The following is a 71543-nucleotide window of genomic DNA, read 5'->3' as shown; positions in this document are numbered from 1 at the left end:
CTGCTTCACAAACCAACAGTCACAGTCATGGCCAGCTAATCCTTTATCCTGGCTTTCCACCTGTTTTGTGCTAAACACTTTCTCACTATCTGACAGACCGAAACAAAAGTAACCTGTGAGGAAAAGGTTTTGAAGGGGATAAGGACAATACCCTCTCCAAGGTTATTTCTTGACATTCAACAGAAGACACAGCACAAGTATGACTGGTATATTCACCAGTTAAAACCGCTCTTGCTGAGCCCAAGCCAAGACAGGATCAAACAAGACAGAAGACTTCTTTTTAAATGATTGACATAGGCCCTCCCTAGAAAAATACTGACCTACCTTTTCCCCAGCTATGTTCATAAAGCTGAGGTTGAATTTCAACCTGTGCATTTTTCTCAAAACTTGAATGCTCTCCACACACAAGAAAATCTTTAACATCTAGGAATATTACAAAGGGGCAATGGAAGCAGGACCCGTATCTTGCCAAAATGTAAATGACAATTTGTAAACCAGCTAACACAGTGGCCATTCTATTATGGACACATGTCAGCATCACCCAACTGCTATCAGTGCCCCACACTTCCTACAGTTGCTCCTCCAGTCCACTGGAACTTAATTCACAAACCAGCTCACCCTACTGTTGCACCCCTACCTATGGGATATACCTCCTGGAATTTCTGTGGCATATCCAAGAAAATACCAGTCGAGCAGGGACACAACAACTAATGCTACTTTGCAGCATAGCCCTCCTGTTTTGAGCTGGTCAGGTCTGTAAATCATATCAGGTCTAACACTAAAAGAAACAACCATCTGCAGGAAGCTAATCTGAATAAGGAAGCCAAGGGCTTCTGTGCTACTTTGATCAACGAATTCTGTTAAATAACAGATTTAGCAACAACTTAGTGCTGCCATCATTCTGCCAGGGATCCCAAAAAGAACATGTCTATCCCCACATTGTTGAGTGACAGAATAAATTCATGTAGTTGGCAGACCCCTTGGGTCAGAGTGATGACTGATTTCCCCAGTAAATGGGACTCCTGGAGAAAGGGGTTTACAAAAATAGATGGAAAAATCCCAAGAAGTGGCTAGAGCCAGTAAGCCGCAATCCACAAGCCGTACAGCATGAGTTTTAAAAAATGGAAATATATGTGTAAAGAAGGACAGACGGAAGGAATGTGCTGGCTATTAGCTGCAGTATGGAAAATTGAGAACAGATATTCTGAAAGGTTACAGAAAGAAATATAAAGGTGAATTATCAGCAAAGGATTTAGAATTGGTATAACCAAATTAAGGACTGATAGTGAGTCTGGAAAAAGAGTGTCTCTTGAAAAACAGTGCCACAAGTTATAAAAAAAAAAAAAAACAAGAAAAATATGAAACCCCCCCCTGAAAATAGCAAATGGAATCAGGAAACCTAAATATATTTGGTATGGATATTCTGTGAGCTAGATACAGGGCAACAGTAACTGGGCTATTGAAACAATTGACGAAGAAACAATGCCAAGGCTCCAGTGAGAAGTCACCTTTCTGGGGACCAAATGGACAGAGGGCATAGAATGTAAGTCCCCTGGTCCACTTGGCAAATAGATTATGTCGGACTTCTCCCTCGAGCATCCTATTGGTGGCGTTATATCCTTAGTGGAGTTGAAATAATACCAGGCTTAGGGAAATGCCCTCCCATGCCCTCTGCTGTGCACTCTGACAATGGCACTCATTTAAAAAGAAATAAATCCAGGAATGGTGTGAACACTGTGGGGTTGCCTGGGTGTTCCAGGGTCTCACAGACCCCAAAGAAACATAACAGTTAAGAAGTGGAATAGTCTACTAAAATGAGCTCTAGAACAAAGTTTAAATACAGGAACATGAGGTGAAGCCCTACCTAAAGCTCTTTAACGCCTACATAATCAGCAGACTGAATGCCTGGTGGAACAAGCTCATTTTCCTGCTCTCCAATCCCTAAAGCATCCAAAACCCCCACTGTCAGCCCATCATTTTTTCTCAGGGTGAAACTGTTACTATTAAATGTCCTTTAATGATTAAAATATCTGTCATATATGCCCTGAGAAAAGGGCATACGGAAAATGGTTTCCAAATGGAGACTCCCTTTAACTTTTACGGAGGCTTGGATAATGCCCAAGAATGAGTAATTTATTTTCCCTTCAGGTCCTTGGATACTACTTGGCCAGATTCTTTGGCCTGAACAAACCTGGAGTGCACCCACAGAATCACCATTTTACCTTCATGGAAACATCAGCTGTAAAAAGATGATCACAACACCCACTGTATTATACTTACCCCTGTTTGTACCCTCTTTCTCACAATTTCAAGAATGGGATGATAATCATATCATTCAGTTCGCAAACATAAATTTCTCAACTGGGTAATGAATCAAACTGTGGGTATTGTTCATACCACCCTCAATCTTCAGATGCTAATTCTGGGTGCATAGCTGAACCTGTTCCTGAAAATATCTTGGTACCAGCCTAAGTTGGCATACTCACTCCTGACCCTCCAAATTACCAAACTCAACCTTACAAGGCACATTCCTATGCTAAGGCCCCACAGTACACTGTGATGCCCCAACAAACAAATTCAGCCTGGGTGTGAAAAACAGCAATTGTGATTGCTGTCATCATTCTACCAGGAATCCCCACGTAAAAATTCTTGCAACATTAATGCATTTGTCTGTTTCTCCAGTGTTGGGTGACACCTGTGGGCAGACAAGCACATTTCTATTATAAAATAAAATAATTTGACCTGACTGCTCCAAATTCCAGAGACACATTATAACAGATCTAAGAGTAGTGAGATTGCTTTTGGGTACCAGGCTGAAACATACATATGAACAACTGTGGTCTTGAGGAATTAAATCCAAAACCAAACTGAGAGAACTAGATGAAAATCAAGATATTTAGAAAACTTTCCATTTCCTTTGAGAATTCCACTACTGAAAACAAACATCACTGACCTGAGGCAAGGACTTGTCCCCACATGCATGCATTTTCAGCTTCATTAATGCCACTTTTGCTGCTGTTGCACTGTTTTTCGGTCCTCTGCATTTCTTGCTTTTTGCTTCTTCACTTTTTTTGGAATCTAAGAACAATATTATTACTGTTAATATGATGACTCATGCTATCTCTGGAATATATCTTGGAATTAGCCTATTTGGTCTCATTACATCTCCAAGGTTCCCATCCTTTTCATGTCCTCCCAATGTCATGATATCAGGTATTCTGAATGATAAGACAATCATAGAATGGTTAGGGTTGGAAAGGACCTTAAGATCATCTAATTCCAGCCCCCCTGCAATGAACAGGGACACCTTCCACTAGACTAGGTTGCTGAAAGCCCCATCCAGCCTGGCCTTGAACACTGCCAAAGATGGAGTGTTCACAGCTGGAACAGGGCAACCTGTTTCAGTGCCTCACCACTCTCACAATAAAGAATTTCTTCCTTCTAGCTAAACTAAATCCCCCCTGTTTAAGTTTGAACCCACGGCACCTTGTCCTATTGCTACAGCCCCTGATGAAGAGCCCCTCCCCAGCATCCTTGTATGCCACCTTCAGATACTGGAAGGCTACTATGAGGTCCTCACACAGCCTTCTCTTCTCCAGGGTGAACAGCCCCAATTTTCTTAGCCTGCCTTCGTATGGGAGTAATTCTGAAAGAAACCTGAGCCCTATTTAATCTTTAAAAAGTCTCTTTTTAGACATAAGCTTCTGTTGTCTCAGTTTAGATGAACAGTATTACATAGTGACATGTGAGTTTAGGACTATTTAAACATGGAAATCTTCTTATTTGATTAAATCTGAACCCTCAGAGGAGGCCATAAGTGCAAATAAACTTCTGAAGAAAACTGCAGAATATATAAACCACTGTACTTGCCTACAATACTTTTAACTAGCTGCTGTGTAGCAGCCATTCGAGGTTTTGGTGTGTCCAGTTTCTCACATTCATGGTCTGACTGATGCCGATGTCTGTAAACAACAGTGCAAAACTTTTAGTACTTTTTTCATACACTAATGAATGAGTATTGGTTTTTCAATACTCTGTTCTGCTCACCTTAGACAAAAATGTTTTTCACAGTAAGGACATAAAACTGGCAAAAGCTCCTTTCCATTACAGTCTTTGTACGAGCATGGGTAAGATCTGTGCTGATCTGGTTTCACAGAGGTGTTTCTTATATTCACCTAGGTATTAGTGCAAAATATTTTGTGTAAATAAACAGATATTATAGATAAAAGTTACGATCTCAGCTTTCCAAAAGAACCTTGCTAGCTCTGCATTCTGTGGGCAAAACTAGTCCAGCAATTCTTTTGTCCTGGTTAAGTTTAGCTCAGAGTTAGAAAAAGAACCATCATCCTAATAAGACTCGGTTTACTTCTGACAGACAGAAAATGAGTAGATTCATTGTTTTTAAGCTTGTCACATTCCCAATGAGACATTAAATAGTTCATACTTATACACTGTATGCATATATCTTATCTGATAAGTTACATAGAATTTCAAGGTAGTCATATATTATTAGATTACCTCAGAACACCCATGAGCATCCCGGCTCCTGTGCTGAAGGCTTTGTGGCAAAAGAAGAAAATATCACAGCGTTACCTACATTTCAGTAAAAGAAAACTACATGTGAAAACATTTAAGTGTTTAAAGAATGATCTGACAAGTTTTGTTATGGCAGCACTTCAGTTAAATAATTAATCTTCTCCAAAATTTGTTTTAACCTATGCATTTACATCTTGAATGGACTGATCATATTCTTCCTAAGTAAAACATTATCCTGGGTTCAGCAGTAGCAGTCATTTTTTCTCCTTCTTGGTAGCTGGTGCAGCACTGTGTTTTGACTTTCAGGCTGGGAACGGTACTGATAGTACCTATGTTTGTAGTTACTGCTCAGATGTTTACTCTGGCCAAGGACTTTCTGAGCCTCATGCTCTGCCAGGGAGGAGGAGAGGCCGGGAGGAAGGAGACAGGACACCTGACCCACGTTAGCCAAAGAGGTATTCCATACCACAGCATGTCATGCCCAGGATGTAGCCAAGAGTTACCCGGAAGGGCGAGGACTTGGGGAGTGGAAGGGGGTATCAGTTGGTGCTCAGTCGGGCAGGGTGGGGTGAGTTATGGGTTGGTGGCTGGTGAGGTGTTGTATTCTCTTCACTTGTTATTTTCTTTATCATTATTATTATTATTGGTAGTAGCAGTAGTGATTTATGTTATACCTCAGCTATTGAACGGTTCTTATCTCAACCCATTTGAGCTACATTCTTTGGATTCTCCTTCCCAGCTCTCCGGGAGTTGGGGGAGCAACAGGGGGAGTGAGTGAACGAGCTCTGTGCAGCTTGGTTTTAACCACGACAAACATTTAGCTCTTGGAACTTATGGCCCAAGATACAGAATAGAATCACAGAATAGTTAGGGTTGGAAAGGACCATCACACAGCTAGACAAGTCCACACTATGATGGCTGGGCAACAGATGATCAGGTCAGGCTTACAGAGTTAATAATAAATGGGTTTAGATCAGGCTGGCAGCCAGTCACCACTTGGTTCAATTTTAGGGCCAGTGCTCTTTAGTATTTCCATAAATGATCTGGTCACAAGAATCAAATGTACCTTAAGTCAGTTTATTGACGATACTAAATTAGGAGGAGCTGTTGACTGCCTCATGGGTAGAGAGGCATTACAGTGAGATCTGGACAGACCAGAGAGCTGAGCAGTCACAACCACATGGAACTTAACAAAAGCAAGTGTCAGATTCTCCACCTGGTATGAGGTAATCCTGGTTATACATAGAAGCTGGGGGACAAGAGGATGGGGAGCAGATCTGGATCGGGGTTGATGGCAAATTGAATATGAGTCAACAGTGTGCCATGGCAGCCAAAAGGGCCAACTGTGCCCTGGAGTACATCAAGCAGAGCATAGCTAAACAGTTGAGAGAGGCAACTGTCCCCCTCTACACTGCACTGCTGTAGCTTCTCCTCAAGTACTGTGTGCAGTTTTGGACGCCTCAGTATATGAACATGAAAGCATTGCAATGTGTCCCAAGGCTGGTGACTAAGATGGTGAAAGGCCTTGAGGGCAAGACGGATGAGGAGTGGCTGATGTCACCTGCGTTGTTCAGCTTGGAGAGGAGAAGGCTGAGGGGTGACCCCATTGTGGTCTATAACTTCCCCAAGGCAGGCAGTGGAAGGGGAGGTGCTGATCTCTTCTCCTGGGTGACCAGCAATAGGACACAAGGAAATGGAATGAAACTGTCAAAGGAATTTCAGACTGGGCATTACAAAAGGGTTCTTTACTGAGAGGGAACCTCCCTCTCACAACACACTCCCCAGGGAAGCAGTCACAGCACTGAGCCTGTCAGAGTACAAGGAATGCCCGGATAATGCTCTTAGTCATATGGTTTAGTTTTGTGAGGAGCAGGGAGTTAGACTCGGTGATCCTTTGGGGCCCCTTCTAATTTGAGATACTCTACGATTCTATGAACTTACCAAAAGATGCCTGAACAGCCATCACATACAAAGGGGAGAAAATCTGTAACAAAGAGGTTTGTTTTCACTTAGACAACACAATCATTGATTTGGTAATACTTTCTAGCTTAATTTTTACATGATTAACTTTTGCTTACCTGTATCATGGAGTAGGTATCTTTACAAGGACACTTAGCACCTGCATCTACACAGTACCTAGAAGTGGCTTTTGTAACACAATTACACTGTTAACTCCCCTAGTTAGTACTACTGAAAAACATATGAATAAGTAAATTACATATTCCAGAAGCTGGAATTATGCTTTAAAAATGCGGGTGGGGGTGTCAAGATAAAAATTTGAAACTAGAACATGTGGCTAGCCATCAAACTTAACAGTTTTGCTAAAAATTTAATTTATTGTGAGACCATTCAGAATACTGTTTACTGCCCGCTGGAGAAGTGGAAAATTTTTGCTTTTATTAGATGGGTTGCCAACTGGAGGAGATGCTACCCCTTCCAAAAGGCCTAAAGTCTCCTCCATTTAACAGTCCTGATGATACTGCTCCTTCCTCTCTGTCCTTCGTATCATACACACTGTCCTTGTGCAATTTAAACTGCACATACTTCTTAAGTCTCTGCACACATCCCCCACCAATAAATCCCCCACAAATAAAATCACATCACCAGTGACAGCAAACAGCCACCTCCAGGCCATTACTCCAGTTCTCCATTCTTTAGTTTTGGTCTTAATGGACCACCATAAGACTGGACTGCAAAGCTCCAGTCCAAAGATCTTGGTCACTTCCTCTATAAGACCGAGTGGTCCCACCACAAAGCTTTCACTCCAAGTTTTTTTGCAGTCTCTTTCTTACCGGTTACATTCCACTAACATCATTTCCCGAGATCAGTGAAGGCAAGCAAGGGTGAAGAACGGAAAAACAGCATAATGACGGCTGGCAAAGCAGGGACAAACTGCCCAGTGACACAGCTTAAGCGACAGGCCCTGGCAATGGGTCGTGCAGGGTAGCCGCAGGCCGGAGAACGCCCCAAAGGGGAAACACCTCGCAACCCCCTCACGGCCACTGTAGCTCCACTGCCCTGGGCCCCGCCCCGCGTCCCGCCCCCGGCCCAGCACTCCCACCAGCGGCTGCCCGAGAGCCCCGCCACGCCGTCCCTTACCAAGTTGTCTGCAATCCGCCACCCCGCAGTGCTGCCCTAGCTCCAGCTCCGCCATGTTCCGCGCAGACCAAAGCCGGGGAGGACTGGGCGAGCACACTGCCGAGCCCGAACGCGCACAGCCTGCCAGGCCCCAAAAAGTACTGCGGCTCTGGCCGAGGCTGCTGTGCACAATGTGTTCCCCGCCCCGGGGCGTGGCCTGCGGGGGGCAGTGGGAGGACTGGGTTGGAGCCCCGCCGGTAGGGTGTGGTGTTTAGCCGCGGAGCTGCTGGGAGGTTGTGTCATCTTAACCGCAGCCTTAGGCTTCCCGTGCGCCCAGAGCCGCGACGCCGGTGACTTTCGTGCGGCAGACTGCTGTTGTCGGGGAAAAGTACTTGGTGTGTTTTAGCTGTGCGGCTGGTAGCGCCAGTCCCCAGCGGGGCCCGTAGGGAAAAGCGAGGGGAGCACGGCTTTCTGCGCTCCTGTCGCTGGACAGTGCTCCTGTGTCCCTGGAGTCACGCCGCCCGTGTCACCAGCCCTTCCGGGCTCGGGGCGCGTTGCCCCGGCAATCCCCTCAGAGTGCTCTTTCCTGCGGCACAGCAATGAGAGATGATGGGGGGAGCACAAGCTGAGCGCGGGCACCCCGGCCCCGCCTGGGGCGCTCCCCTCTCCCCGCAGGGCTCCTCTGCGGGCAGCCCTGCAGAGCTCTCTACCTCCTCCCGCCCCTCGCCCCGGCGCGGACAGGGGGCACGACTGGCGCACGCCACCGGCAGCAATCCGGTCTCCGTGGAACCGACCCTGGGCGGGCAGCTTGAGGGTGGGGCCGGGCCGGGCCCGCCCCGCCGCCAGGTGCAGTGCCACCGCCAGCGGGTCCAGGAAGTGCCGTCACGGGCGGGCGGAGAGGCTGCTGCGGGCCGGTCTGGCCAGAGCCTTCTTCGGTGGGTGCCGAGCAGGGGCTGCCGCCATGAGCAAGATTTCCAAGTTCTTCAAGGGGGGCGGCTCGTCCGCCTCCAAGGGCCGCCGGGGGCCCTCGCCCCAGGAGGCGCTGGCGCGGCTGCGGGAGACCGAGGAGATGCTCAGCAAGAAGCAGGTATACCTGGAGACGAGGATCGAGCGGGAGCTGGCGCTGGCCCGGCAGCACGGCACCAAGAACAAGCGAGGTGAGTCCCGGTAGCTGGGGTCAGCCGGGCCCGCTGGTCTCCGCCCGCCGCCGGGGGACTTGCGAGACTTTAAATACCAAGGGTCAGACTCTTCTAGGTTGTGCTCTCTGTTAAGAGGGGGTCTCGCGGGGGCCATTGCTGGTTGTGCTCTCCAGGTACTCAACGCGTTTGGTGGTTCAGCTGTGGGCTTGAAGCAAGCATCGCCATGATGCGTGTACGGTGGGGCACGACGATGGCTTTTAGTCTTGGGCATCTCTTGGTGTTCAAGGCCTCCTGGATTTACTGTGGTGGGATCATAAGGGGTGCTTTATTCCTCACTAGTTTACCGTCTGTGGTTCCCTGTGTCATACGTTCATTTGTGCTTAGCATCACAGTCGATGCAGGCATCAGCTGGATACATGCTGTGTGAAGTACTTCTGTTCAAGGTGGGAAGGGGGTTGCAGCTTGCGTTTTGAGCATTGGTTGTGCAGGTAGTAAAAGGAGCTGAAGCACATGAGGATCTTCAGTATATTAATGGATGAAAACACTGAGAGTTGGAAAGTATACTTGTTGGCAACTGAGGAACAAAGTGATTCAGTGATTTGTCTCAAATCAGATAGGAAGTACATGATACCACTAAAAATGAATGATAGTTCAGTGTATTTGTTACTACTGGGCTGCTGTTATCTGCAGAGGAGAGGATACTAAGGGATAATAAGCTTTGGATCCTGCTTATACTGATGTTGGTATCTCTAGAAAGGGAATAATGGTCGCCAGTATCTTGGGGAATATACAGACCTCTGAGAAACGAGTAAATTACTTTTCAAAGTTACCTGGAGTCCTGGTTGTCTACTCTGAGTTTTATTTTTCTTTACATACTTCAAAACAGAAGGAAAAGGCTTTGAATTAACAATTTCTGGCATAATAAGAGTAGCTCTTTCATCTGTTCTTTCTGTTGTTTGATAATTTAACAAATGACTGTGGTGTAACTTAGAACTTGTGAAGAATTGTGTGTTAAAGGTGTTTTGGTTAGCCCTTTAATGGACTAACCAAATGCTTGTAATAATTTAGCGTTTAATAATTATTAGCAAAAGGCAGATAAACTAACTTTTAGTTAGAAGGGATCTAAAAGCATGAGTCAAAATGGGACAGATACGAAGGCACAGTCAGTCAGAGGGAGTAAGGCCAGTTCAGCAGCATAACAGCGTGCTGCGCTGCAGCACGGGAGCTGTCAGGCCTGTCTCAGTCCCACACTTTCTACTTCCTTGGCTGCAACTGGAGTGTCTCTCTTATCCCTTTGTTCAGGTACTGGCACCTGTGTGTGGATGCAGTGAGCTAGTTCAGGAAGGTGATCCAGCTCAGAACTAATTTGCTCTGGGACAAAGTGACCATATAGCTCCTGGGACCGGATTAATTGTGCATATGCCTGGGAATCAGGATGGATGCAAGAGAACAGGGCAGCTCCTGTGACTGTAACAGTTCCTGTTTAGATCCAGACACGTTCCTGTGGAATGTCATTCCAAGCCTGGACTTTAAGCTGCCATAGCTGTAGGAAGAAGAAATGTTCCCTGCCTTTCCTTGTCAGAGCTCCCTGAAGGGTGTATTTCAGAAAGCTGGATGCAGCTGTATAATGTTGTGGGGTTTTGTGGCTGGTTTATTTTTTTACCCAGGGTAGGTTAAGTTCCATTTACCTGTCTGACTCAGCAGCTGACAAGTGCTTGGGTACCTGTGAATGAAAGGGTGGTGCTCAGGCAGAAATGAGTTCTTGTTCTTGGGAGAAGGTGTATCTGCTTCTCCTTTGACTTGGCTGGTTGATGCTGGTTTCAGGTGTTAGTTAGCCTTGTGCTTCAGGCATGCAGTGTTTGACATATGAAGCTTTTCTCCCAGATCTTTGTGTCTGCTGCTGTGCTCAGTATGCAATTCCCCTAGTTCTTTGCCTGTGTGATTATTTGTGGAGTTATGCTGCAAACTGGATTGCTGAGCTGATAATGGTTAAAAAGAACTCCCTTTTATATTGTTTGCTCAGGACTGGACAGCTAAGAATAGTAAAGAGACAGGAGTAGAGCAAAAAGTGCAGAGTGGGATTTTTTTTCATGTCGAAAATGGTTGTAAAGCCAAATGGGATAGTGTAAGTACAGTCAGAGGAGTAACAAGACACATTAACCTTGATGTGCTGAAGTGCTTGAATTTAGCAGGCTAGTGAATAAACTTAAATCCCTAATAATACCTCTTCATTTGATATGTCAGTTGCTTTGCAGTTTGATTGCTGTTGATTTATATGTGACAGTGTATTAGCTGCTATACAGTACTATATGGTTCACAGGAAATCTGTGCTAACCAGCATATATTGTGGTATTATGTAAACATACCCAAAAATGGGAGAATAAAAGTTTTAAGCTATGTTGCCTTGTTAAAATGAATCTTTCAAAGGGACCTTGCAGGTAATTTTTAATGTTGATTTTTCTTAATTGCATCTATGGAGAAGCCTATGGAAACCAAAATAGGACTGTCCAAGACTGGAACCGAATGCATCTGTGTATAGAAAATGGCACCAAATGAGCATGATCTCATTTGATTTTAGGTGTGTGAGTCTGAGTCAGTAATACTGTCATAGGAGAGAGCAGATTCAGGCACCAGCAATTTTTCATTAGTTCAGATGATTCTTGAATGGGTTCACATGACATCAATAGGCTTAACTTGATTTAAAAGCTGTAACAGGTTAGCTATGCTAATAGATGTGAAACATCATGTAAATATTTTGGCTTCTCCTTTACAAAGTGAGTAGCTCTGCAGTTCCTGTTGTGATACATTTCCAGTATTCCCCATTAATATCTTACTGTAGCCAGACCACTCAAGAGTTTTCAAAACAGGTGTGTATGTTGGAATTCCCTCTGCAGAGGTTATGTCATGAGAAGCAGTATTTTGTTTTCACAGTTACCACTGCCTTTTAATCTCTTCTTCATTCCATATCCAAAGTCGTGATTTTTTGGGGTATCTCTTGCTGTACTTTTTTGGGTATCTCAGTTTCAAACAGCTCACAGCTGCCAACTCCATGTGCAATTTGGCCTTTCATCTTCATTATTTTGAAGATCATACAGGAAAATTCAGAGGACATAAATTGATGCTGAGTTTTTGAGAACTCTTTTTAAAAGGAAATGCATTTCCTGAAGTGTGCCTGTGCCTGTGAAAATAACATACACGTGACTGGGTGTTGGTTCAGTCTGGAATCTTTCACAGAACCTAAAAAAATAGCTAACTGAGAAGAATAAAGTTAAAAGCAGCCATCCAGAATAGGATTAAATCTTAACCATGAAAAGCCACATAGTACCATTGGGGACAAAACTAATATAAAAAGTTGGAGTAACAGGTAGGCTTTTACAATTAGATGTAGCTAAATATGTTGCGTGGTACATATGAACAGGGCTCATGTGGCCATGTAGCATTCCTTTCAAGTGAGTTAGTTGTAACCAGAAGGCTGTTGAAAGCAAACAACAGTATAGTAGTTGCACTTCAACACAGACAGGGCCATCATGCCTGTGGCAGGGTGTATGACAGGTTGGGGCTGAGGGTTTCTGGCAGAGAGATATGGGGAAGCTCTTAATGCATCTTTGTTCTGTGAATTGCAACTATTGTTCTCTGATCTTCATGATCACATTTCAGGTGTCTTGCCATGAACTGGAGTGGCTATAACAAGTCAAATTCATTATTGTTCTTGAATTAGCCCCTCAGTTGTAACTGTATGTGGCTTCACCTTTGAGGTTTTAAGGATTATGAATGCTGATAATGAGTTTACTTAGGGTGGTATAATTTTTTTATAGCCTCATCAGCACTTCTTTTGGTTGCCTGTGGTGTAAGGGAGATCAGAAGCTGTAATCCTTGCAGAAATTAAGTTGAGGTCTGTGAACTGTATTTGAGAATGAGTATTTTCACATGGGTGTCATATTTCCTTAAGAAACATTCTTCTTCACCAGTTCCCCTTTGGGAATTTTAAGGGTTAAAAGACAATGCTTTTGTTCGTACTTCAAAAGATTAAATCATCTGTAATTCGTATACTAAAGGTTGTTGGTGGTGGGCTTGACAGGTAAAGGTGTTGATATCACTGACCTATCTCTTTTCATTCTGGTTTGTCATGAAACCATGAGGAGGGTGCCACAGATCTTTGTGTCACTACTTTTGTTCTTTGCTTTAGAAATCTGGATATTAAATGTATCCAGGATTACTGTTGCCCAACTGGCCATTTCTGCTTTCTTAATGAAGCATAGTAGTGATAATGGAAAAGAGTCCTTCTATATGTTAATAATAATAGTTCTTTAATATGCATACTTAAACTGACATTAATCTACTGATGTTCCACCCCTTATGTTAGAAACCTCAGATTAAAAGAAGTGTTTCTATTCTATGAGCTTCTGTTCTATTCCTGCTTGCTGGAAATGTGCTAAAGCCCAGCCAAGTGCTGACCATTTCATTTTGAAATGCAGGAGTTGCATCAGCTTCTTTGGAGCACAACAGAATGTATGAGATGCTTTTTTTACCCCCAGAAGACCTCCACCTTTTTCTGGTATTAGATACTTGCTTCCTCACTCTGTCCTTGTTTAGACTCTTCCTCCCTGGGCTGTCTCCCTTTGAAATCTCTGGAATGGGCTGCACCCTTTTTCAGTACCATTCTTAGACCTGCTTGTATGTGCAGTAGAAAAGCACTTATGTTCATGATAGTCTGTAAACCAGAAAAAATACATTTCAAATAAGAAGGAAATTCTCTTAGCTATAGAAGCTACTATAAGAAAACTGCACAATGAAGGGCAGTCATTTAATATAAATGAGAGAAATCACATAGTGTGGTTTGGGAATTTATTATGTCTTGGTAAGGAAGGAATATAAATTGATTTCCTGTGAAGTGCTTTGTTCTATAAGTCACTGGAAAAACTAAAGAGAATTAAAAAAGGTGATATGTTGCACTACAGTAATTAGGAAAAGCTGTTTACGAATAGGCGAAGTCACACAGAGTTCAGCTTCTATGGTCTCTTGGTTTGGGTGTGGTTTAATTAAGTGTTAATACAGGAACCTTCAGTATTTTGAAAACAACTTCTTTGTATGTAACTGAGGAAATCCATTTTCTCTCTGAGCAGTCAGTAATAACAGCACCATTACAGAGTCCCATTTCTGAAAAACAACTGGAAATATTGCCCTGTAGTAGCTACTTGCACCAGTGGGAGTCTTTCTGCACCAGCTAGTGTTCCTCAGTGCACAGGGCTTTGAAGACCCCCTTGGCACAGCCAGTGTTATGCACAGTTTCAGACTATTAAATTTATCTGAAATCTCTGGCTTCCTAACATAAGAATCCTAAGATCAAATTTTGATTCAACTGAAGCTAAGGAAGGAAGTGGTTGGTGTCCTAATACTAACAATAATAAGCATAAATAAGTAGGGAAATAAGTATGTAAAAAGAATATTTGTGATTAAATTAAACTGGTGTATTTTGGAATTGCCAATGAGAATTTTACAGTTTTTCGCATTTGCAGTTTACGTGACATCACCTGGCATTCATGCTTTCAGGGTGTGCATGATCTTTGCACCATTCCCCAAAACCTGGGAAAATCTCGAGTTTGAATACTGTGATTATTAGTCTGTTGTGATTGCAGTTTGCCATCCTGAAACATTTTACTGCTAGTGCCAGAATCATAGAAGGGTTCGGGTTGGAAGGTCATCTTAAAGGTCATCTTGTTTCAGCCCCCCTGCCATGGGCAGGGACATCTTCCTTTAAGCCAGATTGCTCTTAGCCTGCATAAATGCTTGTCTTCACACAGCTAACAATGAGCAGTCTTGACCGTGTTGATTCAAGTATACCTCAACACAGCACTAGATTTTTTTAAAATTTTTGTTAGTGTGTTGTTGCACACTGTAAATCTATGCCCCTTCTTGGAGGGATCCTAGCTTCATTTGCAAAGTTGTGTCAAGTTTCAATATTATTGCATGTGTGCAATTACTCAAATAGGAAAGCGACAGTAATTGCTGCTATTGGTTGTGTGGGGGGCTGCAGTGCTGTTGTTGCTTGTTGGCTCTGAACCTGATTTAAAAGTTGAATGTAAGAGAAAAGGGAAAAGACATGGCTATTAACAGCATTGAAAAAGCTATGGGTTAACTCAGTCTCTTGGTTTTGTTTGTTTGTTGTCTTGCCTGGCACATGTGTAGGTTGGAAAGGACAGTGATCAGGAAATGCTTGTGGCAAGATTATGTATGTTCCACACCCAGAGGCCAAGAGAAAGTTCTTTTCTCCTTCTCCATGTCACATGCATTCATTCTGGTAATGATTTACTCTGGGCAAAGTACGCTGCTCATAATTTAGCAAATATAAAAGACTAATCTTAGCAAAAGACTAATCTCAGTGATTTACAAAGTTAATAGGGAGTAGCTGGACTTGTCAGTGGCTGTTTTTACGAAGTTTTATATGTTTTCAAGTTCTAAGGTTTAAAGATCATGCTCGTAAGTGATTATAAAGAAATATGTACAGCTGAAAGCCACAGAAATGAGTCTTCATCTGATCTAACAACCTGCTTTGTTAGCTGTTTGGGCTTTCCATTGCACCTGGCAATTCCTCCTGCTGAGGCAAAGTTTAGAAAGCAGCACTGATGGAGGTGTGGTTATCATGACAGATCTTCTTACACTGTCTTCCTTAGTTTTTGCATATGTTTTGCAGCTTCTTCTTTTCTTTTTCCCCTTTTTCCTCCTTTCTGACTTCACTCTGACATTTTTTCTTCCCTGTCTTCCTTGCTTTGCCTATGTGCACAGGATGGAGTTCACGATCTCCCGCAGTGGAGGAAGAAGATGCTCTTCCCTGTGGTGTTCAAAGGAGTTAAGCTAAAAGAGACTTCCCAGCATGTTCATGCAACAGCATGTTGGTGATAAACAGGCTGCTGATCTGGTGTGGTCAAAGCTTGTCTCCCTACTAGTAAGGTAGGAGGGTGAGAATTATAAATTCTGCAGGTTGGCTTGGTGCTGAACTTCTTGTCCTTGCATTTTGCTATAAAAATACACAATGCACTTTGCCTATTCCCATTCCAGCTGCCTTACAAGCACTGAAGAGAAAAAAGAGATATGAGAAACAGTTGAGTCAAATTGATGGGACACTTTCAACCATTGAGTTCCAGAGAGAGGCATTGGAGAATTCCCACACCAACACAGAAGTGCTCAAGAATATGGGCTATGCTGCACAAGCTATGAAAAAAGTACATGAAAATATGTAAGTGCTAATAGCTTTCAAGTTGAGCTCTACTAACCACTTTCAAGCTGTTTCATCACTGAAGAATATTTTATCAAATCAGACTGTTCTAACTTAAGTTTTGGCTCAGGCATTTAATGTCAGGAATGCTGTTGATGCAGTGGTGTTATATTTGGCAGAAAAAAATGTCTTAACAGCTAGTCTCGAAGAAAGCTCGCTTAACTAAAGATCCATGTTTTTCTTAAGTCTGCCTTGGCAGTGGAGACTGGCCTCTGTCCCTGCTTTTTTTTGCTTTCTTTTTCAGAAGAAAATATAGTAGAAGAAACTAAGTGGACATTTTTCCTTCAAGTCTGTAAGCTGGGCTGTGTGATTCAAAGTACTAATTGACATGAATAAAGGAGAGGGACTTTTTTTTTGGTCTGTTTAGTATTTTTATATGTCCCATGTTTCATGAGCTGTTTTCCTGCCTGAATAAACAGTTAAATGAGAAAGATTGTTCTGGGAGAAGCAAACAGGAACTGAAACAATAATGAAGTTAACAATAAGGGGAAGATTTAAAGTGGAGTATAGTCCTGTTAAGTTCCCCTCAGTTTAACATCAAAAAAGATCCATCTGTAGAGATGCTGACTAGGAAAGAGATGGGATCTGCCCAGAGGATGTGACTCTTGACTGAGAAGCTCAGAGAGGGAGAGAGACACAAACTGCTGCAGTTTGACCTTTTTTACAGTCCCAAAGTGGAAGAAATTTGACTGGCTGAAACACACAGAAGCTTGCCAGGAAACATTAAGGTGTAGGTGAGCAAAATTATTCCCTGCGAATTCTGCTTTTTATATGCAGCCATGGTATAAAAAGAAAATAGAGTCTGTTCAAGGTTTTCTAAGTCTCTTTTGTAGTATCTGAATTGACGAACTATCTTTTAAAAATGTTTCTATGTTATCTTGCCAGGGACTTGAACAAAATTGATCATTTAATGCAAGATATCACTGAACAGCAAGACGTTGCCCAGGAAATTTCAGATGCTATCTCAAACCGAACTGCCTTCAGTGATGAGTTTGATGAGGTTAGTACTTCAGGCTTGCGAGTTTCAGCTGTTAAATGATCCCATAGCTATTTCGTTGTTGTCTAGTGGATTGTTCTGGTGGTTTGTCTCTCAGAAGGTGTTGGTGTGGAATTCCTTGATTCTAGCTTACCCCATCAAGGATGTTTGCCTACTTCTCACATGCATCTTTTTTGTAGATAGATAGATATGTGTGTGTGTATATATGTATTTTTAAATATATATCTATTAATATATATAACTATATAATAAAAATATGTAAACTCTAAAAATATTTCTATTTGTATATAAATTTTAAGAAAGGCAACTTTAACTGCACTCCTATAGCTGTTATTCTCATTTGCACCGTGGGAGGAGGTCACTAAAACGTGTAATTTGTACTGCTACAAGTGGACACTGAAACATATAATTTTTTGTGCTCCAAATAGACATCCATTTGACTAAGTGCATATTTGTATGCCATGAACTGTTCTCAATTCTGAATATTTGGACCATTTTTTAAAGATTATTTTTGGTGCTTGAAGATGCAGGTGCTTTCTCTGTGTTCCAGATTTTCTGCAAAGTAGATCCATTAGGTTGACTTGGGGGAAAGGGAGGTTTTTCTCAGCAGTTATAATTTGTTGAAAACAGTAATGATTCTTTGTATTTTATTCCCATTATCTGCTTTCCTGTTTTTCCACTTTGAATGTAAACAGACTTTTCAAGAAACAGTTTAATTGTTACTGGCACAAGGAATGGGATTTGACGTGTGTAAACTGGGTTTCAAACAACTGAAAAACACTGCCATCCCAAGCAGCTATACAGTGTCTTTTCCTTGTCATCATTGCTTAAACTGTAGAAGTACAGACTTAGTAAGCATGTTGTAGTTTGACCTGGCAGTTCCTAAGAGATAATAGTTGTCGTGGTTTAAACCAAGTCCCCCAACTCCCGGAGAGTTAGGAAGGAGAATCCAAAGAATGTAGCCCCCACGGATTGAGATAAGAACGGTTTAATTGCTAAGGCATAACACAAAACCCCTACTGCCATTTACTACTACAAATAATAATGATACAGCAAACAGCAAGTGAAAAGAATACAACACCCCACCAGCCAACAACCCATAACTCACTCCACCCTGCCCGGCTGAGCACCACGTGCTCCCTCCTCCATTTTCCTCCCCAGCTCCCTCTCTTTCCCAGTATGCATCCTGGGCATCATGTGCTATGGTATGGAATACCTCATTGCCTAGCCTGGGTCAGGTGTCCTGTCTCTCCTTCCTCCCGGACTCCCCTCCTCCACCTGGCTGGAAAAAACCTTGAACAAAAAACACCCTCAAAACATGCTCAAACCATGACAATAGTCTAAATTAATGGACACATTTCCTGTTCTGGGAGACTAAGCCACTGTCACACAGGGCATCATTTTATCAGCATCTGCTTTTGTACTGGGGCCTAATACTTGTAGCACTTGTCCAGTAACTGGCAAGTTTGGTCTCCAGCACACTTCAGCTTGAGAGCACTGGAATCAGTGACTTAATTGCTGGGTTATGAGGTGATTTGTGTTGGAGGATGACATTTAATTTTATTTTTTTTAAGGACATTTTGACAAAACACTTGGATTTCCTCTTCATATGTGTGCCATGGGTGCAAGGAGATCATGGAAGCATGTAATTTCTACTGCTCCAGACAGACACAGAAACTTAAGGGTTCTTTCTCTTTGGATTGACACAGTATATGTCATGAAGAATGCAAAAAAGCTCTGTCCTGCCTGAGTAAGGATGCTTACTGGGAGAGGCAATCTTTTCTTGGAGGCCTGCTTCTGATGTGAAATGCATTCCCATGAACAAAACCTGGAACCTGAGAGTTCACGTATCTTCCACCTGCTCTCTTTTTGGCCGAGGATAAGAGGAGGGAGGAGATTTGTTATAGCTATTGAGATACTCCACAGCCTAGTTGTAAAGCAGTTCCTGAGTTGTGGGAAATATAAGTTAAATTCATGCTTGAGGGTGAGAATAACTTGTCTCACTTTGACAGCAAATATTCTAGCCACTACATCATTATATTAAAGTTGTAGGAGTCATGATCATGGTTTTCTTTTTTTAAAGAGAGCCTATTCTGTCTGGTACTACCTCTGAATTTTTTGTGTTCAGTAGAGGTTGGTAAGGACTAATTTGGTATTGGAGGGTGCTAGATGATCATGTAGAGGTCTTCAGAATTACCTGTTTCCATTGACCTTATGGCAGCTTGGACATTAACTTTTAAAGAAGCTTGTATTCACAGCACTGCCTGGGGCACTTAAAGTACGGGCACATTTGCTCTTCAGCTAAATGCCTAAGTTAGATATGGGGTCCCAAACTTGCACATTTCCTTGAGGGATCAGCTGTCAATTGAACATCATCAGCTATTGACCCGACGCTGAAATTTATAGATGGTATCCCAGTATTTGCATTGTGAACTAGGTCAGGTAGGCAAACTAGCCTTTCTTTGGCCTTAAGATATAAAAACATGAAGAAGTAAGTCTGAGAAGGCCTGTAGTGACTATGTGGTTAACATCTGAACTTCCACATTGGTGATACGTTAGGTATAAATGAGTAGGCAAAGCCCATTTCAGGACCTGTTGGATCTCACATTGCTACAGCCACTTTTGCCAAGTTTTTCTTTTAAAACAATTTATTAATGTGGCAAAGTTCCATTGCTCTGCAAATATGTAATAGTTAGCTTCCTTTCTTTGAGAAAGCCCAGCCAACAAATAGGCTTTTTTAAAAAAAAGTGTATAGCCTTTTTTATTTTTAGTATTATGCAAGTGGATCAGATCATCTGTCCAAATCAGCTCCTGCAGCTAAAAGTCCAAGTGTGTTACATGCTTCACAAGTGAATAACAGGACCCAGGACAGTTCTGATTTTAGTGCTCCTTTGAAATCATATATAATCCTGGACTTGTGTGATAGGGTTGAAGCATAATATTCAATGTCAGCCTACTGTGTAACCAGTGGAAACTGTTTTGAAAATGGAAGAAATTGCACATTAAAATCAGAATCTATTAAAGACTACAGGCTCCAGTTTGGAACAAACCTGAGGATGGCAGTGGGACTTCTCTTTTTCCTGTGTTTGCCTTTTTGATAAGTATTACACTGCTATCAGTTTTCTTTCTAATTTTATTCCTTGTCCTGTTTCTAACTTCATTATCCTTCTTACAACTTTCAATTGAGGTTTACTCTTACCACCCACGTTTAGTAAAAATCATACTTGGGATATGCTGGTTTTTCATATTTATTTTCAGGTGTAAACTGTTTTTGTTTTGTTCTTTTATTTTGTTTCAGTAGTGCTTTGTTTCATGGTGATTAAATGTGCCCTTGCCTGAGGTCACTGTCAAGGCAGTGAAACTGTAAATAATGTTTTCCTTGAATTTAGGATGAGTTGATGGCAGAATTAGAAGAACTGGAGCAAGAAGAATTGAACAAAGGAATGAGAGATGTCAGGTTGCCAAGTGTTCCGTCCACATCGCTGCCTTCTCACCCTGGTAAACTGCCTGCTTGCCATTTTACATTTCTCATGATTAAGCCGTGATGTGAGAAGGAAGGAAGAGAGAATTTCAAAGATATACTTAACTCTGGCTTAACTTTTAAAGTATTATAGATTCCTGTTCCTATTTTTATATCTGTTTATCAGGAAAAGCAGAATGGAATTCTGGTTTCCTGTATGAAAGCATTTAGCACTAAAATCTCTGTAGATTTGGGGAGACAAATGCAGGGAACTTGACCTTGGTACCCATGCATCTCCTGAAACAGTGAGATTACCAAGGAATGGGAATACATTTTTGTTTTTTGGTTTTTTGTTTTTTTTTTTTTTTTTTTACAATTAAATCCTTAGTCTTTTTAAATTGGAGTCTGACCTATATTGAAAATGTTTGCATCACAAAGATCCATCTTTGTAGGGTAGTGGTTTGATATTTACCACTGGTATCTTAATGAGAAATTAAGGAAGCAGCAGGAAGTACACATTTAAAAAAATATTGTAATTCCTTTGCTTGCTTTCTACAGAGCAGACTTATTCCTGGTATTAAGCAGTAGCTTTCTTTTTCTGTAGTTCTGCCCTCTTCCTTTTGAATTAAGCCAGAGACAGTTGACTTTTACTACACCTTTCACCATGTCCCTGTTGTCCTCTACCAGCTGAAAGGCGTGCTGTGTATTGATGCTAGTAAAACAGTATAAATGTTTGATGGTAAGGACAGCACACATGTTACACAGGTTGTTTATGGTGCTTTCTGCTGCAGAACAGGTTACATAGACCAGTTCAGCTAAGAGACTCTTACATGTGTTTTAGCAGACAGCACTTAAATCCCGAGTAGCAGTTTTAAATGTTCAGATTGGGATTGTGCCTCATCTACTGAAGTCAGTTGCAAAACAACTAGTAAAAAAAAAAAAAACAAACCAAAAAACCACAGATTTAGGAAAATGCAGTGCAAGTTGCAGTCTGGGCATTTATGACTTGTTCATACATCTTTTTCCAGATCTAGCTGTGCAAGTTGACATTTTTATTAAACCCAGGCCATCTCCATGTGCTTCTTTTAATATGCTGCTTCTCTATCTGTATGGCTGCTTCAGGCAAAATTAGCTGGTTACAATTCTATAGTTTAAGGCATTGCAAAACAAGCTTGCCTTTTCTGAAACTCCATGCTTACTGTTACACAGCAATAGAAAAAAAAGAACCGTTAGTATTTCTCATTAGAGATACATGTTACCTTCCTGATTTCAGAGCTGAGGAAACTGAGATGGAGCAAGTCATAGTGATCTTCCCTAGTCGCACAGTGAGCCAGTGGCACTTGGAGAGTATGGGCTGATTAACTGAACAAAGACAGTTCAGGAATTTCTTCCTTTTAACAAATGGCAGCTCCCATTAAAATGCAGTGAGGCTGAACCTGCACATGCAGAGCTCTTCAGTGCTATTTGAAAAGATAGCAGGATGTACAGCCAGCCAGGGATTGGTCACTTGTGCCTGCTCAAGTGGCAGAGAGAGAATTAGCAGCATTCCTGGGGACACTTGCTTTATGTGACAACTCTTAGAGATTAAATGTGTTTTCTGTGGGAGCCTTTCAGTAGGAATCATAGAATCACAGAATAGTTAGGGTTGGAAAGGACCTTAAGATCATCTAGGTCCAACCCCCCTGCCATGGGCAGGGACACCTCACTAAACCATGCCAACCAAGGCTCTGCCCAGCCTGGCCTTGACCACCAGGGATGGAGAATTCACAACCACCCTGGGCAACCCATTCCAGTACCTCACCACCCTAACAGTAAAGAACTTCTTCCTTATATCCAGTCTAAACTTCCCGTGTTTAAGTTTTAACCCGTTACCCCTTGTCCTGTCACTGCAGTCTCTAGTGAAGAGACTCTCTCCAGCATCCCTGTAGGCCCCCTGCAGATACTGGAAGGCTGCTATGAGTTTTCCACTCAGCCTTCTCCAGGCTGAACAGCCCCAATTTTCTCAGCCTGTCTTCATATGGGAGGTGCTTGATCATCCTTGTGGCCCTCCTCTGGACTTGTTCCAACAGTTCCATGTACTTTTTATGTTGAGGACACCAGAACTGCACACAGTACTCCAGGTGAGGTCTCACAAGAGCAGAGTAGAGGGGCAGGATCACGTCCTTTGATCTGCTGGTCACGCTTCTTTTGATGCAGCACAGGATACAGTTGGCTTTCTGCGCTGCGAGTGCACACTGAAGCCGGTTCATGTTCGGTTTCTCATCGACCAACGCCCCCAAGTCCTTCTCTGCAGGGCTGCTCTGAATCTCTTCTCTGCCCAACCTGTAGCTCTGCCTGGGATTGCTCTGAGTTACATCAGACCCATATTGTTAACCTCAGGGTTACATTTGAGATAACAGTGGGAGCAAAGTAGTTGCATCCTTCATCAGCTTCATTACTGTATTACCTAGGTTTAGCTTGCTACTCAGTAAATTAATCTGAGTGCTGAGAAGCACTATGCCCCTCCTCATGCTAATAAATGAAATGGTTCTGACTGTCACATTTAGTTGATGGGTATTGTTACTCTCTCTTTGCAGCATCAACGAGGAAGAGAGCAGAGGATGAAGATGAAATGAAGAAGCTTGCTGCCTGGGCTTCATAAGACCACGGTCTTTCTATAGCACTGAACATTACAGTGCAGATGTACAGAGCTGTAAAGCTGTTTTATAACTACTGATATACTGTGGTTTCATTTCGTAAAGGCTGTTTTTTTATGGCCAGTCTTGCTAAGAATAGTGTTACTGCCATATTACAAAACTAGTTTAAAAATAACAGTTGAAAAATACAATAGTTGCCATAACTCCAGGCTTCAAACTTTTTTTCAGCCTTTTCAGTTTATATTAGGTGATGTTGTATTATGTCTGGCTGGTTTGTAAAACCTAGGTACCTCACACAGAGCTGGATTTGTTGTTGAAATGCAAAAGTTAAAGTCATTAAGGCCCTATCCTAGAGGGTTATTTGGTTCAGACTATTTGAATATTAGCAAAGAAGCTTTATACATGTCCTGACTTGCAAGTTTCTTTGGGCCCAAGAGCTAATAGCCGTTCATTTAGTCATGGAGATTTAAACAATCTGCCTGGAGCAATTTATGGTGACCTAGATATTAAGAGGAGGCTCTTCTGCAGGTTTTTGAAGTGGGATAGGTATTTTTGATTTAAGCTTGGCTGCAATATCCCCTGCCCTTCTGTAGGTCAGGTTGAATTGTATTTTGAACTATTTCCCTCTTGGTTAAAGAACAGTTTTACCGTGATTGGGGAAAATTAAATGTCCAAGTTCTTATAGATCTCTGCCAAACAAAACTGATTTCTGCTAACCCTGTCAAAGATCCGGAAGAGATTTGAGCTTCCTTTGTTTTACCCTACTTTGTCTTTCTAAGCTGAGTCTTTACTTTGTATGATAATACCCATCCTGCAAGCAATTAATAACACATTTTTAATTATACAATTTCAAAATAATCTTCTGAGTGTTCAGTTCTTTTCTCTTACTCAGTTTCTGAATGGAAATAATAAAAGCATGTTACATTCAAAATGCCATTTTAACCCTGGTTAAAATCTGATTCTGGGTTAGTTGTAAAGTTGATGCATTACTGTCCAACTGACAACTTCATAGCTTGAGGAAAAAAGGCCACTCTGAGTGGTAAACTACTACATATATAGAGAAATCACTGTTGTAATACAAAACAAGAATTGAATAGGCTGCTTTGTACTAACAAATTCTATTACATGAAACTTAAGCTCTATGCTAGTTGTCTGCTGTCAGTCACACGGAAATAGTAAAACACTGGAGTTCTGAGGAATGTGGGAAGCAGAGTGACATCAATCACTCTTGTTTTCGTGTTAATTTAAATTTACTGATGATTGAACCACTTGGGGTATAGTGAGAGTCTTGGTTTCTGTAGTTCTGTTTCAGTGGAAGACTGACTCCTTCTTCTGTGGGCTTTAGGCTATGATGTGCTGGGTGTTCAGCTTCAATAGGCTGCAATAGGCTTCAGCTTCTTAGATTTTAGGTTAAGCATAAGCTAATGTGTGTTTCTGGACATGGCATGCTGGCATGCTCAGAACCTTTCAACTTGAGTTCATGGGTGAAACATCACATTTACAAACCCTGTGGAGAGATTCAGTTTTTCAGGACTTTTTTTTTGTTTTCTCTGTAGTGGAATTGCTTTTGGTTTGCATCCATTTGAAGGGACAATCAAGCTTTGCCACTTTACTTTGGATGCATTTCTTATTTGGAAAAAACACAAGTGTGTTAATTCTGTCCCAAGGTTTGGAGGTACCAGAAAAATTGTTTCTTTCTGCTGAGTGGAGAAAACCTAGAACTATGCAATTTTTAGTTTGGTTTTCTTTTTTTTTTTTTTTAAAGAAACAAACAAAACCACAAAAAATCCCAACAAAACCCCAACCTGCCTTAAATTTAAAAATACATTTTGAACTCTCAGTAGGAAATCAAACACTAACAAAATGTTCCTCAGTTTTAATGCTTGCTGATATTCAGGATGAGATACCAGCTGAGAGCAGGCATATTTAATAAAATAACAAGTATTTGGAGTTACTTAGAATCCAGTTGCTAATCCTGTTGGCTGGAGTCCTGTTTTCAAGGTATGCAGTTTATGCAAGTCTCTGAGCTGGGTACAGAAAGTATTAATGTACACTGATTGCACCACTGTATGAGGCTAGCCATGTGTCTGTGGGCACATGTAGTATTCTAAATGTCAGGCCATACCAACATAGTCCTGTGCTTAGCTTGGAAAAGTTGGCTTCTAGCATCTGTTCTTGGTTGAATTAGTAGTTTTCCAATACTTGGCACTTTGCATAGCACTTGGTATATTTAAAGTGCTCTACAACCTAGCCAGAATAGGTTTCTAAACTTCCAGCTTGAAACTGAAATGATTTTCAGTCTGCTTTGGAAAAAGTGCACCTGCTGTTTTATGTAAGAACTTTCCATGTGAGCTCTCTGCAAGGGTGAAGAAATCTAGGCAAAGGCTTCTCCTTTGCAAGCTAGCATCTGGCTGCTGACCTTCAGCAATGTTTTGGCCAAGTGCTGATCCTGGGAAATTTCAAGTGTCTTCAGCTTACTGATTTCAGACCAGACACTTTAGGAACAAGATTTGTGAAGGGTGAAGAAAATAAACTGGTCATTCAGATGAGCTTCCATAGAATCCTGGTGGCCCTGGAGGAGAGAGTCACATACCAGTTTATAGGCTAGGATGTGAGTGGTTGATGAAGCTATAGTCAAGGATACTGTAGGCATGTGTACACACCAAAATACAGTATGGGTCTCCAGAACAGGAGTGCTTGTTGATAGGTTTGTCTGGGAGGCAGTAGGTGATGGGTTTTCTTCAAAAACAGAGGGGTTCTAGAGATTCAGCTGAGGTAGTGTCTCTCTTTCATAAATTCAGATGACAGTATGACAAATGGCTCTTCCTTCTTTGAACATATGTCTCTCTGTGTGCCAAGACGGTATTTGTTTAGTATGTAAGCAGATGAGAGTGAACAGTGTCAACATGTTACTGTAAATGTACTGTCTATTGGCTGGAACATATTTTACAAGAGGACTGGCAGCAGATGGTGCACTATAGCTGCTTCCTTTCTTATTTCTTATTTGCTTTGAGAAAGTTTTCTTCTCTGAACAGGCTTGGATGTTTTTAATCTGGATATTTTTAAAAGGAAGGGAAATGTACGAATAAAAAGAAAGTTAATATATATATGCTGTAAATAAGTATTTTGGTGTCATATTTGTCTTATATGATTGTATTAAATTTATTTTCCTATCAGGCAAGACTGTAAGTACTCTCCTTACACTGTCATTAGGATACAATACTCTTTTAGAGGATATTGGATATTAGGAAATATTGTTTTAATGTCTTAATCTTTCAGCATCAGGCTAGAATCCAGGAATTCTTTGAAGGTGATATGGTTTGAAAAAACAACCAAACAATAAAAAACCCAAACAGCATATGCTGTGGGTTTTGGGCTGCATTCCTTCACACTTAACAGTTGTTCAGCCAAGCACTTCTTTTATTTTAACGTGTTCAAGATACCTACTTCACTTCCACAGCCCCCAACCCATGTTCTCTTCATTGTTTCATAAATGTATGTATTTCACTTTCCAGCTTGTAATGGAAAAGAAGAATGGACAGATCTTTTTAAATATGAAAAATTACTACAGGCAAGGCTGAATTGAAGCAAATAAAATAATGCACTTTTTAATGCAGCTCATTAGAATCTTAAACTAAAAGTGTGTGTGCATAGCATTTCACACTTTCTGTGCATGCATACATGTATATTTGCACATGTATACAGTGTTGGAGCAGTGACTTAAGACCAACATTCATGATCTGATGTGGAGAGGGTTTGACTGCTTGGGCACCTCATTACCTCTTTATGGAGCCTAAAGACTTCATCACAAATCCTCAGGGAACTGTTACAGTATGTCCACGTGCAGCTGTGTGGACAATGTGGGCAGGGATTGTGTTTCTGATGAGAAAAATCTGTTTTTCCTGATGTGGAACCTAAATTATTATTTTAGAAACATAAGGAGCTAGTTTTAGTCTCAAAAATGACTGAACAGCAGGGAATATCCTGAACATCTTAAGAAATGACAAATACTAGAAGTCTAATATAGCTGTAGTATTTTCTCACGTCTGTCCCTGTTGCAGAGACCATTACAAGACCCACTGTTGTAGCACTGTACAGTCAGATGTGCACTGTAAAGAAAACCTGCCTTGTTCATGTGACTGATCACGGTTTAAGTGGTTTGTTGTTTTGTTATCAACAAGTAATTACCTGGCCATCACTGAACGCTTGGGATCAATAGCTACAGTGTAACAGATGGAGTTGTAAAATGTTAGTATGTGCCTAGAAATTTCTAAACACCCCTGTACAACTCACAGGGCACCATGGCCTCTGAGCTGCCCTGCTCCCCTCTCCTCCACAGTACATGTCCTCATGTTTTTGTGTTCTACTTCTATGCTTAGCTGACTTCCCTCTGTTCCCCAGCTAGGCACACATTGAATAGCAATGTGTGTCTACATTGAGGATCTGTGGTTTGCGAGTGAGCTAAATTTAATAGAAGAGGTGGGAGGCTAATTGGTTTGAGCTATCTGACTTTTCCCATGGACATAATGAGTCTCAATACTTCTCATTGCTACGACATCAGCTTCCAAAGATGTACAGTCTGACTGGGTGAGGAGTGTTTTGTGGGTTCTAGTAAGATTTAAATGGACATTCCCCCTTACTTACCCCACCCCCTGAGTTAAGCACCCTTTCCTCAAAAAAATAAAGGAGGAATGTAACTCTGCAGATATATTCAATGTGTAAATATATCCAGATTTATTAGCTTTACTTTTGTGCTTGGGTTCAGCTTGCCAAAAGTAGCTTGGTGAAGCTGTTGAACTAACTGAAGTCAGCTAGGACTGCCTACATAGGTGTATGTAAGATTACTGTCATTATCCTATGCCTACCTGTTGTATACACTATGTATGTAGGGTGGTTGGTGCTCGGCTGTTAGGGGCAAGCAGCAGTGATGAGCTCAATCAGCATCATGGCTTGGACTCTTCAGACCTCCAGGAGGAGCTCTGGATTCAGCGTACAGCAGTAAACATCAACGGGCCCAGAAGGCTGTGCTTCACACAGGGCTTGGTTTCAGTCTTGTGCTGGAGGGAAAGGGCCTGCTTGGAAGTACTGCTCAAAAAAAAGGGGGGGAACCCTCTGACTTTCCCCAAAATCCCCACTTTTGCAAAGCTAAAATGTGCTTCTAAATGCTAATGCACCTTCTCGGCTGCTTTTCTGGCCTCTGTTCTCTTCCCCACAAGCTGCTCTGTAGCCACCTTGGCACACAGCTTGGTTCCCTGTTCTGGACTTGCAAACATGCAGGTCAGTAGGACGTTAGAAGCAAACCTTCGTGAAGAAGTTTATCAGCCCCCTCTTTACACACTCACTCTATGACAAATTGGAGCATTAAATCAATTAAACGTTATATCAGTTAAATGTACCCATTTTGGAAGAGAAGTTCAGCACAGCATGATGAAGGGATTCAACCTCTTTAATACTGGTTCAGCAAATTGTGCTTTGCAGTGACCAGCTGCAAGCTGGGTTTTGTCACGACAAGCTGAGGATGCTGAGCTGTGAAGAGGGATTTCCCAGTCAAGCCTGTGACTCTCAGCCCTTGCTAGGGTTCAGTTGTGTGATAATGCCACTGCTACATTGGGTTAAGGGGGGAACATATGGGACAATGCCTATAGGAAAGTATTGCAACTGTTAGTTTTGAGGCTGCTGAGGAGGTTCAGGTGTAGAATGAATCACTACTTTTATTGAGGATTTGGAGAGAAGGAGGTCTTATTTGTCAAAGGAAACTCAGTCTGAGCTGACACGTTCAGCAGATCAGCCCCATTTCAGGACTGGCCACACAGCAGAACTGAACTGGGTTTGGGCCCTTTGCCCAGTAAGGAACAAACTCTGTAGCCCAGTTGGTTTTCTAGTGCTGGGTCTGTGTGTGACTGGGGTTGTTTACTGAGCACTCCAGGACAATCAGTATGACACTGGAACAAGTACTGCTGTGCTCTGGAGCATCTCTTGTAGCCCTTCAGGTACTATAAGAGCACCTGAAGTAAGGCACTATCAAATGTGCCTCCTGAAGGAAGGAAGGTGATAGGCTGGAAGGAGGAAACCATAATAGGAGAATATCAAGGACAAGGAGCATAAATCTATAGATAGCACTTTGATTCTTTCACTGTGCTTTGCAAATATATTTTTTACACTGCATAAGCAGCAGCTTGAGAGGAAAAACCCTTCAGCTCTGCAGCAAGAGGCTGCTAGAGTGCCTTGGCAGCGACAGCAATGGTGCAGTGGCAAACACAGATTTGCTTGCAAAGGCAGGTTAAAAGAAAAGCTGCCTTTGGCTCAGGTAGTTTCTGCTAAAACAAAACCAAATGTGGTGGAAACTGTGTATGGCTGCACAAGTAAAATGGGTTATGTTACCTCTGACCTTCCCATGGCAGGGATTCAGAAGGTAGTAGCTAGATGTGGGTAGCAGAAGCCACCTCACACTTCTCAGATTAAAACCTTCAGCTCCCAATGGTTTGCAAGCTCTGTCAGCAAAATGTGGCTGATCAATTTCATTTCCTGAGCTAAGAAAAAAATCCTCCTTCAAGGACCAAGGGGTTCTGGAAAAGGCTTGTAATAGCACTAACTGACACCTGATCTTATCTAGAGGTTGTCTCAGACACTTGTGGTTGGTCAGAAAGGGTTTCATTTCACAAAGAAGACAATAGGAGAAGAAAAATGGTGGGGGGAAGGGAAGTGGTAAGTAGTTGAGATTAATTTATGTAGCCTGAGACTTTGTCTAGAGCTCATATTGAGTCTGAATAAACTGAAATCTGAGCCAACAGCTGCTTCACAAGAGCGGAACAGAGCAGCCTCTTTGTTGAGAGGAAAGATCTTATGCTCTGACCTTTGGAAGATCACGGGTCTTGTGTAACTCACCTCATTTGAGAAGTGAAAGATGTTGGTCTTCCTGTGTCTTTCCAGATTCAGAATCAAAAGAACAATCTCACAGATGATGCCAGAAGTTGACTAGAGCATCCAGACAGCAGACAGATCAAAGTAGTGATTTGCACATGTTCTATTTCTTAGGTTAACTCACAGGAGGGTTGAGGTTAAATATTCATTGTTTAATACTCCTTCATAACACATTACTTTGCACATTAACTTCACAATATTCTTTACTTTTTTTTTTATTGCCTATTTAAGGAGTGATGTTTGGTTCAGGTCTGATGGGTGTGAGATGAAAAAGCAGTGATCTCCACAACAAGCTTCTTTATGCTGGGCTCTTCTGTACACATAAGCAAAAACACCACCTCCACATGCACATCAGCATCTTACTGAATGGCTCATTTGATTGTTTTTCAAAAGATTACATAGAATGAGATGGTTTTCTCACCTACCTCTTCCCACACAAGTTATTATCTCCCTGCCCAAGTCGAATCTAAGAAGAACCATGAGATGGTTTTGTTAGGCTCACATTATCCTACAAGCATGTGGTAAGAGTCCTAAATTAACAGCATACATCAACACACAAAAAATACACTTACCAGGGCAAGGCTTTCTCTAAATGTTCAAAGCAGGTGCCATAATAGGGCAGATCTCTTGCCTGATTCTTCTGCTTATCCCTGTAACAAGCACATTTATACTACAGAATGAGGGGGAAAGGGAGACCCCCCCCACATCACAAGCTATCCACCCTGTAACCTGGTTATCAGAAATGCTGGGAACTCCTAGGGAAGAAACATAGAAATGTGGGAGAAAAAATCTAGTAGGAGGTTTTCCACTCATTGCAGCTGCTTCCTAAACTACATTTGTTCATCTATCTATCTATCTATCTATCTATCTATCTATCTATCTATCATCTATCACGTAAAACAGTAATGAGATCTTGAAAGGTCAGTGTGCAATCTCCCAGCAGGCACTTGCCAGATGAGCAATGCTTTACAAACCCACATTAACAAATGAGCAGCATTTTGTAATTATCCTCAACATTTCCATGCAACAGCTGTGGCAGCTGTGGTTTCTTCTAGATGAAAAGCATTAATCCACAGGGGTTCAGAGAGCATGGGCTTGTTTCTCCATCCCATCAGTGCAAGTGTCCTAGTGTTTTCAGTTTGAACTGGTAGAAGAAAGGAATATTATGAAATCTAGAAGCTAGTAATTTATGAGCAAGGATATTAAGATCTACTTGAAACCCAGGCGAGATATCCCAAGACACAGTTGTTGTAGTACACAGAGAGCAGCCTCACTGGATCAGCAAATCATCTAATTTTAACCTGCTGACAAGTCTGCAGGATCAGCAGTAACACTAGGGCTACATCAACTGACTTACTGTGCAATTAGCGTGAATCACATAATTGCTTTCTTCCTCATTTTCCCTATTTGCAAAGCAGAAGGAAATATAACACACATCTCTCAGGGAAAAAGTGGGGACAAACTCATTATTTGGAGAGCACCTTGATGATCCTCAAGTCATGGAAGTGCTCAGTATAGATCAGCAAGCATTTAAGATAAAGAGCTTAAAAGGGGTAAAAAGGAGAGAGATCTCTGTGAAGATTGTGTTGAAACCCATGAAAACGTAGGTTGGAGTGCTACTCCTGAATGCTTAGCAGAACCTGCTAACTTCCCTCAAGACAGATGAGTCTCAGCCAGCACTGGGAGTTGAGCCCAGAATCCCATTTGTAAGGGCAGTACTCTAATCAGATGAGCAACAACACTGGCTGGCAGGAGACCCATGCTGGTGGTTTCTGCGCTGTGGGGGGTGATCTCTTCTCTGATGATGAGTGTTCCTGTCTCCTGAAGCCAATGGGTTCGGCTCTGGCCAGCAGTGACAGCACTTTTGAGAGCTAAATTATTACTCAGGGTTACCACTCCCACTTCCAAATCTCCTCTTTCTCCAGAGCCACTGCTTGCAGCTTGGGATCTTTACAAGCCATACCAGAACTCCAGCCTGGGCTGGATGCTGTGATACCTTAATGAGATAGAAAAGGCACAAGCCACAGGAACAAGGACAGCAAGAGAGTGAGAATCTGTGTCACACATGAGACATGCACTGCAGACCACTTTCTGCCTGTTGGTTGCAGGTTAAAGGTATAAAAAGGGAGCAGCCTCTCCAGTTGAGCTAGAACATCGCCATAACAGTGAGAAACGCTTGTCTTTCAGAAACACCTTGTCTGTGCACATCCTGTGCCCCAGGAAGCCAAAATGTAGCCCTGACTGGCCATCGTTAAAGAGGATCCTTCAATATGAGTATCACTTTATGATGCAGATAAAAAATGCAGTTTTAGGCTTTAAAACATGCCCACCAGAATAAAAGTACGCTCCATATGCGATGTATGCAGTTATGCTTGGACACATCTAGTGACAGCCTTTTCCTGACTCTGGAAGAATGATCAGAACAGTTCTGACTTCATCAGCCCAAGGAGAAATTTCAAGAGAAACATTTCCTATTCCAGTGTAACACCCAAGATAGACAACTGCACAACAATCTATAAACTAATGGTGGAATATAGATGGCAAACAGTCACTGTGACTCTAAGGACGGAGGATGTTTGTCATTTATATATATTACAAGATAAGAACACGGTTGCATCAGAAATAGACGATAAATCAAACTTTGAAAGAAGATTGGAAACCCTTAAGAACAGCCTTAGCTCAGTTGTTTTCCTTGCGACACACAACCTGAGAAGGACTGAATACAAAAGGTTGCCCTCTGAAACAAGGTGAGGATAAAGCTTAGCAGGAGGAGGGACTGCACAGGAACATTAGTGCTGTGAAAGATGAAACCTTAGAAAGTGGTTTCTGAATGGGTTGAGATAACACAGAACCTAAACCACTCACAACACAGAAACCAACATTTTGTGGAGAATTGATTCTGGTGAGCAAATGATTGAATGAATTTTTACTTTTGAAGGGGAAAAAATCCTCAAGTGTAAAGTATGGACAAGGCAAGTCCCTCTCATCTGCCTTTCCCACTCCCTCTGTCATCTTCTTCAGTAGGAGGCTGGGATCCTATGCATTTAAAATGCAATGAAGGTGAGAAATAAAAATGCAGACAAAGGACTCCCCTGGTCAGTACATGGAGACTGCTCACCCTGAACACAGACTGTTGAAGAGAGATGTGCTTTGGATACAGCTGCACTATCAGTTCTCCAGGTTCAAAGTTAAAAAAACAATGGATGTGAGGATGTAGTTCAGTTACCCAGCATCCCTTAAAGCAAGTCCTTTTCCTCACAGGAAAAGTAGATGTGTAGCTTTGAACGTTGGCTCTCTCTGGCAATCTGAATGCACTCATCTCTGGGACAAAGATTTAGCTGAAATGTAGAAAGGAATGACAAGAAGAAAGACCCCTAGACCTGGTATTCTGTAAAGGGAGTGCTTCCTACAAGATTCTTCCCTTCCTTGGTGATTCCTGACCTTGAACTACTTACCTGTGTTACCTGACATTTTTTAAAAGAAATGAGAGGTTTGCAGCAGCAGCAACTTGAGAGTCTTCAGAATTCTCCTCCAGAACTGTGTATTAGGGCCAGCTGTAGTGTAGAAAATAAACCCCCAAACCAAACAAAACCACTTAAGACTTCCTTCAGAAAGTTGCATTTATTATCAGCTCTACTAGAAATGCAACTTTCTGGCAGCATAATTGCTATTGCTTCAGAGCTACATTTCATCAAAGGAACAGAAACCACAGAGCAAAAATCAAACTACTTCATGGTCTACTCAGAAGCACAGAGTGAAACCAATTTAGGTCAGACAGAGCCTAAAGCAGGAGCTTTCCATTTCCCTTTTCCCTGCAACTATGACCATTACAACAGTCCCATTGCATCTCTTTGTTGCTTAACACAAGGAGGTGAGGACAATAGTCTACTGGAAAACACCCAGTGTAGGCCGTTCTCTCCTACAGCTGTCAAGTGCAGTTTGGTGAATTAGTGAATTTGCTCCCTTCCTTGAGCTGGTTCAATGGGTTTGTTGTACTCCCAGAAACCAGTGGCTGTTGCAGTGGGAAAGGTATGAAGTGGGAGCTTTATTAGGGCTCACTGAGTCAGCATTTTAATTGATTTAGGAGCATACATATCAAATGATGAGAAGTGGTGTGGGCAGACTGCAAGTGCTTTGGAGGAGAAAAAATCCTGCCAGATTATTAAATTTAAGATGTATTTAAAAATTTAAACCAGTAAGGTTAAGTTCGATACAATGTATTAAAATCTAACACTAAGGGAAAACCCAACATTGTAAATCAGTGGCTGAACTATTAAAACCTTTGAAATTATTTAGCTACAATAGAAAAGAACAAAGTGCAATTCTTGTAATCAGCTCACTCTGCTACAATTCCAGTGTGAATCCTCCTCTGCTCCTTGTGAGGAGCACAGAACTGCACTGGCACATTCTCATGAATGAAATAATTGAAAGTTGGCTGCTTCTGAACTAAAACTGCAGCAGCAAGTGAAATGAGAAGGAAGTGGGTAGAAAATAATGACAGAATGGGAGTAAGTGCACCAGAAAAAAAGCAGTATGGGATGAACAACCCTTGATCAGTGTTCAAGCACCGTGGGTTGTACACCTCAAGTTGTGCATGTCCTTTTTGGGGCAGAAAAACTATGTATTAGCCAGTGACATACACCAAGTGGTACCACATGGCTGCTGAACAAATGCACATTTTTCAGCTCAGTTTCATTAAAAATCAAGATCCCCCTAAACATAAATGTCTGTTCATGTTGGATCAGCAAAACATAAGCCTTAAAGACACACCAAAATTTCCATTCCTTTGTTCTCTCATGACTGAACTGAGTTATATTAATGCTTTCTTTAGTGACTAGGTTTACAGATTTACCTGAAGTACTCTAGAAATGCCTAGCAACCCCAAGCACCTTTCCAATGTTTTAAAAACATCACAGAATAGTCTGGGTTGGAAAGTACCTTAACATCGTCTTGTTCCAACCCCCTGCCATGGGCAGGGACATCTTCCACTAGAGCAGGTTGTCCAAAGGCCCATCCAACCTAGCTTTATGTTTTGCAGTTTCACCTTTCCTCCTAACACCACTTTAAAATATACAGTTCAGTCTTCAAGTATGTAAGTGACGTTTGACAAAAAGATTCATGAATTCTCAATAAGGTGTGAAAACTTTATTGAGTTCACTTGACATCTGTGAGGATTCATGTAGAATATTAAAAAAAGATCAGTTCCTTTTTAAACTTCAAGTACAGCAAGTTTTCTGGTGTCATTACAGCATTCGCATTCTTTTCCATGCAGACATTTTTGGTACAAACAGAACATAGACCAAAGAGTAACTGTAAGAAATCACTGAGGTAAAAATGTCTCTAATAGTATTTTTATCCTTTACTAGACAAGGCATTGAACATTTTTTCCTACAATGGAAAAAAGAAGACAGGTGTTTTTTCCATAGCTTTATTTCACCAGGAAGGTTTATACAGTTCTGCATAAAGGTCATTGTATGCACAGCCTGAAGTACAAAGCTCCCTTTGAAAACTCCAGCACAAAGACACTGCATATTGACAACATTAAACAGCAATGTGGGTGGTATAGGGTGAAAAAAAATCCAAATTAAAACAAAACAGCATTCTTCCTATTGAAAAAGCAGAATAAAACAAGGCACTTTCAGTAAATAAGTGAGGAACAGAAACAAGCTGTATCAAAGGTTCCACAGAACTGACCCAGAGCACTGTAACAAAATTCTGCAGTAATGAACAAGTAAAATACAAAAAGGCACTACATAATCCTCTCCCTGCAACTCCCCTTTCTCAACCAATTAGCCAACTGAACTTGGCACAATGGAGTTTTAATTATAAAGTGCATCTCCTGTCTTAATACATTTTGAAAAATAGGCTATAGAACACATGTAGAATTATCCCCATGTGTACAATATATTGAAACAAAAATACATTGCAACTAGATTCAATCTAGTTATGAATTGTGCAGGAAAATAATATGGCTTCTTTACAAGTCTTTCAATAACCTCCATATAATCTGGAATATTTTTAAACAAACATGAATGCATTAACAAGATGGTAAGAGGTAGTGTTCCAAGTAAAAGGCAAACTCACAGATTTTATTGTTACATGGGTATATATATAGCAAAGGTATCCCAGATTTTCAAAGCAGCATTACCAAACAAAAGTATTACAGCATGCTCTCTTGGGATGAAAATACACAGTGTTTTGGGGGTCTCGTATTAGTTCCTTCAGCAAAAATGACCAGGCTTCTTAAGATGTCCAACTACAAACCCATTTCGTAAGTACTCTTCTCTTGGTACTGTCAGGGTTCCTATTGTATTGGATTAAAATTTCCAGAGAAATATCCTTCAACTTCAGAATTTAAAACCAACGTATTCTACACTCTTATTAAACAAAAGATGAGTCTGTTTTTACTTCAACAAACACTAACTTATGGCTATAAGAATACAAAAACACAAATATAGAACAGATGAACACATCAAGTGTGTCACATCAGTGGCAACAGATGACATACTAGTTAGATGGTTGGTGATTCAATGTGAAGCTTTTGTCACCCTGCTAGGGAAGTCAGCCAAATTGTGCATGTACACTATCGAAACTTCAGCTGATTTTAGCCCTTATTAGACTTTAATATATTAAATATATAAAAGGCTAGATAAAAACTGAAATCAAAGCAGCAATGGGTATATTTCTTATGTTAATAATTTGTAAAGATTTATGTAAACATTCAGTATGTGCATTCTTGCTCTTTGCTGTAAATTCCTCACAGCTACTCTATGCCCTACCCAAACAGTATGTTCCAAACATGAAGCTTTCCCAGGTACCAGCAGCTTGCTACTGATCTATTCTTCTTCATCAGCATTATATGCTACTTCAGCAACTTCAATTTCTGGTACAGACTTTTCAGGCAAAGAGCCACTCCAGCATGCATCATGGTTCTCTTTATCTGAGCTGCAACAACAGATCAATAATAAGCTTTGTCAAATGGAAATGAATATGATTCCCCATAGTAATTTTATGCTGTCAATTCACGTAACATTTATAAAGTTGGTTCAACTTATCACTTATTCCAGATCTAAAATTATCTATCCTGAAGACCTTTATGTATCAGAGAGGTGCATTAAAATGCTGAATTCGTCAGCTGTGCAGGATTCATGCAAGAGCAAGCATTTAAAAACATACTTTAAGAAAAAAAAATAGTATTTACCAGCTGTCCTCACCCAGGGTACCCTGGTCTGCTTCTACTGCAGAAGACTCCACTTCACCACTGCACTCACTTCCTTCTCCTGACATTTGACGAGTCATTTTTCCTAAAGATAAATCCCTAGAACAAATAAGAAGAGAGTACCACCAATCCATACAGCAAACATTCATCACTGAAAAGCTGTTTGATTAATTTTATACTTAGCAGTTTCTGTGAACATATCAATCTCACTCCTACATATCTAATTTCTTTTATTACTACAGGGATGCAGGGCTTGCACTGGATAGCTATTTAAGCAGTTTATTTGCTCCAGTTGCTTATTCCTAAACTAAATTAAATCTTCTGGTGCAAACACAATTTAGTAGCTTTACAAAATTCAAATCTCAGAGGAGTAATTATGACTTTAGGTAAGAAATTACAAGCAGATGATCTAAGCCACACATGTTACCTAAATGGCAGAAGGATTACAGCCAAAACACAGTCAGAAGGAAGAAAGCCAGTTTGGCAAAAAGATTTCTTCAACAATTTTCCAAGTTTCTCAGCGTAACTTTATAGATTCACATACTAAATTTCAGAGCGGTACATTTTTCCATTAATAATCAATGGGAAGTTGTGGATACTCCATCCATGGAAGTGTTCAAGTCCAGGTTGGATGGGGCTTTGAAAAACCTGGTCTAGTGGAAGATGTTCTTGTCTGTGGCAGGGGGATTGGATCTAGATGAACTGTAAGGTCCCCTCCAATTGAAACCATTCTGTGATTCTATGCTCAAGGAAATAACTTTTTCTTAATAGCAACACACGTTGGCAGCCTGACTTGCCTGGCTACAAACAGAAATACAGGTGTGCAAATCAAAAAACCCAACAAACAAATATATATACATACATACACACACACACACACACACACATATATATATATATATAATAAATTTGTTTCCAAAGTATTGCTCTTTGTGGAAAACATACATTTATTTAGTGCTGAAAGTTGCCATCTGAATGGGAAAGAAAAGCTTGTGAATGATTTGTTTTGAAAGTGATACTACTATATTTCACCCCCTTTTAAAATTACTCTAATTACTATGCTTCTATAGTTTCACTTTAATGCATACATTTTAAGTAATACCTAAACAGTATTCTCTAACATGATTACTGGCCTATGTTTGGGCCAAATCCAGCATATGTAAAGGACTACAAGTCTGATGTCTTGTTTGACTGCCCTCTCCTACCTCATATATATTTTAGATAACTTTCCATAAGAACATACAGGCAGAAGATCCTTAATTCTTTTGGGCCATCAGATCAAAATTCCGCTTCAGTGAGGCCAAAAAGAGATCTTTTTATTTTGTGTGAAATTGCCATCAGACAAACAGAAGTTCTTAAACAAGGATCATGGATTTATTTGTAACTTTTACAACTAAAAATCAGTTATTTTCCATCAAGACTGCAGATACTACTTGGCTGACTTTCAATAATTTTAAGTGTCTGGGAAGCTTTCAAGGTGTTTTTCCTCAGGGAAAGTACTGAAAAAATCTTCTTTTGCTACTCATTGCTTCTTATTTTAGTCACACAGAATTTTCTATTGTGGTGGTTTAGCCAAATGCAAGTTATTTCATTTTCGTTGTCTATTCCACTACTTAAGTCAGCATTAAGTCATAATTTTGTCATCAAACAGGGAAAGTAATTACTTTTAGAGGGAAAAGATGGGACAACAGCTTCTCAGTCATTTGTACTAAACAACAGCTATTTAGCCAGCATATGAGAAAGAGCCTACTGAAAATAGTGCTTTGTGTGTGGTTATGTAGAGAAAATTGTTTCCAAGAATACAGTTAAAGCTTACGCTTGTGACTATATAGAGAAAACATCTTCATGGAAAAAAACTCCTAAAACCCATGACATTTCTACATACCTAATTCTTCTTTCAACAGCATCTATATGAAGTTGCTTTTCATGTAACAATTTCTTCAGCGACTCAACCTCCCTTTGTTTCTCAAGCAGTTCTTTTTGTAGACGGTAATTTGTTTCCTCCAGAGTTTCACAGAAAGCCTAAAAAGCAAATTTAAGAACATCTTCCTTTTACCTTCAGTGGACTGCCTTTATTATTTTTCCTTTAAAAATATCAACCTGTAACAGAATTGTACCTGCTGTCCTTTGTATTATTATAAAGAGCTATATAAACTTGAAAAAAAAAAAGTTCTGTCATCAATAAAACAATGCTGCTTTGTTTTGAACAATGAATTTATTATGCTAAACTGCAACACAAATAATTTACACAAGAGAAACTTTAGAAAGAGGTTTCTTGCTTTTCATGCGCCTTCCCTAATTTTGAAAGTTTGTATGTTCCACCTATATGGAGCATCAGCTGAACTCCCTGCTCCCTTTTCCCCTCATATAAACTTTGCTTTCACATGACTCAGAAGTCAATTTTAAAGCATTTAATTATTCCCGAGATGCTAGGAGTATTAGGATAACGTGCATGTTCCTCTCAGGATAAAGACAAAATTTTCCAGCTCTGTACCAAACATCTGTTACTAATATGAAACCATTAGTCAGAAGACCAACACAAAATAATTTTGAAATTAAATGCTAACAACACTAACTACTCAACCATGGTAAGTATGTTGTGTTACCCTGCTAAGCATGACACATCTATGCAGTACACCCTGACAAATTTGACCAGTGAGCAATCCCAGAACTTAATGTGAAGAGCCAACATGTAATGCAGCATCCACCAAATGCAGGAAGTGACAGAAGCATTGGCACAGAGTCTGCTGATCTATTACTGGAAACAGCATATCTACCAACAGTAATGGCAATTCTGATCTAATAATTTACATGTTCCCACTAAATAAGACCCAGCAGGAGGCTTTCTTGGCTTAACATTACATGCAACTAACCACTAATTCACAGTCCTCTGAATACAAACATTTTATATGAACTCAATTAAGAACAATGTTGTTCAGACACCGTTTTCCTAAAGTTTTAAAATGAGCTACCAAGACGATACTATTCTTTGTTTTAACTGAAACAGACTTACCAACTTCTTGAAAATGTTAAGTTTTTCTGTAATTACAGAATTAAAAAAATTGATTTTTTTTTGCATTGAGTTCTAATTTATTTTATTGATTCAGATAGCAAATTTATCTTTGTTGCCAGGCACTGAAGACCAACCATCAGTTAAACCACAGCTTAATTCACATCTAGTAGAGCCAAGCACATGGCATGCAATCCATTCTTCACCCAGCATTTTTAGTGATTTCTTTAGCAATCGGTCTGGTCAAGCAGTTATCCAGTTTCATCCAAGCCAATTAAGTGACTTCTAGGGTATTTTGTAAAACTATTAAGGTTGCTGGTGGCCTAAATGAAAGGTAACCATTATTTCCTTAAAAATACAATTAAATTGTATTGCTTCTACTTTTAGATTTTATCCCCATGCAAATTTCCCTATTCACAGAATAACAAAAAAAAATCCACAGGTGTTAGAAACTGTTTAATTTTTCTATACCAGAACTGAACAAAGCCTTTTGTAAAAACTCATCTCTAGCTGCAACCTGTGTATCAGCTGCCTAAGGAAAGGAAGTTGCTGTTCAAAACAGAGTAAGAAAACATCAGTATATTCTGAAGGAAGCCATAATAGCAGAAAGGTGAACTGAAGCTGAAGACGAGCTATCAGGAAATTGTAATCTTGCTCCTTGAAGAGCCGAACACCTGGAGTCTGTACAATTCTAATACCCAGGTGGGACCAATTTTCCCTTGAAGTCCTGAAAGAGTAACAGAACTAAGACAGCTGGAAAAGAGAAAGAAAAAGGCAAGGGATATGTACACATATTTCTGATATGTAGTAGTTCAGGATCCTTAACAGGCAGGAGTGGAGCAAAAAGCAAGACAACCATGGATTTCAGGTGAGCAGACTTGAATCTCTTCACAAATCTGCCTGAAAGAAAGAAGCTATGGGAAAACAGCTTGGAGAGAACAGCTGTCCAGGAGAGCTAGTTATTGTTCAAGCATCAACCCTTCAAGCTCAATACAAGCAGCAGGAAGTCAAGCAAAGGTTGCAGGAGGCCTGTATGGATGAGCAAGAACTCCTAACTCAAATCAGATGTAAAAAGCCAGTGTACTAGTGGTGGAAGCATGCAGAGGTGACCCAGCAGGAGTACAGGGCTGCTGTCTGATCTTACCGGGATAGGGTTAAGAAAGTGAAGGCCAACCTGGAGCTGAACTTGGCAAGGCATGTGGGAAGAAACAAGAAAGGATTCTACAAGTATATAATTAACAAAAGGAAGACCAGTGAAACCATGGACCTGCTTCCAAACTGAGTGAACTTGTCACAAATCACACCAAAAAGGTTAAGGTACTTGATACCATCTTTGCCTGTCTTCATTGTTAAGACTAGCCTCAGGAATCCCAGACCTCTGCAACCAGAGGGAAAGACAAGGAAGGGAAAGACAAACTTACCCTCAGTGCTGGGGGACAAGACAAACTGGACATACTTAAGTCTATGGGACCTGACAGGTTGCACTGGTGAGTGTTGAGGTACAGTCAGGGAGGGACCTGACTAAGCTCCAGCTTGTTCTCCACCAGGACCTTAAGTCTCCGAATTCAAATATCATAAACAAAGATAATTAAGGGGCTTAAACATCTTTCATGTGATAAAGGGAGTGAGCTGGAACTCTTCAGTCTGGAGAAGGTTCAGGGTGATCTTATCAATGGGAGGGAATGAAGAAGACAGACCCAGACTTCTCAGTGGTGCCCACTGACAGGACAGGAGACAATGGGCACAAATTAAGACCCAGGAAATTCAATTTGAACACAGAAACCACTTTTTTACTGTGGCAGTGATCAAACACTGGAGCTGGATGCAGAAGGGCTGGACTAGATGATCTTAAGAGGTCTCCTCCAACCTCAACCACTCTGTAATAAAGTGGGCTAGCCCTTGGAGACCAGAATTTTATGACAGCTGTCTCTAGCAACTTTACAGAAATGGTTAACAGCCAAAACTACACCAGCACAGCTATTTTAACAGTTTATCTAAATTCCCATAGCGAAAGAATAATATTAAGATTTCAGCACCGCATACATAATCAAAATATCAATGAAAGCATCACTTAAATTTCTCACTTATCTACACAAATAATTCCCGTAATTTTTATTAATTTTCATCAACTTAAGTAGCTATAATGAAAAGTGTTTGTACAGAAATCAAATATGAGCTTGTAGCATAAAAAAACCCCAGCAAATTCTTCAATTATACACAGTAATGTAACAAGAGAAAAGGCACTTCCACCTGCATGCAAAACAAACTGGTAAATATAAGTTTAGTTGGAGGAGTACCACTTAACATTCATAATTTCTATAGTACTAACAAGGTATGTGCAACTCTAAAACATTCGTATTCTATAAACCAAGAAAACTAAGACCACTTGTTCTAGACAGACTTGACACAGCTTTACATGCCAGTGAAACTTACTTCTCATAAAACAGGCTGCAGCCTACAGTATTATTTGTTCAGTGCGCTCGTATGCATGTTGAAAGGCTGCTGCTTTACTCACTACTTGACACTACTAACCAGAACACTTTTTTTTTGTAGTCAGAATTAATCCTTTCATTTACATTTCATAGCAAGAAACATTTTACTGCAAGACCTGAAGTCTAAAGTGTAGGCATTGAGACAAAGTGTTGAACATAAACCTACAAAAACTACCTTTATATTCAGTAGATGCCTTAAAAACAAGTTTCACCCACTGGTCATAAAAGGCAACAAGGAAGAGATCACACCTTGGGACAGAGATGAAATACAGAAGTCAAAGATTACAGTGTGCACCAATAATCAGACTGTCAGTTTTACAAATACATCTATGTGCAAATTTTTGTGATAAAATAGAAATTAAAGCTTCCACTCCCTGCCACTCAGCAGATTTTACAATATTCTCTCAACAACTGCCTTTTCCATTCTGTTTTTATCATGCTACGTAGCACTTACCCTGCTCTCTTCTAGACTGTCAAAAGGACCTGGAGGATCATCCAGACAAAGAAATTCTCTCACTGCAAGGCTTCAGCAAACAAAAGAGAGTAAATTACTCGAAATATAAAAAAAAGCAACAATTAAATACGATCATACAAGGGCAGTATTTCTTTACAAGCAACATGCACCTTTCCTCAGATTCCTAAGTATTCAAAATAATGTTAACAAACTATTAAATCTCTTAAGACTGTGACTTAAGTTATACAGGTACAGTTAAGAGTTCATCTAAATTTGTCAATTTAGAACATGATTTTTCAAATCTTCACAAAATTTGTTGCTACACGACAAATGAAAAGCAAGTTTATCAATTCACTACTAAAGATGTTTGAAAAATAAATGTTAGCACACAGATGAAAAAAGGGTGCTGCCAAAATGCACACACGGATGTCTAAATGAAATATCAGTGGAACTAAGCATTGGCACTAGAACACGCTTATGTGTTTCCATTTTGCTAAGATCATAATCCATTGACTTATACACAGTATATAATTTTCATATATATATTTTAATATATGCATATATAAAAGAAAAAGTTATAAAAGAATAAGAAGTGACAAGGTTAATGTGCCATGGCTATACTATATAGCTATTTGCTCTTGTGAGACCTCACTTGGAGTATTGTGTGCAGTTCTGGTGTCCTCACATAAAAAGGACATGGAACTTTTGGAACAAGTCCAGAGGAGGCCATGAGGATGATCAGGGGACTGGAGCACCTCCCATATGAAGACAGGCTGAGAAAGTTGGGGCTGTTCAGCCTGGAGAAGGCTGCATGGAGACCTCATAGCAGCCTTCCAGTATCTGCAGGGGGCCTACAAGGATGCTGGAGAGAGACTCTTTCGCTAGAGACTGTAGTGACAGGAGAAAAGGTAACGGGTTAAAACTTAAAAGAGGGGAAGTTTAGATTGGATATAAAGAGGAAGTTCTTTACTGTAAGGGTGGTGAGGCACTGGAATGGGTTGCCCAGGGAGGTAGTGAATGCTCCATCCCTATTGGTGTTCAAGGCCAGGTAGGACAAAGCCTTGGGTGACATGGTTTAGTGTGAAGTGTCCCTGCCCATGGCAGGGGGGTTGGACCTAGATGATCTTAAGGTCCTTTCCAACCCTAACTATTCTATGATCTTTAAACATACTTTTCAAATTAATGCATTCAACTTAAAATTGTGTAAAATTGTGTAACAGATGTAATTTGCCTCTGTGCCACTTTACAAAGGCCAGAAGGAAGTGTGTGTTACCCTGTGGTTTGCTACAAAGTATATTGAGCATCTTGCTAATTCCATCTTCTGGGTTTAGACTACTTTTCAGAGAACTCTTCAGCATCTTCAAACATGTCTCTTCATCCACCTTTCTAAGACATTCCTACTCTGTTGTATTCACTCTTCTATAAATAACCTTCAATCAGAACACTGTGTTCACAATTAACAAGAAACTTACAATTTTGTGCTTGCACTCACTACTATAAATCTTTAAATAATCTCCTAATGGAATAAATATACAAAAATAGAAAACCTGAATCCAAACTAATTCCCTGTCTCTTCCTTCCACCTACGTCCCGTGGGAAGGTGAGGACAACAGGAAGTAATTTCCTGACTTACGCTCACTCTCTACATTTGAGGCAGACACAAAGTACAAGAAGGTAAACTTTAACCCTGCTACCGATCTTATCAACCAGTTTCAGGTTTGGCAAGCAAAATGAGGACAACTCTCTTCAGCAAACACTAATCATTGATGATACTATCACTTTTATGTTTAGAAAGGCTATAAAGAATATTTATCTAAAATACACTGAACCTTTGTTGTTGGATTTTCATGAGCCTGTTTTCACATGCTTATTGCATGAGAAGATAGAGGTGAGGTTTTTGGCCAATGGCTAGTGAGAATTCTTGTTTTAATATCCATTTTTACCTCGTGAGCCTTTACCCCATCCTGGACAAAATTCTTCTATAATCATGATGACTTCTGTCTCCAGTTAATCTATATGACAAGTGTGAAAAAACCCTCAGGTTTTCAAGTCCCCTCTGCTGTTTTATATTAATCAAATCCATGATCTGTGCAAGTCATAGCCTAAACCTATACTAGAAAAAGTTTCCCCATGTACTCAAACAAGTAATAAAAAAAAATCTGCTATTTAAACCAAGATTATCACTCCAATTAATGTAAAAAATGATATATGGTAACATGTGACTGGTTAAATGATTAAAACATAACCTCAAGCCAAATGAAAATATACTGAATGCCTGAATAACTTTTTAAAGAGAAGAGCAGGTTGGTTTCTTCCTCTCCAAACAGTTTAATGTGAAGTGACCCTTTTCCAACATGATACTTAAGTCCATTTTTTAATGTTCAAATTGTTCTTTTCATAAAGATGCTGAAGGAACTTGTTTAAGCCTAATGCACAAGAACTCATTATGCAGAAACACTTCTGCTTACCATTCTTCTTCAATAACTTCATTCTTATTCACCTAGCTCAGTTGAAAAAACTCTAAAAGAATTTCATTTCTATATTTTGCTAGAAAATTTGTTGTGTTAATGGGTAACATTAAAATGACATAACATGCAGTAATGCTTGTGAGAGAAAACCATAATAACCATAAAAATAAATGTGCAGAAATATCCAATCTACGTATATCAACTACTTATGTCAATCGCCTCCCCCCCCTCTTTGTTTTCCTGCAGTTGCTGGTGGAAAAGTATCTCTCTTTCTAGTTTGCAAAACTTCTTAGAATTGAAAGCTGTAGATTAATTATTTTACATAAAGAGGTCAAGAAACTTAAAGCTACAGGTCACTGAAAACATTGTTTCTTTACTTAAAATATTCCCCTGATTGTATGAACATCCATTTTCAGACTATCTTTACTCAGTCTGCTCTGACCCAGCTCTCCTCTCCATATACTACATCTCTTCCTTTCATTTACAAACAGGAGAGAGTTCTGCCTCAAAAATATAATAGAAAACTTCTACATCATGTAGCAGAGATGACTGTACATGTTTTCTTTCTTTGCTTCATCCCATGCAAACTGACATCCTTCTTAAGAGACACCAGCATTAAGAAAGGCAGCAAGGGGCAGTGCAGCACACAGACAAGACTCAACAGCTGATGAGTTCCTCCCTTCCAAGCTGGTTCTTAACAGAGGGTGGAGGCAGAGGAGAGCTGTGTCATCTATATAAAACCAGATGACAATTCTGTTTAGCAGGTTAAACTCTTCTCCCGCTTTGTGGGTTATACACAATTTTCTCAAATGCATTAAACTCTGGGAGGATTTTAATTTGATTTTTCACTGAATCTTCAATACAAGGCAAAGTATGAGAACAAATCCATAAAAACAGACTTGTAATTTAGTGACCTTCCTACCATCCTATTTTTTATCTTTAAACTATTTTATGAAGCTAGGTTTATTAAAAAATAGGTATACCAAATGAGGTCTCCTATCCCTGAAAGGTAAATTTCCCACTGCCAATATGTCTCAGTGATAATACAATACACAAAGAAAATGAGAGAGATTACAACGAGAAAAGGCTTGTTTGGTTTCGGTGTAACCCAAGTTTGATTTATCTGCAAAACTGCAGAAGTAAATGGTGAGCTTTTAAGAAGGAAGCCAGGTCATGTAAGGTGCAAATATTAATTTCCATTAATAGTAACTTTTACTCTTTGGTAATTGGTTAAAAAATACCAGATGGCTCAAATCTCCCTAGTCTTAATCACTTCCCAAGGAATTCAAAAATTCCAGAGATCCAAACAATTGCATAAAAGCTTTCCAACAGGTCACAGAGTTTTATAATAAGCATCATCTTCATGCTGAGCCTTACACAGCCAAGATCAGAATTTTCATAGAATCATAGAATAGTTAGGGTTGGAAAGGGCCTTAAGATCATCTAGTTCCAACCCCCCTGCCATGGGTAGGGACACCTCACACTAAACCATATCACCCAAGGTTTCATCCAACCTGGGTCCTACACCTGGGCTGGGATTGCTTCAACCTTGCACTTGTCATGGTTAAACTTCATGAGGTTGGCATTAGCCCACCTCACAAGCATGTCAAGGTCCCTCTGGATGGCACTGCTTCCCTCCAGCGTACAGCTTGGTGTCATCGGCAAACTTGCTGAGGGCGCACTCAATCCCACTGTCCACGTCACTGACAAAGGTGTTGAACAACACTGGTCCCAACACTGATCCCTGAGGGACACCACTTGTTACTGGTTTCCAGCCAGACATTGAACGGTTGACCACAACTCTTTGCGTGCGGCCATCCAGCCAGTTCTTTATCCACCAAGTGGTCCACCTATTAAATTGATGTCTCTCCAATTTAGAGACATGGATGTCATGTAGGACAGTGTCGAACACTTTGCACAAGTCCAGGTAGATGACACCAACTGCTCCACCCCTGTCCATCATTCATTTATCAAAATACAAACTGATTCCACGGACAGTTAAATTCCCTTCTGTATCTGACAAGCAATGCAGACCAAAAGTTTTGTAGAGGCTTTTTGCCTTAAATGACAAACTATTTGTCCAATACTGACCACTACTGAGATACCAACAAGCTAGCTAAAACGCCAAACTAGCTATAACAACATGAAGCATGAAGGTTTCAGATCTATTCAAGCTGACTAGAAGTCCATCCTGCTCACTAGTTTGCCTCCAGCAACATAACACAAGAAACATTTAATTCCTTTCTTCTCGGCACACCTATTATTGCATAATTTAATAATCAGGAAGCTCTTAAAGTTCTCAGCCACATATTTCATCTGTACAATCATATTTAATAGCACTGATAGAGAAATTCACAGGTTAATCCTAATTTCTTTTTGGAAACCATTTAAGCTTTTTGTCTCTGATATCTCACAACAAAGCTTCATAATTCAGTGTGACATACCTAGAGATGACTATGAATCATCCATAATATTAACATTCTTTACTCACCTTCCCTATCCCCTTGATGATTTCATATTCCCTGTTTAGCCAGCCCTTTCCCAAGACAACAGACTATAGAAAACAGAACTCTTGTTGCAGGGAAGCTTGTCTGTGGCTTCATCTGTTCCTGCTTGCTTTCTCTGTACTTCTAGCAGACACTCTTTTGAAACAGAATCCTGTGTTTTATCACTGGACTATATGGAAGTGCAATTCAGATTCCTACAGCAGTAACTTGTTTTTTTTCCTCCTTTCAAGTTCCTCTTCGACAATTTTTATGCAACTTTTTGATTACTGCTGAACAGTGAACTGATTCAGAAAACTGTAATACCACCAATAATCTTCCAGGTTGCAAGAGACAACCAAGTTTATGATTCTTTATGTACGTATTTGCTGTCATTTTGCACTTCATGACATGAAAACTAACATTAGTCACTCAGTGGCTCAGGATCCTTCTCCAATACTTCCTAATCTCATTGTTCATTCCTTTGTCCAGATAACTTATAGATATTGTGAACATCAGTGTCCATAGCTGTAATCCAGCATTCCATATGTGATACGGAAATTTCCATAATCCTTCTCCCTTGCCTTTCAACCATTTTATACACGCTCCCTCATAACTACTTGTTAAATTTCCCTCTGCAAAAGACATTATTGCTTTTCCCAGTATTATTTTTATTTACCTGCTTACCACTTTGGGTTTATTACAAGCAATATCAAACGTCAGACTTACTAATCTCTAGTTTCCAGACTCCAACAGTCAAGCACTTTATAAAAGGTGTCAAATGCAGTAATACACATTCTACTAAAAAGTAAAGTAGATGCAAGCATTATATGGTCTTACTCCACAGCTCAGCAATTTTACATTTTAGTTCCTTTAAAATTCTTGAGGGAATGCTGTTTGCTCTAATTAATTTCTTACTCTTCATTTGTAATGAAGCTTTAGATGAAGACAGCTAATCAGACTCATTCCTCAAAGAATCTCTGATACAGAAACCTCAATCTTCTTATTTCTCATGCTGGAAAAGTTTTTTAGAATCAACTGCTTTGCCTCTAGCAACCTGCTTACTAAAATTCTCTTTTTGTCTATATTAAAATTATTTTACATTTAATTTGCCAGAATTCCAGCTTTGGAAGAAAAAATGATATTGTCCAAAGAGACTTCTGTACTTCGTTGCTTAAACATATTATGTTTCTTAAACTCTAAAGCCTTTTTTGATTTGTGGATTACATTTACTTCCATAAAGCAACCTGTAAATGTATTTCTATTATTTATGTTTACATGATGTCATGTAAATTAAAAACCTTTAGTTTAATATGCATTTTAAGAACTAATTACATAATAGTGTAGGAACTTTCCATTATGAAAGCCTAACATTTTATCTTAATATAAATTAACAATATGTCAATTGTACATTTAGTACAGAGAACTTCCATGTTCTAGAAGTAAAAATGTTTCAGTAGTAAACATGGAATGAGTCTAATATTTTAAATATTACAGCTTTTAGCTAGTCATTAATCATGTGCAATTTCAGTTTTTTTTACTTAGGTTAAGATGTGATTAATTTAACAGAACATTAAATAATTCACATAATGACCAAACGCACAGCACAAATGTTAATGAAATTCCTGACTGTGTTTCTCAAAGATACCCTGCTAGAGCCTAGGAGCTTACATTACGAGTTTGGACACAAAAAAACTCCAACAAATCCACAAGCAAAGTTGAATCACATACCAGTTTGCAATATCTTTGTGAGCTACTAGGTTCTGAAGGAATGCTTGTAGGCCCAGCTGTCGATCTTCCAAGAAGTCAGGATTATAATTATCCTTGAACCATCGCTTTGGTGGAAGGGCCAATCGAAAGCCCGGAAACATATCTTTTAGCTGAAATAGAAACCATATCCAAAGAAAACCAAGAAAGTCTTGATGAAATACTGAGTTTGATAGAGCACTGACTTCACTCATCACAGGATTTTTCTGTCTTCTGTTAAATTCAAGCACAAGTTATTCTCAACCATAAATACAATCCAAATTATAACATAAATTATGGACAGTTCAGCTACTTGTTATATTGCCTTGCACACCTCTCAAATTCATCACATAAAAATAGGAATGAAAAACTTTGCTTTGTTACTTAACATCTTGAGTCTGTATGTAATGCGTTTGAGTCAGTAAATATAAGAAAACTGTATGTAAGTAAAAAGTCTCAGATGAGTAAGCATTTCAGTGGGGTTTCTGCTAAAGTATTCAGGGACAGTAGGTACTGAATAAATAAACGCCCATTACAGACCTACAACTCATCTTTTTTGGGAAGCTGGCAAAATAATGTATAACACTTGCAGGAGGTACTTCCAGTAAAGAGTAGCTCCTTGAGCACCCAGAATATTAAAATTTTAACATGCACTGAAGTGGCATGAACCCTGGTACTAACAAGCAAAATAGTATTTTTTGAGTTACTTAAATAGTAATGGGGTATACATAATGTCAGAAAAACCTAGAATTTTTCTCAATGCAAAAATTGAATATACAAATGAAGCATAAAATTATGATGGACCTGTCCAAGGATTCCAATTAATTACTTTTCTGATATACATGAAGAAGCAAAAAAAAAATTTATGCTTTCATAAAAAACTATTTTAGATTCTTTTTCTTAGAAGGGATGCTTGACAGTAAAACCGCAGAGGATTTACAAACAGGGAAAAGCAAATAAGTTTTACAAAATCTAATGCTCCTCCAACTGCCACAGGAATTGTTTAAGCTTTTTCTGAAGACAGGATCAAGCCAATGTCTGTCAGGGATGTCCTGCATACATCTAATACAATTGCATGAAGGTTGTAGTGACAGGGATTCCAGAATCTGCTTTGAAAACAGTTTATATAGCTGCAAGCTGATTCTTCCGTGGGTGGCTAGTTCTTGGTATGGCAAAATTTTAGCCTTCTGACAATAAGTTTTATTTAACTACTCTTCATGGACTCATGGAAAATGCTAATGAGCAGCTCTTTCAGCAAATCTAGTTTTTAAAAGTTAACTAGAATCTCTCTACAGAGTTTAAAGGAAGAGCTATGAGAGGGGATCACCCTTGCTCCTAAGTACCGTTTCACATTATAAGAAGGATGTTTTTTTTTTTAACATCATAAGTATTACATATTATCCCATTAGTATTGTATATAGCCCATGATAACTACTAGTTTATCGAATGGTTTGCCAAAATGCTGCTCTTTATTTCTGCATTTAATTATTTATGTTTTCTTCTTGCAAATTCATCCTGATTGTAGACTCTTCCTGATATTTTTAAGTTTAGCTTTGGTCATCCACAGTTCCATCGTCTCTTACTAAGTTACAATTAGTACCTTGCATATGTAAGCATTCTTTATGTTCCACACACCCTCTTAAGTTAATGAAATACTGAATAGAACTGAACCCAGAAAACAAAATGAATTCCTGTGTTAGCTGAAGAGAGGACCACAGCTAACCATTGCTGTGAAAAGGTTTTCAAACACAGGTTTCTGCTTAATGGTAATTTCACCTGTCTGGTTATGTAATCATGTAATTTACTTCTCAGGAAAGAGTATGCCTACCCACAGATTACTCCTTTTGTGGATGAAGAGAATATGAGAAAGCTAGCTGGTGTGAGCAGACTAATTTTCAACAGCACAGTCCTGGGGCATTCTTTCTTGAACGTTCCTCAGACATAGCAGGAAAAACTGTGGGTCAGACAAGTTAAGCTGGCTCTGATTGCTCACTTGGATCCATCTTCTCTAGATGTTCTTCCCCTACATCACCACATGACAGATTATACATGTCACATAAGGCTCAGCCTCAGCTAGAAATGGTTCTTAAGACTTCTTGGTTCTTAAGACTGGCCATTTCATTATTTGTTAAGACATCTCTACCAGTATTGCAATAAACTTTACAAAGTTCCTTTCCACCATTTTGGGGGACCAAATTGTATCCCTTCATATACTTCTCCAATCAACTAGATGTTCTTAAAATCTATGTGTCTAGCCAAACGACTGCATTTTAGCCTTTGTCCCATCTCCTTAAATCCTGTCATGTTCCAACATCCACAAAGATTTTTTTTGTTACTATTACAGCAAAAGACAGTGTCTCAGTTTTTACTGTAACATTTGCTATTTGCTTCCCATAATTTGCTCTCAAGTAATGATTTATTTTACTGCTTCTTTCCCTTACTCTGCTCCTTGTGAATTATAGAACTTTACCTATTGCTCTTAGCATCCTGTGACAGTCCATCTTGCATCTCAGCACTTCTGCCTTAGCCTCTAGAAGTCTGTACTACTCCCCTTGCGCTGATCTCTATTTTGTTTTATGTTTTTTTAATTACTTTTGACTTGAGATTACTACATAGCTTCTTGTGTACCCATACTAACAATATCTCATCTTTCCTTTATATTGGATTACTTTGCCATCATCTTCTATTTGTCTTCTTTCAGCAGGTATGGAGTCTTCATAACCTTTTAATTGCCTGAAAAGTAGATAGCTTTGACATCCAAATAACTTGTTGCTTATACTCGAAATGTGTTCAAGTCTTAATGTGCTGCTGCACTGATTTAATTTATACAAGGAGAGTTGAGCTCTTTTACTCCCATTCATTTCTATTTTATTAGTGTCCCTTACTAAAAATATTTCAGAAACTACAACATTTTCTAGGATCCTATTTTGCCTTCATTTCCTTTGACACTTCAAGGAAACTAAAGACTGCTACTATTAAGTACCCTAGTTGCTTCTGTTAGCTGAGCTGCATTCATTTATCCAGTCCTGATTTTATCCTCACGTACTCCTATTGTGACACTGTTCCTATTCTCACATCTCCATTTTTAGCCACTGTCAAAGTCCAACTCTCACTTCAGTTAGGATTGGTAAGTATATGCCTGAAACTTACAAAACAAACTGCTCTTTTGTCTTTACCTTGTCTTCCTGAAAAAGCCATTCCCTCCCTCGTAATACTTGAAACCAATTCACATAGTGATCACAGTGATTGATTATTCAATTCAGTTGCTAAGTTTCTATTACCATTTCAGGGAATGAATAATTTGCCACTAACATCACGAAGGATGATGAGGAAAAGGTTTTATAAGATTGTATATTTCTCCTGTTTATACTAGATTTCTAAGTGACACGGTAGACAAAAAGCTGAAAGTATACACATGCAACTTCATGTCTATATTTGTCATTAGAGAAAAAGGATTTGCAAGTGTTGCACCATGTCTTTTGAACCACCGATGTGCGCATATAATCATTTACTCCCCAGCTCTTAAGACATTATGCTTCTTATAATATAGAAATGCCAGCTCCAGGAACAGAAACATAAACATAATTCTGAAGCTTCTACAGAATTACTGAATAGGAACATAATAAAAACTTATATTTTCATCTGAAAGATGAAAAAGCTTGTCAGTGACACATGGGAAAAATAAAATTCTTCATTTCAAACAGAAATCCCAATACCTATAAATCATGCCAGAAAACAAAACATTTTTTTGTCAAAGATTTGACTAAGACTAATGACTTCACTTGTAAAACCTAAATACCTATCGTAAAATGATAACCTGTGGCATTTTATTTTTTTGAACTACTGATAACCACATTATAAGTCAGTGCACATACGCCAGTTCTTGATCTTTATCTGACACAGGTCACCAAAATATAAACTATTGTATGGCTTGACTTCTGAAATTTGGGTTGAAATCCCCAGAACATCATCAACTCAAAAGAAATTAGGCTTTTGCCAACACCAAGGCGTTCCTAGCCTAAAAAGATATCCAAACAGTCCAAACCAAGAACCCAGAGAAATGTGTAAATTGAAGTCCATATTCAAAATTTCAGCAGAATTAAATTCTTTGTTGGTTAGGCACAAAGATGCAAGGAGAAAAGGTATAAAAAAAAACCCCAACCCTTACTATGTTTTGTATGTTTATGCTTCTATATGAATAATGCTAAATGTGATAGCTAAATGCTATTTACCAATTAATAAAACTTGTGCTTTTTAGGCCAAACATTTTTTTGCTTTCAAGAGTCCTAAAAATATTCAATTGCTGACACAACTCCTGTTTACCTGGGGTCTCTGTCCTCAGCTTTAAAACTCTGATATAATATTTCACAATTCACTTCAAAAGACACTGAAAACAACTGAAGATTGACCAACACACAAGGAACTTATGTTCATGAAACTTAAGTTCTACCATGAAAAAACCAACTTGTTGCACTGAGGATGACTGAATAATTACTCTATCAGTATCCAAGCCCACAATTCTTTTTCTGCGCAGAGAATACAGCTATTAAAGAGTTAACTTCCTTTACTACATGCTCATGTATGATGCACACTAACAGTGTGAGAACTACTTTCTTTAACGCTAGCTGTATTTTGTCTTTGAAAATATAAGGAATCATGTTTTCCATTCATTTAGTATGTGTTGTATAGGTAGTGAAAAAAGAAAGCAAGAAAAGAAGTGACAAAAATGTCAGACACAAAGAAAATGGAACATGAAAGAAGACTGAGGTACGTTAGCTGAAAATTTCTCAGTATAAAATTCTCACCTTGTCATTAAGCCTGGAGAAGTCAGTGTATCGTCTGAAAACCACCCAACTTTCATCGGGACTTCTTTTTACCAGTATTTTGTATACCTACGTGGAAAAACAGGAATATCAGAAAAATGTGCAGGATTTCACACTGCATTAGCAGGAAGGCTGAAATTATTCTCTTTTTCTTAATGAAACAAAACTTAAGGATTATTTTCTTTTTTAATCCAGAATCTCCCCCAAAACAAACAAGCAACTTAATTTTCAAATAGTATAAATTCATTTCAGAATTTAAGGAAGGAATTTCTATAATTCACAGATACATTTAGCTATTTTCTGTCTGTAAAAAGGGCTTGTTAAATTTCATCCAGATTTCTTCCTCAGGAAACAAACAAACAAACACAAGTCTCAGCTATGAAAGTGGTGTGGTATGTTTTAATGATCTATCTTAACATTTGCCAAATTATAGTTCTCTCATTAATCCCTGAGGCCAATATGTTTTTCAGATGACTGTAACAATCAGGTACTGCATGTTGTATTGTTTTACAATGTCTTATCTAACCTGCTTCACGAGGAAAAGCAATGCAGGATAAAAATAACATCCTCCTTTTGTTCTGTCTACCTTGAACATGAGGTTTTGTCTTTGCAGGCAAAATATGACCATTTCCCTAGACAACTGCATCAGAATGATTATGTTAACATTGTAGAACTGAAGTAATATAATTTGAATCAGATTTAGGAGACAATAGCACAGCAGTACCATTCTCCTATTTAAAAGCAAATGGGTTAATAAATAAAACAACAATGTTAAAAACAAGTATAGAATTACCTTTTAGGAGGACAAATACTCAAATGCCTGAACACAATGAATGTAACCACACACAGCTTCAACTACAAAATATTAAACAGTGTCTAGAAAAGTGGGGTTCTCATGTCACAGTCTTACTTTCTCTGATGTAAGGAAAAAGAGACTCTGCACTGGTACTGGGTTAGCCCTCCCAATCTAGGTGTTCTCTAATTAAATTTCCCACCCCCCTCCAAACACAAGTAAAAATGTCTTCAAAATACGAGGAAGAAAAAGTTATTTTTGAAATCATAATAATAAACAATCCCTTATGGGCGTTTAACCAAATCCTATTGAAAACACTTCCTCATCTGTTACATAGTAAAATCTTTCCCAGTATTTCATGTTTTCAAAGCAGGTTGTCTTAGCTGACAGATGTATTTTCTTGTTGGAATCCCAGCATGTGGTAACCCCTGTGCTAGACAACTTCTGCACATGTGTGAAACTGTTTTTAGCATTTTTACATTCCATAATATATTAAGTGGCAAACAGTTACACAAGCTACAGATAAGTACCACGCAAATTAAAAGCAGTTTTTCAACAAGTACTTATCTACTTTTTAAACACAGTATTCCACTTTTAAGCAACATCATCTGTGGAAGTCACAGACTGCAACAGAGGCAGTATTTCAGACATTAACTAAAAGCTATTAGCTTTTAAAATTTAAGCTGCAAGACATGCCTGTGAAACCAGCGTTAAAATACAATTCTTCTGTCATCTATTTTGTGTATAAATATTTGTCCAAGTGTTTTAGCTTTCCTGTCATACTGGAAGCATAAACAGTTTCATTTTCCAACAACTTCATAAAGCAGAACTGCTATATAAAACTGTGAAAATTTTGCTAGTACATAGTAAAACACAAAGCAAGAAGCTGTGGTACATGATTGAGGATTTACATGCTAATCTGTTTTCTATTCTACTGTTTTATTCTACTAAAGGCATTGCTTAAAAGTGCACATAAAGCCCAGTAATATCCAGTTAGTCTGACCCTCACTCAATGGTTTCCAAGCAAATATTAGATAAAGCCTTCACAAATTATGGCCAACTTAAAGAGCACATCTGCTTGTGATTACTGCCCCAGCCTGAACACAGTTTTCTGGCCAAAATTGAATAGTTTTGCAGTTTTTCTGTTTGGGATTTTTTTCGTGGTGGTTTCTTTTTTTTTTTAGATTTTCTATTAATAAACAAGAAAAACTAGACTGTTACAAAAACAACTGTCAGTTCCTTCACACATGATCTTACAAAAAAACCCAAGCCAAAATTAAAACTAATTCACACAATTCCAGTCAACCCTGAAATGCCTTATTCTGCAAATATAAACATTCAATGAAGATATGCCAATATTTAGTAACAATCTCTGGCTGATTCAGCATGTCATTATAATTTCTAGTTGGCTAAAAATACTCCAGACCAAAAGGTCTAACTGAATATTCCAGCACCACTCACTCTGAGACCAACTGCTTACAGACTTTTTTCAAACCTGGGTTTTCTCTCTCCTAAGCTTCAGCAGCCATGTTCTCCAACATCCACTACCATTTAACTCCTGAAGTTAATACATGAACCAGCTTAACTCCTTCAGATTCATGTTTTCAGAACTATGAGATGTTAAACTAAAAAAAAAAAAAAAAACCAAAAAACCCCCAGAAAACTTCAGCAGTTGAGTCTCCTCTCTTTTACAAGTGATGTCAAGGTAATTTCCATAGTCTTATCTCATTGATTTTCCACTACAGAAGCAACCAAAATTTCCAGCAATTAAAATTGCTTATTTTAATGCACAATAGCAAGCTTATTTTCAACATGCAGCTGAAAACAGCTAATTACGTGCTTTCAGGAACAAGCACAGAAGTGATTTCAGAGAGAACAAAAATACATCTAAACATTTTAACCAAGAAGAATGTTTCATATGTACTGCAACCTGGCCTTCTAAAAAATGAGGAGTCCAAGTTTCATTTTAACTACAGCTGAAGAACATCTTACATGTACACTGAAATCTTCCTGCTCATATTTTCAGACTAGCCCTTGTCAATATAACAATCATGCTATCATGAAGTTGCTAGAAACTGAAACACTTAAAAAGACAAACCATTATTCTCAAATAATTAAAAAGTAGCATTAATTCTTTGTAAAAAAAAATCCCTTTCTTTATTAGTATTTCAACTGTCATGAGGCCATTAGATTCCATGCTTTTCTAATCTAAGAGAAAATGGGAGAAAAAAGTTTGTCTGCTATTTCCTCCTTCTCACCTGCCTTACCTCTCCTAAAGTAACTTAATTGATAAATAGTAAGTAACAACTTCCATCAGTCCCGCAAGCCTTGCTGAATTAGCTCAAAATGTTCCAACCACATTCACAAAAACAAATGCATTAATATATTTATGGCATGTAAAACATATTGAATCATCAACTATAATATACTTTGCTAAAAAAACCCCAAAACCAAAAAAACACAAAATGAAAAAACCCCAAAATACAGCAATATAAATCAGTTAAGCTGGTGTTCTGTCATGCTATATTGCATGTGACATCCCACTGATGTTTCCAGCACGGATTTCCCCTTATAAGAAACTAAACCTAGCAATGCAAGAAGCTGAAACCTATGTGTTTACACTTTAATGCAAAATATTCTGTTACTAATAATTGTAAAAGGCAAGTATCAGGGTGTCTTAACATCCATTTCAAATAAAAGACTACATTTTAAGATGTTTAACTATCTAGAATTTCTACAAGTTCAGTCTCGCAAGGAATTGTAAACTTTGCAAAGAATTCCTGACTATTCCAGCAGAAATTTGAAGTAGAATAAATTCCTCCTATTCCACATAAACAATTACAGGAAAGACTGCTTACAAGTCCCTGTTTTCCCACCTGTATGACAGGAATTACATTTTCCTATTAGACAGCAATACTTAGAAGCTAAATTGGTATTTGTAAAGTACCTGAACTGTGGGATTAATTACTGAAAGATAATGCAAAGTACATTCAATTGTTACCTTGCCATTACATGATGAACTATCCCCAAAACTTACAGTGAATTTTGCCCTTTCCTCCATCACCTCATAACCCAGTATAGTAGGCGTGGACGGTCGATCTTCCCAGCTCCTGGAATCTGTATTCTGCTCTATTTCTTCTGAAGGCTGCGTACAGTATTCTATGGATGTGTCCATACCTGTAAATTTAGTCCTAACAAGTGGACTATTACACGCAGATGATGTAGAACCAATCTGGTCAGGCACACTCATCTTTTTAAAACTACCAATTGTAGAGTCCTCCAACTGTCCTTTTGAGGAACTGGAACTCGTTGAGATGCTCCCAAAAGAAGAACTTCTTTGGTTTCTGTTTGTAAAGCTGGATGAGGAGCTTCCAATAGGAATAGGAACAGGAACGTATGGTGTTGCCATCCTTCATGAAAAAAAGATTCAGTTTTTGGCCCAGGAGTTTAAGGTTCATTCAATGTATAAGTCATGTTTTCTCCTCTTTTCAAGAGCAGTATCTGCAGTGAAGGACAGAAAATATTGCTGTAATTTTAAATGAAAGCAACACTAAGATACTGCTTTGGAAGATTCTGTAGGAGTACTGATGCTAAGCATTTTCATAAGGAATTTGGCTTCATATAAAAATGCTGCTTTTAACTGTATTTCTGCAGCTTGGCAGACAGCTTTACAGTTCTGAATTTCACAGCTACTAGAATAAAAATGACAGAATGTTAAAGTAAGATTACAAATGAGAAAAATGGTTTTGTCCTTCATAATTCACATGCTATTTTTTGTTGTATTGAAAAAGTCAGCAATTTTGAGGCACTTAAGAAGCTGGTGTAGTTTTAGTGACTGTTTAGAACAAACAGCACAAAAGGTTTTCTCAGAATTGCTTCTGTAAGATATCGGGAATAAACTACACAAGCCAAACATGCATGCAACAATACACAGGATATGAATCAAAAGATAACACAGTAAACAATTTAGATGAGGAATGTATCTGAATATATTACATATGCAGTGAAGTATAATGGCCCTGTTTCCAAAGCCAAATCCTTTTTCAAAACAACCCTGTTGCATATGCTGCAGGCATTTGTAACAATGTTAACTGGACACATTTTCTGTAGCTTGAATTGGAGCAATAAAGTTTTACAAGCATGCACATCAAATGCAGCATTGTAACAGCAGCTAGTTTCCCATTCCAGCAGATTAAAATATTTAAAAAAAAATCAAAACAAAACAAAAAGCAGGTTCAGGGGAATTTTCTTTTTTTTCCTCAAGGAAACAATTACAAGCCAAAATTAATCTTTTGCACGCATGTGTGTACATTTCTAAAAAAAAAGAAAAAGCAAAATAAAATCCAGACCGTCATCTCAAACTGCCAAAAATGCACCATCTCCTCATTTTAACAAAATACCCAAAGAAGAGGTCTTACAAAATACAAATTAGATGCCACCTCTTTGGATTAATAGGATTTGAGTCATCACCCATTTCACCTAAGAGTACACTGATCAACCACAAGGCTCCGGGAGGCTCTGAAATGGGAAACCAACCTGATTCACATCATATACAGAATCAATCTTCTACTGAAGCAAAACCAAATGAGCTTCCTAATTGCCAAGGTGAAGTGATTCTTTCATTCTCTTGCTCTAAATAAATCTTACAGAACATAAATAAGGAAGTAAACATGAAATGGACCAACATCAATAAGAGTGAAAAATGTTTATGAAAGAATTCTGTGAATGAAGGAAAGAACAAACTTTCTGTTCTTTCAGCTCCATGGGGAAATCTTCACACGCTGCAAATATCAGAAATCTTAGGGAAGTTAACCAACAAAACCAATTTAAAACTAGTAGCGAGTCCTTGAGAGCAATTCTTCACTGTGGGATGAAGCTGGACACTCAGCAGCACCAGAATAGAAATGTCAGTATCATAAAGCTCTGCTGACTTTGCTGGTGTGGTACAGGATTTGGACTATCCAGCAGCTTCTGTTGCAGGATAGTCCTGTGCTGGGTTGTGTGACTTAACCCCAGGTGTCAGACAGGTGATCTGCTTCAGCCTCACAGTTTGAAAGAACCAAGTCACTGCTGTGACTGGGACAAGACATCCTCTTGGAACTACACAAAGATCTAAATCCCTTTTTCCACCTGTATCTCAGTAAGTGAACCTGTTTTCTGGCTCAAACAATAAACTTTGCAATGTTTTTTTTTTAATAGAGATGTAAGTATCAAGGCATGAAACATTCTCTGGTAGATTTTTCTCTAACAATACTCTCATCTGTATAGAACATTGAACAAGGTAACTCCTTTTCTCACTTGCCACTTCAGTGACGCTTTCATGTTACCAGCATTAGGAATGCCCCACCCAATCATGGTCCTGGGAGGTGTGGGATTAAATCCCTATCAATAGAAGAATCCAACTGAGTCCAGATTTGCAACAAATCAAAGGATCTGAAATGAAAAAAAGTGGTTATGAGCTTCTGCTGTATGACTTTATGAATCTGTACCAGGAAGGGAAAATAAGGCCACATCTCAGGGCATCTGATGCTGTTCATCCAGGGGTTCATGGAATTTCAAAAAGAAAAAAAAAGCCTGTGCTTTTCATCACTTTTTAGGAAAACAAACCAACCCAAAAAAAATCACAAGCCACAATGACATTTTCAGCAGTTACAGTACTTGTGGACTATGAGGATGCTATGATGCCGGAAGAGGCGGCCCAGAGAAGTTGTGGCTGTCCCATCCCTGGAAGTGTTCAAGGCCAGGCTACATGGGGCTTTGAGCAACCTGGTCTAGTGGAAGGTGCCCCTGCCCATGCCAGGGGGTTAGGAACTAGATGATCTTTAAGGTTCCTTCCAACTGAAACCGTTCTGTCATTCGATGAACAGTGCAGTTTCTAGAATGACTTCTTTCTTCGAACTGAAATGCCAGTCAATAACTTACTATCTTGAACTTACTACTGATCTTAAATGCACATTGCATTACTGAAAGGCTATACCTATACTGACATGCAAGACAGCTCTACCTTGCACAATAAGGCACTTGGTGTTAAGAATCCAACACCTACACTGTACATGCTTCAGCAGCTTTTATAAAAAACTAGCTGTAATTTGGTACCACTGACTGAAAGCTTATTAACAGCTATATTAGGGCTGCTCCCAGGGTACATTTTCTGATTTAGTTTCTCCTGTGCTTTGCAAGATCATCCCAAATTGTGAGCCAAAGGGTATTAAATGGTGATAGTCACAATATTTGCTTCTGAATGACATTCTTGACTCAATCTGACACAGTAACATATAAATAAAGAGAAGGGGCTGTTACCACCAGTGTCACCCTCAGATTCCTGTAACTTGGAAGAGTAACAGAAGAGTATTCTTTGACTAACAGAAATGTCAGGTCAAGTGAGCGAAGGGCACACTGTGTCATTTGACTTTTTTGGTCTTTTTTGGGGATCAATGAAATAGAAAAAGAAACATTACAAAGACTTACATTAGACCTTACCAGACTCATAAATACATGCATATGCATATGTGCGTAAACCCCTCTTAAACTGAAAAAGTATCCCAATTTTGAAGTATCTAAAATACTTACATGCTGTGAATCACAACAGTTTAAAAATCACATTAATTTGCACTTTATGAAGGCTAAATGTTAGAAAAATAATACAATGCTCAAATGAGGGTCACACCCTTAGGACTCAAGCCTTTGCTACGAACATGGAAACTTTCTACCAATTCATGCCATAAAAAGGAAGAGAAAATAGTTTGATAAATCCCCCACTTTTAGACAAACTGTATCACTCCTTGCTTACACTGGTGCAGTGAGGAGTGAAGATGTAGGTGCATAGCCTACTGCTGCCCAAGCTTCACCATGGACTGGCCTCACATATCACTGCACTGAAGCAGTGGAATGATTGCATCGCACCAACTTTCAAAACAAACGGGTCACTTGTAACACCCAAGCGCTAATTCAGCGACTGCACTCTCTTTCTTATCTAGATATTTACTTACTCCACTTTTTGTAAGAATATTGTTTCCTGCTCAGAACCTGTATTTGGTTTAGCCTGATTCCCAGCTGTAAGTTAAGAATGAAATGAAAGAACAGCTGCTGGAAGTATTGAACTGCTAGAGCTGCAACAGGGCAGGATGGAGTCCCAGGTACCAGCCTGACACCAACTCACCCTACCAGGTGTTTACAACAGCCACCTCCCTTCTTGTGGGTGAAGCAAACAGGCTGTAATAAAACCACTTAAAAAGGGTTTGCCTCCAGCTTGCAGCTCTTGCAGTTCCAAACCCTTTTAAGCTAATGGTTTGTATGTTCAGTGAGAAACACGTAAGTCATGTGATTCAAAGATAGCAAATTAGAAACAAAACAATCCTTAGTTAACAGGTCTAATTGAATTTAGAAGACTTTTAACTATGCAATACTATTTGTGATCTGGTTACATATATTAAGGCAAAGCAGTCAGGTTGGCCTCTGCTGCTTAGGATATAAGTGTTACCATGGAATGTCAGCTGAAGAACTAGTGGCATATTTAAAGAAGCAACTTTCCGAGTTAGGTTTTCAATGTATCTATTTTGAAAATAATCATTTTGTGCCGAATTCAAATAAGTTACTTCACAAGGTATTCCACCTGTTCATGAACTCAAGTTTGGGGCCTACTGACCTCACCTCGCAGACAAAGGGGGCAGTTCCTGCCCTGAAGAGCCTGCTACCAAATTAGGACCAACGGAAGATGAACCTCGCCGTCCCTTCCCCCAGCTCCGGGGCAGGACGTGCTCACAGTGCCTACCTCGGCCTGTGATTTAGTGCTATTTGACATAAGAAAACCAAACAGCCCCGGCAGTTAACTCCCGGCCCACCTCCGGCACGGGCACAGCCCGAGGCGGGGGGAGCGCGGCGGTTACGCCGGCGTCCGCTGCCGCCCGACACGGTGGGTCTGTCACGCTCACCGGATGCCGCTCGCGCAGCTTTACGTAACTTCGGGAGCGGTCACCGGGCCCGACGTGCCGTACCGCAGCTGCACGGTACGCCCTGCACGGCCGCAAGGTTCCGGGAACCGGCTGGTTTCACCAGGGCGCCGAGGACTCATCGCTGAGCTGAGGCTCCTCCGCCCCGCCCTGGTAAGACAGCTCCGTCCTCGGCGTCCCGCCCCGCAGCCCGTGCGGGCCCCTACCACCCGCGGCGCCCCCCACCGGCAGGGGCCGGCGCGCCGCCTCCACACAGGTGCGGGACCTGCGCCACCGGCCGGCGCGGAGCGGCAGCGGCGAGGCCGATCGTGCCCGACGCGGGCGGTGGAGGAACTCGGCTCCCAGCCCGAGCTCCTCTCGGAGCCAGCCTCTCCCTCGCACCGCCAGCCTCCGTCCCTCCAACAGCAGTGCTGCCGCCTCCTGTCCCACTGGTCCCCGCTCACCTGCTGCCCGCCGCGCTCGCCTCCTTCTGCCGCGTAACGCAGGGGCAGTCCCTCCCGCTCGGGCGGCCTGGCCCGGTCCCGCCCCTCCGCGCGCCCAAAGGGAGGTGCGCGGCGCCGGAGAGGGGGGAGGAAGGCGGCGAATCGGGCAATACCTGCGGCGCGTGGCGGCAGGGGGCGGGGCAGGAGCAGAGGCGGGCGGGGCACACCGGTAAAGCCTGCACTTCCCGGCAGGCAGCGTGGGGTAGCTCTTGAGAGGGTTGGTCGCGGTGTATTTTGGGCGCTGTAGTTTCTTGGCCTTGTGGTGCCTTCTGGGACTTGTAGTCCTGAGGCGCGGGTGAGGGGAGTGGGGCACCGGCCGTCACCGCGCAGGAGAGCGGGGAGGGGTTCCGGGGCCCCCGGCAGCCCCTCGCCCGGCCGGTCTCCCTCCGTGAAAGGCAGGATGGAGCTGGGAGGGATGGGGCCTGCAGGGCGCGGAAACTCAGGGTGCTAACATGGCTTAGCGCCATCGTATGGCGGCGTAACAGGTGTAGTGGTGGAGCTCCGCATGAAATGTCAGGGTAAACGTGATTAGTGAGGGAGGCAGGAGACCACTGTTCTTAAATGGTGGTGGGAATTGAACAGTGTCTTGCTATCTCGTAGTGACCTAGGAATGCGAACAGAAATATGATACTCTGGGGAAACATAGCACAATTTGTCTTAAAAAGTACTTTTATTTTATATTCTTTCTACATCACATAAAAGCATAATACCTACCATTTCTTATAAAGTTCTTCTGATGAGTTTTCATCCAGAGGTTACCACACATCTGCTTCTCTGGGGTTGTGTCCCTTTCCTCTCTCCCCCCCATTTTTGATCTTTTATAGGGAAAGTAGTTTCTAATTTTACAGAAGAGCAGCTGTACCTACTGCCCAATATCTGTCTCCTGTTAGTGGGTCTGGATGCCATTAGATGCTTCTAGGAATATACTGTACCTTGTTCAAATACTGTGAAACTGATCTGCCTGTTTATGATAAACCTGATACTTTCTGCAGGGCATGGGCACAGAGGTAGCATAGCAAAACTGTGCTAGTAAGGTGATCTGATCTGTTATTGCAAACAGTAGTACAGGTCTGTTGCGTTAGCCATATTAATATGTTCTGCTCTGGGGTCTACTGTTACCTTCTGAGGGTAATTCTTCTGCATTGGTAATTATATTCCTAGAGTCTTAGAAAATTCCTTTTTTTGTTCTATAGTTGACGATGGCTAAGCAGTAGTATATTCTATGGGTGTTTTTACTGTAAATTCTTATTTTGAAGTTTTCTACCTTCACCAAACTACTTTTTAAAAACAAATGAGATATTTTTCACCTCTAGAAATATTTTATATTTATAAATGCATGTTTTTAAGTTTGCTAGTCAGCTGTCCTAACAGCTTGTGACATGATGTAGAGGTTAAAATGTTTGATGCCCCCCCCGCGATAGTGAGGTCAGTTCTTACTGTGACACTGTTAATCAAGCAAGAATCCTATCCCAAACCCTTTGAAGAGAACAGGATGTTTTTTTGGCACAGTGAGCAGGTATAGGAACAAGGCATGAGGCTGCATTACTTTGGTCATTTGGAAATTCCAAGGAAGTTAGTGGGATTTTCGGCTGCTGAGGAATGTGGGCTCGGTGCCTTCACGTCACAAGGCACTATCCACCCACGAGGTCGTCAGGAATGACTGTTGCTTTACTGGTGTGAGAGAAACTGTGAAGGATTAAGGTGAATTAAAATTGGGTCTGTGCCCCTCCTTGTTTTCTCTTTACAGTAGTTCTTCCCTGTGTACTCTGGCTATAGCAATCCATAAAGCTCTTTGAGACTGCCTTTCTTCAGCCGCTTGTGTTAAGTAGAAAATCTGTGGCTTCCACTGCAGGCTAGATGAGCCACCCTGTGGCAATACCATGTATTTCACCTTTATTGAGTCGAAAGGACAACAAAACTGGTTACTGAATGTGTTCAGGCACTGGAAACTATTAGCTGCTTTTTTTCTGCACATACTCTTACCAGGTGCCATTCATGTCCTGCTTCCATCCACTAGTTATTTGGTTCTCCAGAGGACTGGCATGTATATTCTAGGCCTGATCAAAATCTATCAGGCCGTCATAATCCTTTGTACCAAATACATGATTTTTGCTAGTGCTAACTGGTTAGCTTGCTTAAGTTAACATTGTTTAGGGAGTAGGACTTGCAGAATCAGAAAAGCCAATTAATGTCAAAGAACTTTATGCAGCCTCTGTGAACTTCCCATCACTTCCTCTTCTGGGAAGATGGATACAGAAACTGCGAATCACGTAACTGGTGGTTCAGCAATTCAACCTTCTGTTGTAAAAAATATGTAAATAATCCTGTGGGTGAGAACTCTGCAATAATCTGTTATTGAATTAAATACAGTTTCTGCTGTGGTAGCTGAGGCATAATGCCATATGTTTTTGAAGTCACACCTGCCCTCATCATGTGAAACAGCAAGGGTAGATTTTTTTCAATCACATTAAGTGGCTTTAGGTACTCAGATCTCATTACTTTTCATTTGGATGTGGGCACTCAAATTCCAATGTATTTTTGAAGAATTTAGGTATTCAATCCCATTATATTTCAATGGGATTTGGGCCTTTCTCTCTCAGGGTACAGGGAAATCTGACTTAGAGGTTTTTTGTTTTATGACAGAACCGCAAATTTTCTTTCTCAGCTGCACAGCCTTCAGCATTAGAAATTACAGAGTTTCCCCTAAAGGCAGTTCTTTCTGTAATTCCTCCCAGATGCAAAATCGACACAACTTTAAAGAAGTACACATGAATATTTTGAAAGTAGACATAGACATTTGAACTTTGAATTTCATAAATGAGGGCATCTAGATCCTGAGCTGTAATTCTATAATACTTTAAGCAGTTGGCCATGTCTTTCTGATGTGTCTCCACTTCACAGATATGGTATTAGCATGTGAACATTTTATATTTAAATACTTCTTATGTCTGTGTAGTGCTACTTCAGCACATGTTCAGAAGCATCTTGGCTTTTAAAGGGGTGAAAAAAATGACCTTTTATGCATACCTTTTGGGAGCTCCTGTCCTTGGAGGTAATTCTGGAGTGTCAGATACCCAGTAGTCAAAAAGGACTGAGGGAAAGGTAAGAGGTGGGTTTTAAACTCCATCACTGTCTGGCTTTTTGCAGGTTTGGTCTGATTTTCACTGATTTGCTGCTCTGTGACTGGCAATGTTCAAGTTTATGTTGAAACCATCATGAGGTATCTCACACAGTGTAGGTTTCTGGAAGCCTGCACTTCTTGTTTGAAGTATCATGCTGAGGACTGGACTCTCTCAAAGTCCAGTTCTCTGTTAGGTCTAGATCTTTATGGCTCCTAGGACTTTATTCTAGCTCAGGTTTTGGATTTCAAACTTGGTCTTTGTCCAAAGCACTTGGGTGTGAAAGACTGATTGTCCCTTTGTCTCCTGACTAGTTACTCTTCAGCCTGGTATATTATCTTCTGATACAGAGTACACTGTCATCAGGTTTGTGGACAATTAAAAGCTGTGAGGAGTGACTGATATACCAGGTAATTGTGCTGCCATTCAGAGAGGCTTCAATAGGCTAGAGAAATAGACTGTTAGGAGTCTCATAAAGTTCAACAAAGGGAAATGCAAAATCCTGCCCCCACAGGATAACCAGTAGAGGTTGGGAACTGGCCAGCTGCAGAGCAACTTTGCAGAAGAGGCCCTGGGGGTCCTGCTGGACACCAGCCTGAACATGAACCAGCATCATTTGCTTGCAGCAAAGAAGGCTAACAGTGTCCAGGGCTGCATTACAACAAATACTGCCAGCAGGCTGAGGGAAGTGATCCTTGCCCTCTGCTTAGCACTGGTAAATGACATCTGGAGCACCGTGTCCAGTTCTGGGCACTCCAGTACAAGTGAGGTATATACGGACATAATGGAGCAAGTACAGCAAGGGGCTATAATGATGATGGTGGGCTTGAAGCATCTGACAATGAGGAGAAGCTGTGAGAGCTGGGATTGTTCAGCCTGGAGAAGGTTCAGGGATGTCTCATCGTTGTGCAGAAATACAAGATGGGAAGTTGCATAGAAAGCTTGGAAGGAGCCAGCCTTTTCTCAGTGGTTCCCAATCACAGGGCAAGGGGAGCAAATGGAAATACAGAAAATTCCATCCAAATATAAGAAAGTACATTTTACTGTGAGAGTGATCAAGCACTGAATAGGCTGCCCAGAAAGGTAGTTGCTTAATGATATTTAAAACCTGACTGGGCACAACCCTGTGTAAGCTGCTGTAGCTGACCCTGGTTTAAGCAGGCAGATGGCTAGGTGATCTTGAGAGGTCCCTTGCAACCTCAGCCCTTCTGTTATTCTGTGAGCTTAGAGGCCTGCTGTCCTGCTGTTGCTGAAGAACAAAAAGATACTAGACTCTGTTTCTATTTCTGTTTTCTTAAAAGCATCTAAAAGCATCTGCTCTTGAAAGAGTATGGGAGAAAAAATTGTTCTCCCCATTTGCTGTTGTGTGATGAAATAAAATTGAACTTGTGGCAAGCTGACAGGTAATCTTTGAATGTACTTTCTGATACTTATTTTCTGAATAAGTGTGGGTTTTTTCTCCTCCCTTTTCTTCCCTGTAATCAATGTGAAAAGAATAGAATATTGTAAGAAAAACCCAGACAGCAGAGAATAAAAAATTGCTGTTAATTGAATAGTAGACTACATGGTTTCTTTTCAATCTAAATACAGTTATTATGGCAGAGATTTCAGGCATTTTGATTGAGGAGTTGTATTCTTGTGCAATAATGACTTCATTACATGCATTTAAAGCTTCAAGTTTAAAAATGGTTAGTTTGCTCTGAGTTAGAAGTGGTTTTAAATGTTATTTATTTTACATCATTGAAATATTCACTCACTTTCCTTGTGGGGAAGAAGTAGTTCTTTCCCAGTAATAACTGTTTCGGCATGATGGTACCCTGGCTTGTAATTGCACATGGCAAAGCTTTTGGTCTCTTGATACAGCCTTTGTAGGATGTTTTGGTTTTCCCTCCTAATGCTCTACAGCTTACTGTTTTGTATAGCATAATGTGTTTTAGTGTTGATTTGTGAGAGGTCTCAAAAGTGTTTCTCTGTGGGGTAAAGGTGAAACTTTGTCTTGCTAAAACATGCAGACATACAAGAGGGACTAATTCTCTTGGCTATTTCACAAGATTATGTGGGACCTTGGACAGGTCACTTCAATTTCACTTCACTTTTGATTCCCAGGTTTTACCTTAGGCTCATTAATCAAGCTAACAAAGTTGCAGTGAATATAGTTGATCTGGAAAGCATCACTATTACTGTGATGCACAGCCCTGCGTTCTGAATTTAAAGTGATGCTTGTCTTTCCTGCACAACACAGCTCTGTTACAATAAGCTCCTTCTGCATCCAGTTGCTAATACAGCCTTATGAAGAAGGGCAATATTCTCAACTGTATCCTGTGCACAAAGGATGCGAGTTTCTTTGTTTTTTAATAATACAAAAACCTTTCAATTTATTTCCAAAGTTCAAATAGCAGCAGTGGTGTGAAACAGCTTTGTCTTGGGGAAACATGTGTTGCATTGATATGGAAATGAGCACACCCTGTGCTTTAGTAAGTGCCAGGGTGGCAATGTTCAGTACTGCCACACTTAAGTGAGTTTCTGCATTGTGCTCAGCTTGTGTTCAGCTAGCTGAAATTCTAGCACTGTTTCCTTTTGTTAGAAGTGGACTTTGCAATACTGCTATACTTGACATCCTTGCATGTCAAGTTGGATAGGATCATGCCCTTGCCCTTTTCTTGTGAAGTAGCAACATGTAGTTAGTTATTTTTAGATGAATAATACACAATAATGTATTTTGTTTAGGGTTGAAGCCAGCAGATAATGTGGAGTTTTGGCTTTGAACAAGAAAAATATCTGTGCCTTTCAGAAGGACTCCATGTTTTGCTTTCTGTTTATTTCACCCTTAGTCTTTTTCAACTCTACCTTGAGAATTGCAATTCAGGAGTTACACACTGACATGTTAATTTAGCATAAGCATTTGCAGGCTATTCTAGGGCTGGAGGCTACTGTTTCATTATTATTATTATTGCTATCTTGCAGAGCTCAGAAGTGTGCTAAACATTTGCAGATGCTTAGGGAAAACATAATTTTCTGGATGGATTTGTAGCTTTATATTGAGCAGGATGAAACAAGCAATGATAACAAATATTTTGGGCAGAAGTTGAACAGGGTTTATCACATGAAGATCAATCATTTGAGCTCTTGACATAGAGATGTTTTTTTAAATTATTATTATTATCATCAAACTGTATTTATCATGATGGATGATTACATAGAGCAGAGACTCCTTTAGGGGAGATGAGCTCTAGTGAAATGTCTCAGACAATTTCAGCAGCAGCAAGTTTCAGAGTGAGCATGGAAGGAAGTCCTCAGATCGCAAGAATTGAGAGGCAAGTCGACTGCATGGTGTACTCTGCACTACTTGTCTTGCTGTCATCTGGTCCCAGCAGTTGGAATGCCCATCCATGCCTTCTGAACTACCTGCATTTCTTACTTTCGAATGTAAGAGTACGGTATGGAGACAGAGGGTGGGATGGTCCCAGCATGCCAACAGGATACAGCCATATCTCACATCCTCACCCAAGACGGGGAAAGAGCTCTCAGTACCACAGCTTAGAGTTAGTAACACGTAGCCAAAATATCTTTTCACCTAGAAACGTGGACACAACTAATCACTAGCATATTGCAGCATTCACCAAAGTCAATAATTTTAAATGAAGGGGAAAATTAGACAGTTGTATGAGTGAATAATGTCATTTATGTGCTGAGGCGAAGGCAATATTTTGGGTGCCTTTTGAATAAAAACATTGCTATGGCTGGATGTAATGGAAATGGCAGGCATTGCAAGTGTAGGGTGAGATGGCAAAAAGCATGGTTGTTATAAGAAAGGTTAGCAATATTAAATGGAGATTTGCTATCATCAGAAGTGTCACAGACATTTCTAAGGAGATATATAGTATGTGATGGAACAAAGTCAATATTAAAATGGTCAGGTTTTAATAAGAAATTAATACTCCTTTAATCACTACAGGCATGAATGCTCACATCCCCACAAATACATACTACCTGCATAATTTAAAAACAAACTTGATTTCGATTGTACTGTTTCCAATGGAATAAGTGTTCTGAATGGTCTCATGTGTTTGTCTGACACTGTCGCTATATGATACTAAGGACATGAAGTTTCAGCGTGAAGACTTTGGCTTACTGAATTCTCAAGTGCCACTGAAAACCGTTTTAATATTTTGATAAAGATATAGGAAAAAAAGAAGAAAAGTAGTTAGAGAATTTTAAGTGTAATTTATTAAGTAAGGTTTTTAAATATACATTTTAAAATAAAACCTATAACTATAAAAATATGTAATACAATAAGAGGTAAGAAGTTTTAATTTCAACAGCATCCCTTGTTTTCATTTGTATATAAAAAGATGTTGGAAGGAAGCTTTTCCTCCTGTTAAACTATACTATGGCTAGTATTAAAGACTTTATAAAAGATCTTTTTTCCTGAAAAAAAAATTATTTGAGGTGGATCTAAGCTATT

General features: G+C 40.0%; 3 protein-coding genes across 10 annotated transcripts in view; 1 reads left to right on the top strand and 2 right to left on the bottom strand.

Annotated features, from left to right (window-relative positions):
- ZFAND1 (zinc finger AN1-type containing 1) overlaps positions 1-7827 on the bottom strand; it is a 9683-nt gene extending 1856 nt beyond the window's left edge. The window contains exons 1-6 of the mRNA XM_034065125.1: positions 7636-7827; positions 6478-6520; positions 4519-4558; positions 4048-4175; positions 3871-3962; positions 2954-3078 (exon numbers count right to left, since the gene is read on the bottom strand). Coding sequence (XP_033921016.1) covers positions 2954-3078; positions 3871-3962; positions 4048-4175; positions 4519-4558; positions 6478-6520; positions 7636-7690 — 483 coding nt within the window. The 5' untranslated portion in view covers positions 7691-7827. The remainder of the gene's footprint in view (positions 1-2953; positions 3079-3870; positions 3963-4047; positions 4176-4518; positions 4559-6477; positions 6521-7635) is intronic.
- Positions 7828-8426: 599 nt separating this feature from the next.
- CHMP4C (charged multivesicular body protein 4C) lies at positions 8427-26487 on the top strand. The gene is made up of 5 exons (XM_005150831.3): positions 8427-8771; positions 15810-15987; positions 16912-17026; positions 20413-20521; positions 23060-26487. The coding sequence occupies exons 1-5, from the start codon at positions 8576-8578 to the stop codon at positions 23122-23124; spliced, it is 663 nt and encodes a 220-aa protein (XP_005150888.2). The 5' UTR covers positions 8427-8575; the 3' UTR covers positions 23125-26487.
- Positions 26488-35170: 8683 nt separating this feature from the next.
- On the bottom strand, positions 35171-63976 carry SNX16 (sorting nexin 16). Of its 8 annotated transcripts, none has more exons than XR_004549595.1 (9): positions 63921-63946; positions 60827-60961; positions 58566-59029; positions 54718-54804; positions 49898-50046; positions 43216-43285; positions 39145-39281; positions 37242-37344; positions 35171-36985 (listed from the first exon to the last, which is right to left on the bottom strand). XR_004549595.1 is itself a non-coding variant. In XM_034062558.1 (9 exons), exons 3-9 carry the CDS (start codon positions 58935-58937, stop codon positions 36877-36879), a joined length of 1041 nt encoding a protein of 346 aa, XP_033918449.1. In that variant the 5' UTR covers positions 58938-59029; positions 60827-60961; positions 63921-63946; the 3' UTR covers positions 35455-36876. The 8 variants fall into 8 exon arrangements, 7 of the variants coding, with proteins under 7 accessions (XP_033918449.1, XP_033918457.1, XP_033918463.1 ...); XM_034062558.1 differs by having other exon boundaries at positions 35455-36985; positions 37242-37358; XM_034062566.1 differs by having other exon boundaries at positions 35455-36985; positions 37242-37358; positions 60856-60961.
- Between the last annotated feature and the right edge of the window lie 7567 nt (positions 63977-71543).

The sequence above is a fragment of the Melopsittacus undulatus genome, chromosome 1, assembly GCF_012275295.1.
Source record: "Melopsittacus undulatus isolate bMelUnd1 chromosome 1, bMelUnd1.mat.Z, whole genome shotgun sequence".
Taxonomy (NCBI): domain Eukaryota; kingdom Metazoa; phylum Chordata; class Aves; order Psittaciformes; family Psittaculidae; genus Melopsittacus; species Melopsittacus undulatus.
Note: the sequence above shows the minus strand (reverse complement) of the source record. Positions and strands in the feature narration are given on the sequence as shown.

Excerpts from the sequence above, each read along its gene's own strand:
- CHMP4C (XM_005150831.3), top strand. The coding sequence starts at position 8,576 with ATGAGCAAGATTTCCAAGTTCTTCAAGGGGGGCGGCTCGTCCGCCTCC. Across the intron at positions 15,988-16,911 it reads AAAAAAGTACATGAAAATAT|GGACTTGAACAAAATTGATC; the intron begins GTAAGTGCTAAT and ends TTATCTTGCCAG. Across the intron at positions 17,027-20,412 it reads TCAGTGATGAGTTTGATGAG|GATGAGTTGATGGCAGAATT; the intron begins GTTAGTACTTCA and ends CCTTGAATTTAG.
- SNX16 (XM_034062560.1), bottom strand. The coding sequence starts at position 58,937 with ATGGCAACACCATACGTTCCTGTTCCTATTCCTATTGGAAGCTCCTCA. Across the intron at positions 54,805-58,565 it reads AGGAAAGGGCAAAATTCACT|GTATACAAAATACTGGTAAA; the intron begins GTAAGTTTTGGG and ends TTTTCCACGTAG. Across the intron at positions 37,359-39,144 it reads GCTGTTGAAAGAAGAATTAG|GGATTTATCTTTAGGAAAAA; the intron begins GTATGTAGAAAT and ends TATTTGTTCTAG.